Source organism: Camelus dromedarius, chromosome 23, assembly GCF_036321535.1.
Source record: "Camelus dromedarius isolate mCamDro1 chromosome 23, mCamDro1.pat, whole genome shotgun sequence".
Taxonomy (NCBI): domain Eukaryota; kingdom Metazoa; phylum Chordata; class Mammalia; order Artiodactyla; family Camelidae; genus Camelus; species Camelus dromedarius.
The window spans coordinates 24,046,808-24,107,755 of NC_087458.1; the positions used below are offsets into that span (position 1 = coordinate 24,046,808).

A 60,948-nucleotide genomic window follows, 5' to 3' on the forward strand; every position below is an offset into this window, starting at 1 on the left:
CCAAAACTGTAAGTCTTGGTTTGGTAACATGCATTTAGCATAAGCAACTCCTTTGGGGCCCATTGTCTTGTTTTTAAGAGAAGTTCGTATTTGTTGTCCGAACGAAAGAGGCAGAAGTGGGGTTTTTTTTTGGAATGGGGAAGGTTGTTGTGTTGTTTTGGACAGGGAAGCCAAAAAAGAAGGGGGAAGGACTAGGGCAGAGATGGGATGGTGCGATCGCTGGGTCCCATCCTGGTTTAACTAAAGGAGCGAGTCAGGGCCAAAATTTAAAAAGCAATCTTCGTAGAACCATCCACACAGCCAGTAAACCATTTCTCCCCTCCATTTCCTACCCTGCTCTGCTCAGACCCGGTGTCGCTTTAATACTCTGAGGCTGCATGGTGGTCATGAGCAGTGGGGGACATGAGGAGGGAGTGTCACCTCGGTTTCCTGGCTTGAAGACCTGGGTGAAAGATTTCGCCATTCAAAGGCGTGAGAAGTATGGTGGGAAAGCTGGAAGGAAACATGGTGAGCTCACCCACAGAGACTTCGCTAGAGGACCTCCCTTAGTATGCGCGAGATAGGCTTGGGCCAACAAAAAGAGGGGGGTCACTCTGTTCCCCCAACAAGGAACAAGCTTACCCTAAGAGGCAGGATCAGAGGCTGAAACTACAGACAGAATCACAAAAGGCAGGTGGGTCCAAGAGTCAGAAGAGAGAGAGTGTGGGGGAACTTGGATGCATCATAACAAGTTCCAGACTTCTGAGGCTGACAACAAGAAAGGCAGTGGAGTTCTTTATCTGTGCGTCTTTGACCCCGAGTGGCAAAACTTACACACATGTGATCTCACGTGCAGAAGCTGGCTGACTTCCACGAAGACAGAACATTTGGGCGACAGACCAAACCTTTGTACATTTCTGAACAACAAGCCCTAGAACAATGTCTAACTCAAAGTAGGTGCTGAGTCAATGTTTAAAAAAAAATCAATGAATGAAATGAATGTGCTTGGAATGGTGTTGATTTTTGCTCTGCCCCCATGCTGGAACAATCCATCCAGCTCACTCATGCCCCATGTTATTATTATTATCTTGGTGACTATGTTTATACAGCATTTTATAACTCCCTTGTTCTCCCAGACTTCAGGGGAATTGAAGCTTTGGTAATGAAGGAAATGTTCACTTGATTGTTTTTTGTAGGAAGTCAACTCAGCTCACATCTGGTGGCCTCCACGACGTCTTGGTTGCTAAAGGGATTTTGTATTTTCCTCCGGCCTGCTAGACCCAGACCTTAGAGAAACAGACCTCCCAGCCTTTCCGTTAAGAGGAAGTTTAGTCTCATCTGGACTCTGTCTGGTTAGGGCCTGATTTTAGGCGGGCAGAGCAGACTTTAGCAAAACAAGCAGAGCAGAGAGAGGCTCCTGGTGTTTGGGCGAGACTGTTTTCATGGTGAGGGGCTAGGAGCAGGAGTGGGCGTGAGGTGTAAACTTCACGTCGAAGACCTCGCCTGTCTGTGACCCATCAGATGCGGGCCTGAGTCTGCCTCACCAGCTACTCCATCCTCTCTTCTGGTCCCTCCTTGTTCCCATTCTTGGGACTCCTCCGCTGCTTCTCCAGCCCTCAGCCACGTCTTCACTCCACATCCAGGTCTGCGGGCTTCAAATGGATGGTAGGGTACTGAGATGTACACCCCTGAAAGAGGTTTACTCCACTATCCAGAAATAGTGCCCGTTCAAAAACAGGCGAAACTTACTTCTTGGGGAGTGATGGAAACGTTAGCTAGCTTGACTGTGGTGGTGGTTTCGTGGAAGTATATATCTACCAAAATTTATCAAAACCTATGCAGTTAAAAGCCAGGATAGTGGTTACCGTTGAGAAAGACAGACAAGGCAGCAATTGGGAGAGGGTACGTGGGACTCCTGGGTTGCTAGAAATGTTCTGTTTCTAGGTGTCTGTTATGTAGGTGTGTTCACTTTGTGATAATTTATTTATCTGTGAGCTTATGATTTTTAAACTTTTCTGTAAACATATTTCGCTTCAATTAAAAATTTATTTTAATGACTAGACTATACTCCCCAAAATACAGGTGATGTGGATGTAGCTTGCACAGTCAGATGCGGCCACAGGCCCAGGGCTGTGGGCAGGTGAGGCCTCCCGGCTGTCCCGTGAGCCCCCTGGGACACACTGCCAAAGGACACAGGGTGACAGCTCCCAGGGGTGTCTCACTGGGTTGGAGGAGTACCGGGTGGCACCCTATCTCATTCTGCCCACCAGAAAGGTCCTTGTTCAATAAAGGGCCCGGCTGGTTGTGCAGAGCGGTCAGGAGGACAGGCTGGTCCCACCCCACGCCACCCCACAACCCAATCTCCCAATCTTGACCAAAAACCTTGTGAGAAAGGCCAGGAGTAGGGCAGGGGCTTTCAAGACCTTTGAGGTCAGTGGGCTAACCACACAGAACTGCCCCGGCTATGCAAGATTTCAGAGGAGACAGCCCCCTTCTCCCCTCTTCCCACTCGTACCCCAAAAAAGCATCTTTTGCCCTTGGGTCAATGTCAGTTTTCTCCCTGAGGTGACCACTGGCTGAGTTTATGTTCTTCATATGGCCTCCATTCTCCTGCAAAGAAAGGTCAACAAGATAAAAATGGACAAAAGATTTCAACAGGCCCCTCACAAAGGAGGATGTCCGAATGGCCAAGAAACATATAAAAAGATGCTCACCATCATTAGTCATCAGGAAAACGAGAATTAAAACCACAGTGAGCTACGACTATACCTCCACTGGAATGGCTAAAATGAAAAGACCTGACAGTGCCAAGTGTCAGGACACAGGGCTGCTGGGACTGAAGATTGATCCACCTCTTGGAAAACTGGCAATTTCTACTAATGCTAAATATACCCTGTAACTCTACTGCTGGGCGTGTACCCAACAGCAATGAGTGCTTGCGTCCACCAAAAACACACAGAAACATACAGGAATAGTCAGAGCAGCTTTATTGCTAACAGCCAAAAAACTGGATCCAACCGAAATGCTCATCAGAGGAGAGAGAGTATCGAGGCATAGTCGTGCGACGCACCACCACTCAGCCGTCAGACAAGACTGAGATGCTGCAGCCCACGTCAGCCTGGGTGGCTTCCATGTGACGCTGAGCGAAGCGAAGGCAGACACGAGATTACATACTGTATGATTCCACATAAATGCAGCTCTAAAACAGGCAACGCTAATCTACGGGGATAGAATTCAGAAGAGCAGTTCCTCTGCTGGATTGTGGCGTGTTTCCTGGGAGGAGGTGCTGAGAGTGTTCTGTATCTTGATCTGGGTGGTAGTTACCTGGGTGTATATATAAATAAAAGTTCATCTAGTTTTACACAACAGATACTGTGCTTAAGATGGCATGTGAGGTACCCTGCAATACAAATTTAAAAGGAAGGAAGGAAGGAAGGAAGGAAGGAAGGAAGGAAGGAAGGAAGGAAGGAAGGAAGGAAGGAAGGAAGGACAAATGAAAGAAAAGTCAACGGCCCTCTCGCAGACAAAGTGGTAGTCATTCTGGAAAACAGGCAATTTCTTAAAAAGTTAAACTTTCACCTCCAGGGGACTCAACAGTCCACTTTTAGGTATTTATCCTAGAGAAATGAAAATGTGTTTCACACAAAAACCTCCATATGAATGTTTATCCCAGCATTATTTATAATGGCCCCAAACTGGAAATAACACTGTGTCTTTCAGCAGTGAGTGGCTAACTTGTTACATGCATACACGGAGCACTGCGGGGTGTGGGAAGGGACAGGCCATGGCACGTGCCACAGCGTGGATGGATCTCAGATGCACTGCACTACGTAAAAACCCAATCTCAAAAGGGTACCTTCTGGATGAGTCCATTTATATGACATTCTGGAAAAGACAGAAATATAGGCACAGAGAACAGAGCGGTGGTTGCCGGAGTTTAGCGATGGAGACAAGGTCTAATACAAAAGGGACAACACAAAAGAAACCATGGGGTGTTGGAATTGTCCTATCTCCTGTCTGAGGTCACAAGATGTATGAAATGCACAGACTCTACACCTTTTACTGTATGCAAATAAAAAGCAATTTAATAAAAGGAAAAAAAAAACAAAACAAAGATCCACAATAAGACTCTGCCCTCTCCTCATAGCCCAGGCCTTCGCTCCTCCGAGCTCAAGCAGGAAGGGCAGATGGCAGAGAGCTTCAAGGGCTAGGACAGGGCCTGGCTCAGAGCAGACATGCTTGGGCTTCACTTCCTGTCCTACTGTTCACACAGCTTTAGAATCATCACTGTCCTGTGAAAAGCCATTAGCTCACTGTCGGTCTCTGTGTGTTTGCTTTTTAATCCTTAGACCTCAGCACTCAGAAACAGCTGAATTGTGCACGTGACTCCCCAAGGGAGCATTTGTTCTCTGAGGTCACAGCCAATGCAGAGTCCCTTTGGGGGCACAGAGGAAATCATCACCCACGAGATCCACGTTCCGCCTAACCCAGGGGTCCTTCCAGCTGGTGGCTGGGGTGTGAGCTGTTCTTTATCCACGTGGAGAGGCTGCAGGCAGGGACTTTACAGTTAGCCTTGGTTATACAGACGGCCCACCGTTCCCCACGAGACAGTGGCCCATCACACGTCGGTGCACGTACTCATGATGGCTGCTCTGCTCAGAATTCCTTCCTCCCAACCAAGACCTTGCCCCTGCCCTCCTGGAGTGTTCAGGACCTAGCTCAAATGTCACCCTCTCTCCCCCAATGACAGCTGAATCTGTTGCCTTGTCTCCTAACACTGCATACTCGAGTCCTGTTGATTCTTCCCCAAAATACCCACAATAGTCCCTTCCTCTCCACTGGCACCATCCGGCCTCTGTTCATGCCCTCTCACCAGCCCTTTGCAGGCCACCTCTCTGCTCTAACCTACACTTCTCCAATTCTCCCTTACGCCTTGAAACCTCTCCTGGTTCCCCCTCAGTGAAGGGGACACAGGAGAGCCCACCAGGGCAGATCCCTGCTTTTCTCTCTCCCACCTCCTTCCCAGACACATCCCCTGCGCACCTGTAAAAACTGGCCACCAGCTCTTCTGATCCCCGATGCCCCTGCTCACACCGGCCCCCTGCCTGGAATGTCCTTCCCACCCCTCTGTCTGTTTAGGAAAGACCCTATTCCAGTGCCACCCCCATCACCATCAAGCCCTCCTTCCATCACCCCAGGAACATTTACTGATCCAACAAATATTTCCTGAACACCTACTTGCTGGAAATCCAAACAGTGAGTAGGAGGGATAAGGACCCTACCCGGGGGCGTTTCCATTCTCCTGGGCAAGACTGATGATAAACCCACCCATGTGTGCTGTAATTTCAGAGGGGCTGAGGGGCAGGTCCGGTCACGGTGGCCTCACCGAGGAGATGCCACGTAGGCAGGGACCTGAAGGAAGTCCTTCTCCCTCCGCGCTCCTTGGCACTTTGTGTTCTTTATGGTCTCTTCTACTTACTGCCTGTCTTAGCAAATCAAAATAATGCATGGAACATACTTGTACAAAAAAACTGCTTTATCTGAAATTCCAATTGAACTGGCTGTCCTGTTCTGAATCAGGAAACCCTACTCCCTGGGTCTCCCTGCCCTTGTGAGTTCAGGGAACGAGGACTCTTGTACCCTCAGGGCCCAGCTCTGTGGCTGGCTCACAGTAGGTTCTCAAGAAACTAGGAAAGGATGATCAGTAGCACTCATTACGCTCTAGTGCATTTTTCTTCGCATAGAGAGTCTCCTGGACACAGTAACCTCCTCTGCACTGGGGACAGGTTCGGAGGCCATCTTTCATGCCTAAGGCAGGCCTGGCTAGAGGCAGCCCAAGGGGGCTTGGGGGCTTTAGCTGTCTTCCTACCATCTCCACCAGGGCCTCCCTTACCTCCTTGCATAATAACAAAGAAAGAAAAGCATTTTTAAATGTGGTGAAACATGCAGTATGGAAAACTGCCATCTTCTCAATCCTATACACATGAATAAGCGCATCTTTGGAAAACTTTGCCATGTATGTTGGTGAGCCGTGTACAGTCTAAGAAGAAACTTTCCCATCCAGTTCCCTCACTACCCGCTTCCAAGCAGACAGGCTCCCCCAGACCTCTCTGCTATTGAAATTGTGGAGCTGGCCACGTAGCTGGCGGGGAGGAGTTTGTTATTTGAGCGAGGGGCATGAAAAGACCGTCTTGTGATTCTGGGGGTCCATGCCTGTCTCCCACCAGTCTGGTGCTCCGTGTTGTTTCCAGGCCCTCCACATGGCAGCAGCTCAGGAAATGCAGGTTGAAAGCCTGACCATCCAGAGCAACGGATCATGCCTGACAGTAAGGCTTCCCCCAGGTGTGCTTCCACAAGGGAGGGCTGCTTCAGAAGCAGAACCCATCCTGCCTTCTGGGGGTCAGCGAGCCCCTCAGGTCCCAGCCTACATCACTGCCTGGTTCCAAAGCAACAGCCCAGGAAGGGTGTGGTCTAACTGCCCAGCAAGTTCTATGAATAAGCCCAGTCTTCACTCAGGGTTCATGAAAGGAGCACTGTGCCGGGGCCGCCTCAGCCCCTGTGGGTTTCAGCTCAGAACGAGAATGCTGTTGCTTGAGCCTCTTTCGAGTTTAAAAAAGGACAAGGAAAGGCACTGTGTAGAATGGTTTACTCCTGACTTGTTTTTTCATTACCCCAAACTGTTAGGTGTTGAAAACCTTGCATTTACTTGTGAATCGCCAGGCTGTGCTTATGTATGGAGGAGGGTAACGACTGGAAGGGTCAAGATTATTTTCACTTTCCTTGTAAGTTTCTCCACAACTTAGCTTTTCATTGAGCATCTTGTATTTATTTCTGTGTAATTATGTCATTATTTGGTGCATTTTATAACCGGAGATGCTAAAAACTATTCTCTCCTGTGTTACATTCTGTAATCAGAAGAGCCAAGATGGGGGCACAGAATCCAGCCCCACCAGAAGTCAGGGCCTCGTTTATCCAGGGAAGACAGTCCTGGATGCGCACACCGATTTATCCAGGAGAATGAGCCTAGAAACACTGTAGATAATGGTGTCAACATCAACTCAAAGACAGAAAATTAATTAGGAACACACCACTTACTTGTATGCAAGGGAAGCCAAGAGCAGACTTATCTCATATATTGGAAGCAACATTAGGAGTTAAATGCAAGACAGAGGAGAAAAGGGAGAAGGAAAAACTGAAGACAAGTTGAAAATAATGAACTTTGCCTTTTCTCTGGTCAGCTGTTGGTTAGCAGGCAGTTAGCTAAGAGGGTGGTCAGGATGTCCTGCCCTTGGGTCATCAAAGCAGATAATTCCAGTCATTAGTGGATTCTCCAGAGCCCCTGGGGATAGAGCTGTGCTGTGAATGTGACAGGCTGTCTCTGTGTTACGTCTGCCTGGGTCCTGGGTGAGCACCCCCATCTCTGTTAGGCAGGTCTGTTCTGTGACCCTTACAAAAATTTCTCAGGAGCAAACAAATGCAAACAGCGGAAATGTCCAACCAAGGGAAACCTGCTAAATAAATTAAAGCGTATTTTCAGCAGAGGATACCAAAGATCTTTTGAAATGTTTTAGTAATTTAAGAAAATGTAATACAAGAATCTAACAATGTGGGAAGTTGTTCATGATACACTACTAAGTTAAAAATAAAATGTAGATTTCAAAAGAATATGTACAGCGAATTCTGGGTAAAGACGGCAGAATAACCATGTGTATGCTTTTTTGGCTCCTCCCCAGACCCTGCTAAAACAGCAATAAAAGGATTTTTTTTTTCCTAAATGAAATAAGGTCTTTATTAGCAACTTAGCAGTGACATTGATAAACAAATATCCTCTAAAAAGGATAATGAGTAAATGAAAATTCGCTTTAAAGCAAGACTAAAGGAACATACACCCGGACCTGTAACTAGAAAAAAGGTACTTTTTAAAGGCATACACTTGGAAAGGCAAGGAGGAAGAAAGAAAAGGACAAAATTTGGAAGCACATGGATGAGTGATCCACACAGGACAGTCCAAGGAGACTCCCAACGTGATGCTGAAGGCAGACCAAGTGAAAAGAGTAAAAAGTCTGTGTGGGAGAGAGTCAGAAGGCTCCAAAGAAAGATTTCTCAAAGAAGGTGAAATTGAGTTTACAGAGAGGAGACACAGGCAACTGGCAGAGATTTTTGGATTGAAATAATAACACTAAGGACAAGTGAACAAATAAAAAAGAAAAACAATCATTAATTCCCCCCCAAAACCCAGGAACAAAAAAGGTAATCAGAAAAGGACTATATCCACCAGGGTCCAAATAGAAACTAGACAGTAATTTGAAAGAGTTACTAAGTATTCTAGTGGGTTGGAGCAAAGGGAGATTGTCTAGTAAAAAGGCAACCGAACTCTATAGAATACAAAACTAGCGGGCACAAGGACAGCCACTGCCCCCTCCGGCTGAGATAAAGCCCCGAGGAAGCCCCTCGCTTCCCAGGACTGAGACCCAGTCTGGGCTCACGAAGTAGCAGAGACGTCTCATGGTGCTGCCGTGGAGGGACTTGCTGGAAATCTCTAAACTGGCTCAAAACCCACTTTCTAGGATACTAGAAAAAGCCATTTATGGGGAGGTGTCTCACTAGAGACACCAGGAGGGATGCTAGGGGAAGCAGCTGGCGGCCGTGCGCTGCAGGAGCCGGGCCATCCGAGAGGGGCGCATTCGAACCAGAAACGGAAAGCCCCTTCCTCCTTGCAGTGTCTCTCTGGCGCCCTCTACTGACAAAACGTAACACCGTGCCGTCCAGCGAAGGAAAAATACTTTAAAAAGGTTCAACACGATTTTCACAGAGCGGGCAATGAAGGGCAGATTGGCACAGAGAGGCCATAAATTGATAACTGGCACAAAGATTTTTAAAACATTATTTTGAGACTAAAATGAGATATATGTGATGCTTTCAGCACAGGCAGGGCTTGGCAAACAAAATGAGTTCTCAGTTAATGGTAGTTACTACACTGGCTTTTAGCAAAGAACCCTTTCAGGGTATCCTTGGATAGCTAAATGGGATATCAAAGAAAACACCTTCAGTTGTTTGTAGATAATCCAGGAGACCTCAGGAGTTCCACTGTGAGGTATATGAGGGAGTATTTGGGGATATACTGGAGTAGGGAGATACTCGGATGAGAAAATCCATTAGCAGAGTACTGCAATATTCTAGGAAAGAAATGAGGGGCACCTGGATGAGGGGAGTCACTCCCTAAGGAAACACTAAGGCCCTGCTCCCACTGTTCTCAGCCATGGCAGTGGGTGGCCCACCGGGTCAGAAAGCGGTTGACCTTAAAGGAAAGATGCCTTTCAGAGCAAAGTACAGGGTCTACCCTTGCAGAGTGCCGTAGTTGGAAAGCTCTAGGCTGTGTGTCACAGAGGGTCTGCCTAGCCATTGGTTAAACACTCACACAGTTGGAAGTAGACAGTTTCCAGGGTGGGTCAATTCAGCGGCTCAGAAAGAATCCAGATGACAAGAATGTGCAGCTCCTGCCATTTGTGCACCGCTCGTGTGAGTGTAAATTGGTACCACCCCTTTGGAAGACTGACGCTGTCTACTAAGTCTGAACATAAGGATACCCAACAAGCCAGCGGCTCCACTCCTAGGTAACCCGAACATTCTTCATGGCAGAAGAGTGCTCACGGCAGCACTATTTGCAACAGACCAAATGGGGAAACCTTCCCCAAGTCTATCAAGGATGAAAATGGATACATAAATTATAACACATTCTCCCAATGGAATGCTATTCCCCGATGAGCATGAGTGGATCCGTAATGACACACAACAAGGATGAATCTCACAAACAGGATGTTAAATGAAACACGATTTCACAGAATACTGTGCATTCAGAAATGGACGTATCAGTCAAGTTCCAACTACATGAGGTACCAAAGCAGGCAAATTTTTCTATGTTAGATGTCAAGAGAGTGTCTACCCTTGGGAGAGGTGGTGATGGGAAGACGCTTGTTACACGGGTGCATTCAATTTGTGAAATTTCATGGCGCTGTATGCTTCTAATTTTCTACATATATGGTTTATTTCAGAAGTTTACGAATGGGGGGAAAGTGTCTGGTACTTCCTGTTTTTCTTTTCTGTCCTCTTCAGACGGTTGGCCCTATTTTTAGGCTTCTACCTTCATGGCTGTAAAGTTGCTGGCAGACTGCACACTTAACCTCTTCACAGAGCTGCATCCTAGGGCGGGAAGCTGGGCATTTTCCCTAGTCATTCTCCTTTTAGTAAGGAGGACAAGCTTTTCCAGAAACCCTGCAGTTAATTTCTCTTCAGGTCCCATCCATTGGGACTGGTCACATGTCCACGTTCTAGTAGCATGGGAAGCTGGAGAGATGATTTCTGACATGTCCAGCCCTTCCCAGAGTCCGGAAGGAGAGGGAAGGGTGAAGGAGTGATGACAGGATGGGAAACCAGTGGCATCTACCCTATGGAGTAAGAGCCAAACATGTTGCTAAAAGGGTTCATCATTAGTCAGACCCGGAGGGACATAGCTCCACAGGGAGGGCTAGGGGAGGCGAGAAGGTGGTCTGGGTCATCAGAGAGACACGTCCAGTGGGTACCAGGACGGAGAACTGGACTTGGACTCCAACCTCTAGTTCCGACTCTACTAACCAGTTGTGTTTCTGTGGGCAAGTTACTTCAGCTCTGTTTTCTACATCAGTAACATGAGGAAACTGGACCAAATGCAAAGTCAGTACATCCCTGCATGGAACTGCCTTATTCTGAGGTCCTTGAAAGGACATTGAACTGCTTTTTGTTGCTGACATCAGATAATGTTGCCCAACTGTTATATTTATTATTAAAAGTTCTCTTTTTTGGTCTTTTTGAGGTTGGTTTGCTTCCTTCTATAAGCATTTTTTAAAAGTACCTTCTCATAACAATTCTCCATCTTCCTGATAATAACCCTTCTCTCTCTCTCTCTCTCCCCCTCTCCTTCCGTCCCTCTCCATCTGTTAGACCTAAACAGCAGGCAGTAATCCATCTCCACTACCCTCCCAACACACCACACGAGTACCAAGTAGATACTAAGAAGGGCCACCCGCAGTCAAATGTTTTTTTACGTAACCAATACTTTCCTAGAACTAAAGAAATGGATTTGCCTGAGAATAACTTAGTTACCCACTACTAACTGACTTCCCTAAATAGGTCTACGAGCATTACCATTAATGATGATGTGAGTTTGATTCAACCACCTGTACATCCTCATTCAATGATCTGGTAAGAGGTCTGTAGTCTCAGTTTACCAGTTCAGTATTCAATTCATTTTATTTTCAGTCAACAAATACTTATTGAGCAGCTACTGTGTACCAGACACTCTACCAGATTCTAGTATCCAAATACGAGTAAGACACAGTACTTATCCTCAAAGAGCTTTCAGTCGTGTAGAAACAAATGATTTCCATACAATAAGAGGAAAGTAGTGATAATAAATCTGTGCTGACGGACACAGTGCATAAAGATTTAATTTATGTAACAACAGCAGCACAGAGGAGAGGAGAAGGAATGAAGCTATACAGAAGCAGAGCTTTGTGTACTAGTAAAATAAAGCTGGCATTGATTTGAACTACACTGTTACAAATTAAGATGTTAATTGTAATCACCAGGGAAATCACTAAGAAAAGAACTCAAAAAAGATATAGGAAAAGAAACAAGGGAATTCAAATGGTATACTAGAAAATACTGATTTAACACAAAAGGAGGCAGTAATGGAGGAATAAAGGAACAACAAATCATAAGACATAGAGGTAACAAATAGCAAAATGGCAAACAGAAACCCTGCCTTATCTGTAACTCCATTAATTGGACTAAACACTTCAATTAAAAGGCAAGTATTGGCAGAATGGATTAAAAAAAACCCATAATCCAACTTTATTTTTTTTCTTACTTCTTTTATTTAAATTTATTTTGGAGGGGTAATTAAGTTTACTTACAATTAATTTTTTTTTTAATGGGGGTACTGGGGATTGAAGCCAGGACCTTGTGCATGCTAAGCACACACTCTACCACTGAGCTATACTTTCTCCTCCAATTCAACTTTAGATTCAAAGACATAGGTAGATTGAAAGAAAAAGAATGGAAAAAAGATATCCCATGCAAAGAGTTACTAAAAAGAGCTTAGGTGGTTAAACTAATATCAGACAAAGTAGACTTTTAAATAATATTGCTAGAGACAAAGAAGGACATTTTATAATGGTAAAGGGTCTGTCCATCTAGAAGACATAACTCTTATAAACACATATGCACCTATAATGGTGCCACAAAATATGTGAAGCAAAAACTGATAGAATTGAAGGGAAAATAGACAATTCAATATTAATAGTCGGTGACTTCAGTACATACCCACTTTCAATAATGGATGGAACAACTGTACAGAATATCAACAAGGAGGCAGGAGACTTGAACAACACTAAACCAACTAGACCTAGAGACCTGTAGACCACACCACCCAGCAAAAGCAGAATATGCATTCTTCTCAAGTGTCACAGAAGCATCTCAGGATAGCTCACATGTTATGCTATAACATAGGCTTCAACAGATTTTTTTTTAAACTAACATCACATAAGATATGTTTTATAACCATGACAGAATGAAATTAGAACTCAATAACAAAGAAGCTTGGGAAATTTAACAACACACTCCCAAATAACCAGTGGATCAAAGGATTAATCACAAGGGAAGTTGGAAAATGAAATGAAAACAACGCAAGATGCCAAACTTACAGGTTGTGTCTAAAGTCGTGTTTAGAGGGAAACGTATAGCACATGCCTTCATTTTAAAAAGAAGAAAGATCTTAAATCACTATGAGACAGAGGGGTGGGGTGGGCAGAGTCCTAGGGGGGCTGAGAGATGGGTACTTAGCTTTTCAAGAAAGATGACATGTTTTAAAGGATGAGTAAGGCTGGAGGAAGGTGGGAAGGGGATCCAGACAGAGAGCTTGAGCGAGAGCACACGGGCACGAGTTGGCACAGGGTATGCAGGGAGCTTCACACGGTTCCACGTTCCCAGGATGCCGAGTGTGCGGCAGAGAAGGCTGAAGGGGCAGGAGGGTCCCAGCCCGGGAGGCTCTGTACGCTCTGCTGAGAGCCTTGGGCTGTATTCTTCGTATCGCTGAAAGGTTAAAAGCAGGCATCCAATATGGTTCAGGACTTTCTAGAACAGATTGCAAGGGGTTGATGTGGAAAGATTGGAGACAGAGAGGCCAGAAAAGAGACCACTGCCCTAAACCAGTGGGGGAGAAAACGGAGACTGCACAGGAACAGGTGGTGAGGCTGGAGGGAAGGAGCTGGATTCGAGGCGTCTTTAGGAGCCGGGGTTGGCAGGACTTGGTACTGACCAGGGGTGGGTTGATGTTGAGTCTAGGACACCTGGTGTTTCGGGTTTGGTTGAGTGGTCGCCACCGTGAATGAAAACCAGAAAAGGACAGGAGAAACAGGTCAGAGGGTGTCTTGGGCATTGCCGTAAACTATTTTTCTTCCCCCTCCCCTCTTATACCTTGCCATGGAGGAAACACCATCCTGGTATCACTATTTCTGCCAGGGATTTGCTAAGCTGTCTGAAAATGCCTGTGCATCCCTGTCATGGGTCCCCTGCACTCCCTTCCCCGAGGATCCCCTTGCCCACATGTCTGGCCTCCCTGTTTCTCCCCAGGGGTCCCTGAGGGCCACACCAGGCACGGCAGTGAGCTGTCGGCTCCTTTCTCCCTGGTCTCATAGTCCTACTGTGTTAATTGTCTTGTCCTCCCCTGTTCTGGGCCACCTCCCTGTTCCATGAACATCTGCCTTCTAGGACAGGGTCACAAATTGCAGGCCTCAGCACCAGATTTCCCCCATCCATGAATTTTATTTGCCTGCCCTGTATTTAAAATATATATATTCTTAAATGTAAATGCCTTTGAAAGAGAGACCAACGTTCTCTCTTTGTCATGTTCCCTCAAAACCTCTGGTTGTCTCACCCTTGGCCTACTTTGCTCATTTCCCTCTGCCTGGAAGCCTCAGGCTTCTGAATGTTTAAGCCCCCCTGGAAGGGGAGATGCGGGGGTCTGGTCCCTCAAGGGGCAGCATCTCAACAGAACAGGTCATTGGCGTCCCTGTCACGTATCCCTCACTCACAGGACAGGGCTTTGGAGAGAAATGACTGGGGTTTTTTGTTGTTGTTGTTGGGTTTTTTGTTTGTTTGGCTTGGTTTTTGTTTTTGTTTTTGTTTTTGTTTTTGCTTTTTTGTAGAATGCCTTCTGAAAGACAATCTTACCTCCCCCAAGAAAATAAAAATCCATTGCCTATGTATTAGACTGAATTGTATGAAACTGCCAAAATTAAACTGGTTTTGCCTGCTAAAGATGGCAATTTCACATGGTTCAACTTACTAACATGATCCTGGTTTAGTCACTAGAACAGTGGTTCTCAGCCCGGGTTGGAAATTAGAATAAAGCTAGGAGCTTTTTTTAAAATATCCTTGCTAGGATCTCCCCCTAAATTCAAATCTTTGAGGATAGGGGCAGGCACAGGGATATTTTTAATGTTTCTGTGCAGCCAGATTAAGGACTTCAGCTTTAGCACATCCCTGGCTCAGCCATAAGAGAGGCTCAAAGAGTTTCCAGCTAAACTCCTTAGCACATTACCTGTGGATGATGGGAGTTGAGTTTGAGGAGACCAGAACTTCCATATGGCTGCAATTACCTCATGCAGTAATTAATGCAATTACTTCATGCATTAAATTGAGTTAATACAAATTAAAGAGCTTCCAACACAGCAAAAAAAAAAAAAAAATTGTGTATTAAAAACTCATGTGCATGTGGTCCCATCCTAAGCACATTATCAAATGCCTGCCTTGTGGGGATTAACAATCTGGAATTTGCAATATTATCTCTGCCAAACCCACTGAAGAGCCCACTGGCATTAGAGAAAGGCACAACAAACTGGAAAATGTTCAAAGACGTGGCCCTGGACATGCACGCAAAAGCATACACCACAACAAAGTGTGCATTTTGGCCTGGCTAATTAAATGATTTCATCCACACATGGCAGTTAAGTGAAACACGCTTTTTGAGCTACAACTGCTTTGCATTCTTAGTAATTCTAGGAATTTTACTTTCCTTTTAATGTCTTTTTTTTCTTTTAATGAGCAGATTTTTAAAAAAAACTATATTAATAAACATATTTTTAGAATAAAAGAGAAAATAGCCCATGTTGCTTGGGGGGGTGATTAGAATATTCTAAAATTAGGTTATGGTGATGGTTGCTCAACTCCGTAAATATAATAAAAACCATTGAATTGAATACTTTAAACAGGTGAGTTTTATGGTGTGTAAGCTATAGCTCAATAAAGCTGCTCTTTAAAAAAATACTAGAGTGGAAAAAAGAACCGAAAGATTTCCACCACTTTCAGAATATGCATTCTGAATTTCTTGGCAGAAAAGCTGGGAGGGGGGGCGGAGAAGGAGAGAGAGAAAGAGATGCTGTCCCTGGACCTGAGAGGGTGGCCCCGCTGGCATTGACAGAGGTGCCATGGGAAGGGTTAAGTGGGCAGTCCTGATGCTGGAATCAAGGGGTGGGCTAGGAGTAGCTCGGCAGAGCCACTGGCAAAATGAGAGAAAAGAGTCTGCCTAGTTGGGAAAGAAATGCAGAAGCAGCATCCACAGAGAGCCCCATGTAGGGAACAAACCTGCCCTGGAGGCTCTGAGGCAGAGCACAGGCTCCCAGCAGGAAACCAAGGGACACCCGTGCTCCTTCCCTCACTCGGCCTCCCACCACCCCCTCCCAGGCCCTGAGCACCTGGGACCAGCGTGAGCTCTCCTACAGCTCCCTTCAACTTTCTTGGTACAGAATTGACTTAATTAGCTTCAGTAGGATCCGTCACTGGGGGTGTAGTCTCTACAAAGAAGGAGTGTGTGCGTGCTGTATTCTGGTATGCAGGCACCTTGAGACAGTACTCCCCTTATTCCTTTGGATTGCTGGACTATTATTGAAATCCTGGGGCTTGACAAACTGTCAGAGGCTTGGAAATTCTGAAACAGTTGAAGGAAAACACTTATAATGATGAAGGGGCCAAGAAAGAAACCTCCAGTGTCCTGGATCCCCCAGGTCTGCAGGACCCCCTCTTCTAAAACTTCTCTTTCAAGTGTTGCCTGTCTACCATGGGCCACATCCAGGGTTAGTGCTACAGGAGATAAAGATGTGAATTAAACACTGTCCTCAGCCTTGAAGAGTTCACAACCCAGGGGAAGGAGCCAGACATATCCCGAAAGATATCAATACAAACCATATGGAAAGAGAGGTACAAAGTACTGAGTCTCAGAAGCCCAGGAAAACATGCACAGTTAGAAAGGCCAGGAAAGGCTTCCTGAACAAATGGCATTTGAGAGACTGGTGACATTTTCACAGGTGGAGGTGGGATAGGGCGAGGTGGGAGTCCTGAAGGAAGTGCACTGCCCTTGGCCGCCGGAGGACAGCCAAATACCTGCTCTGATGTCAACTTAATGCATTTCAACACATCAGTGCAGAGACACCACCCTGCGTGAGGCGGTCTGCTGGTGGAAATAAAGATGAAATAAAGTCCGTCCGTGTCTTCGAAAGCCTTGCAGTTTGGAGACAGGGAAGAGAGAGGCCAATGGGAAGATGAGGCAAAGATGCTCGGAACCACAATCTATCACATGAGCTGTGATAGAAGCATCACAGAAGACTTGGCATCAGTGCTCAGACCTTCCCAACGGAGCTTTGCTGACCATCCACTCTGTTTCTCAATACTAGACTGTGAGCTGCCCAAGGATGAGGGCCAGGCCTTCTTTGTCTTTGCATGGCCTGGATCACGCTCAGTGTCTGACACCTGGTAGACATTCATAGGAAGGAGGAAGGGAGGCAGGCAGGAAGCGAGGGATGGGAGGGAGGAAGGAACAGACAATTCTCCCCTCATGAATCATTTGCTGATCATGTCTGTCTTTAAATTCACATAGCCCTGCCTAACTTTGGTTCATATTGTCCCTCTCTTCTCGCACCCATGTTTTGCTCACCTCAATCCCCGCTCCCTGACAATATCAGCCCACGCTGTCTTCCTGGACCTTGATTCTTTCAGCCATCACAGAGTCTGTGCTGCATAATTTAAGTCCCCCGTATTCCTTGCAGCTGTTTCCTGTGTGCTTGCTGTGTAAATTCTTTGAAGGCAGAGTCCCCTTCTGAAATGACTGCATCCCTCACAATGCCTAGAATATATTGGCTGTTGAGTGGTTGGGAAATAAGGCCCATTACAGGAGGAAGGGGCAGAAACTCGCATCTTGGAGTGTCAGGTACTGTGCTGGGGCTGTACTTACATGCACAAAGAGCCTCGAGAGTGTGGCCTAGTGGAGAGAAAACTGGGCAACAGAACAATTTTGCTATCTGAAAGCCTTTGACACAGAGGTCCTGAACCCATGACTCTCATTCTCTGAGGACAGAAGAGAAGAAAGCGTGTCTGTCCTGCAGCACGTGGGCCGGATGAAAGGATTCAATGGATGTGAAATTAAGCACTGGAGTGGGTTACCTGGAGAGGCCATGAGCCCTTCCTCGCTGAATGTCCCTAAAAACAGAAGAGTGAGGCTGCAGGATGCACTGACTAGCCTCCTGAGCAGTGGCAGTTGGACAGTCCACCCTTACTATCTTTATCAGAGTTACAGATAAGAAAGGTGAGTCTTTTGGGGGTAAAGTATCCTAGAGGAAATGTTGATTGGCCCTTTTGCTTTATGATCTCCTGATGTAATGAACAAGGTTCAGGAGGATTAGCTGACTGCAGGCAGACCAATGTTCCTGTGTAGAGAAATAAGGTAGACCCTCATTACCATCCAGCTCATTTTGCCAAGAATTATGTGTTTCATGATCAGAAAATGACCCCCAAACCTTTCCAGCTACATCCAGTAAAAAAAGGCTGATACAATTCCTGCTTTAGACCCGTGTACTCCTTCTTACAATGATTAAATGTTTTCTGCATAGGGGCTGTATTCCTAACTAGATTGTCTAGGGCGGGTATCAAGCCCAATTATTTCTCTAGGATCTCCTGATAGTAAGTGCACAAAGAACGTACACATGAATAACTAACCTTCTACAATAATTTGCAAGTACTTTCCCCACATGTTTCCTAAATTAGTCCTCACAACAACCCTGTGAGGTAGGTACGATGGTTAACTCCCATTTTCCAGGTAAGGAAACGTATTCTGAGTGATTAAGTGGCAAACCCAGTATCACACAGTTCGTAAGGAGTTCTTTCCAATACACTGTGCTGCTTAAATGAACTAAGGAGCTTGAAAAAAGTGTCAGTTCGATCTCTGTCCATCACGTATTTTATCGTATGGATCAGTGTGCATTATAATACTTCAGGGACAGGTACTAAGTCCAAGGACTAAGTCCAAGCTTAGTACATGATGAATAAACGAATATAAATAAATGAACAGATACATTATACAGCAAATGCTCTGCATGGAGTCAGTGGAAAGGAGACAACTTAAGGAGAGGGAGAATCTTTCACTCAAATTATTCATAGTGAGATCCCAGACATCCCAGCCATGCCCTCATAAGGCTTGCAGTTCATTGCAAGAGACGTTAAACAAACAACATTTCAGTAAATTAGTCACAATTTTGTTAAATGTTACTAAATGTAGCAGGGAGCTTTGCTCTGGTCTGAAGAGCAATTTGGCCTCTTTGGGGCAAAGGGGATACATTTATATGGGCAGAAGCAGAAGTCGAGGCAAGTTAAAAGAGCAAAAGGGGGAAGGAAATTGCATCTCACAAAAAGAACGTGACCTAAGGGACATCAACTTCTAGTCCCGCTGCCTAACTGCTTACAGGGAATAAAGAAAAGAAAGAAGAGAGAAAGAGAGAAAGAGAGAAAGAGAGAAAGAGAGAAAGAGAGAAAGAGAGAAAGAGAGAAAGAGAGAAAGAGAGAAAGAAAGAAAGAAAGAAAGAAAGAAAGAAAGAAAGAAAGAAAGAAAAGAAAGAAAGAAAGAAAAGAAAGAGGTGAAGACAAGAGAGAAGTGCGAGATCAGTTTATGTAACCGGGGTGGGGCCGGGCGGCAGGGAGTTGCAGGAGAGAGACGTGAGCCGGCGTCGAGGGAGTTAAGCGGGACCGGCCCGGGACGCACAGGGTTAAGGGGGGCGGTCCGGAGCAGGTCCCGTAGGCCCGCCCACCGGGGGGGCGGGGTGGGGCCTCGCGGAAGAAGCCCCTGGATTGGTCGCGGGGAAGGCGTTACGCTAGGACGGTACCAACAGTCGCGAGCCGCGGAGGCGGGGAGTGGGTGTGGGACCGCTGGCTCAGCGCGGGGAGAGGTGGCCAGGGAATGGCCGGGCCGGGGGTGGGCGGGAGCCGCAGTGGCGGCGGTTGGGAGCGGTGAGCGCGGCGTGGGGCTGCCCCTCCCCGGAGGCGGCGGGGGCGGCCGGGGCCGCGCCGCACCGCGCGGGCGGCCATGGAGCGAGCCTAGGGCCCGGCAGGTGAGCGGCGTGGGGGAGGGAGAGGGCGCGCGACCCCCGCCCCCGGCGCGGCGGGCGGGAAAGTGCGGGCCGGCCCGCGGGCGGGGCGCGGTGCGTGGCGCGCGCGGGGCGGGGGCCGCCTGGGGGCGGGGCGCCTCCCTGAGGGGCCGGGCGCCGGTGCCCCGAGCGGTCCCCGAGCCGCAGCTGCTGCGGAGACCCGCCGGGGCCGCGCGCCCCTCCTCGCTGGCCGCGAGCGGGCTTCTGCGGGCAGTCGCGGCTGAAGGGACGCGGCTGAGGCCGCCGCCTCCTCGGCCCTCCTCAGGCGCGGGCCTTAACTGGGGCCTCCTGGGGTCCATCTAGTGACCCAGCCTCGCGCCTGGACGCGGTCCCCAGAGACGACTAGCCCCAGGGCGCCCTCGTGTCCCGCCAGGCGCCCGGTGCGGCGTCCCGAGGGGGGTTGCGCGCCCGCGGGCCCACCTCGTGGCCGGGAAGCGCGAGTGACCTCCAGGCCCCAGGCTGGGTAACCGTGCGTAGGGGTCCGCGGTCTCCTCGGGGTCGTACACCCTGCTCGCAGTCGGGCACAACTTAAGGAAATGATACGGTCTTCCAAAGTGGGTTGCGCTTGAGATTTCATTTCCGGGTGCGATGGCCGGGCGATTAAAAGCACCGAAACGTTGCCATTAATGATAAGCGTGAGCAGTTGTCAAGCAGCGTCCTTGATTGTAGGATCTGATTAAGGAGTTTCATTCTAATCAGGCTTCTGTTACCTGCAAGTCTCTGGGTAGGATGAGAAGGGGGAGAAGGATGTTGAAGGGAAAGTGAAGGGGGACAGGGTATGATTGGTCATTATGGAATTATTAGCCCTTTAAATAGCCGTATCATCATTTGGGTGAGGAGTTCATAATTGGGGAAAATGAGAGATGCTTAATACAGCGACTGGAGCCTAGGGCCGAGTATCAGTTATCATCCCCACCCAGCCAGTTTCCCTCTGGAGGTTTCATTTCTCACCTTGAAAAGAAGGAATAGGAATTTGGCATCGTTTAGCTTTTAAATTGTAGAACTTTATAACTATGTAATGTGGTAGTTAAGATTGCTGTTTACCAACTATTCCTGGCCTCCTTGTGTTATAAATGAATGCATAAATTTCACTGGGGTTTATTATTTTAAATTGGGTTAGAGACCTCACTGTGCTTACGATTACATTCCTTGAATTTATGCAGGACCTTTGAGCTAAGCCTTAGAGCACTAACACATGCATTGTTATCGTCAAGACATGTCTTTGAGAAACTGAGATACACATGTTAAAGATGCTAAATTATTTGCCTAGACTTAGAGCCACTCTAAGGTAGATTTAAATTAATGTTTTGTGTTAAATTAATAACCTCAAGTTTGTGAAGATGTTGTACTTTGGTCCCTAGAACCATACAGTAGAATCAGTCAACAAGAGGGCCTTCCACCTTTGGAAGTGTTTGTCAAAATCCCCAGTACCTCCTCTAAAAAAATAAATAAATAATAAAATGTAATCACCTCCCCCCCTGCCAAAAAATAATAAAAATAACACAATTTTTTTTAAAAAGGCACAAGAAATCAATTTAGATTCAGAGCCCCACTAATAATAGTGCAGTGGTAGAAATGAGTGGAGGTAAAAGATGATCAGGAAATCTTGGAACTTAAAGCTTCTCTGCAGTGTGACTGGTAAAAATGTGACATTGACTTGTTCTGTTTGTTTCTCTGGAACTACGATTTGATTAAAGAATGAAAATTGGAAACCACGTACCCTGGTTACTTTGAATTTGGGAACAAACCGCAGTTTTTATCATCTAACTCTTTATGTCTTAGAATTATTTTATGTTGCGTTGATAATTCCTTGACTTTTAGTCCATTCTCTTCCATTTGTAGACTTCAGCCCTTTCACATAACATTAAAGCTTCTGCTTTTTATCTTTTCTGAATTTTTAATTTCTAAACGAAATTTTGTTTGTTTCTTTTACTTGCAGGGCAGACTTCAGCTTCCTACACTTTGTGTGACCATCATTTCAATAGTGTAAACCCTGAAGCCAGATATTTCAGCTCTTAAATTGATAACTTTTTAAAATAGCAACCACAGTGGTTGTCTCTTGGTGATTGCTGTAATGGCGTAGTAGAAGCGGGAGTCTGCTTTTTGTATTCTGTGGCCACAGTTGCAAACGGTAAAAAGGAGATTGTCTAATGGAGCTGATGTCAGGCCACTCTGGGACTGAGTGCCAGGTGGTTTTGGGGAGGGAAACATAGTTACTGTGAGGCACTACAGTGTGTTGTCATAAGTGATGATGATTGATTGGCTCTTCTTTTTGCACCTAATGGTGCATAGTGCATAGTAGGTTTGTAGGAAATATTTGGTGGTTGAATGAATGAATGGAAAGCAGTCTGAGGGAGGGGGAAATACTCTAGTGCAGATAATAAACTGTTTAGCTCCTCTTTAAAAGAAAAAAAAGCCAAGAAAGTGTGTTTCAGAGTCCTGCAGAAAATAGGCTGTTGAGATGGGTATCTGTAAGGGGTTTTACTTGCTGGAGCTGCCTTGAGATCTGAGTGAGATTGTGTGGTGTTCTAGCCACCTGCAGCCTGCGGTCCTCCAATCAGGTGCAGCTTCACAGGCTTGCTCCCGCAGCCTTCTCTGGTTAGGCTAACTGAGCAGTTGGATTGGTAGTCACAATTTTTTCACTAATAGAGGAACTGGAGCTCTTGGTAACGGCCACACCAGTATCACTGACCCTGAGTGTGCACCTTCTTGTCCTTTATTTTTGGTAGGAGAGGGGAGTTACCCCTCCCTGAAGTGCTTCTCCAGCAGCTCCTCATTCCACACCTGTATGTCTCTCCCTCCTTTCCTTCTTTGAGCTGCCTCTGTAACCCTCAAGGACTAATGAATTCACTAGCACAGACCTGGGGGTACAGAAGACCTTACTTTGCAACTAAAACTAGCTTTTGACCAACTTATAATGTCAACATCACTGCTAGAGCCATCTAGGAGAGAGTATAACTCAGAGCCGCCACTTGTGATTTTGCCTTTCTTATCCACAAGCAGAAAAGGGAGGGCCCAGCTCTCGACCTGGTGAGTCTATGGAGGGTGCACCTGTCATCCCAGGACAAGATAAGAAATGAAGGCTGACGCAGAAAAGAGATACTGAGCTTTGGTGTGTGTCTGGGAGTTTGTACTTTCTGGCAAGGTAACCACCCTGTGGCGGGGAAAGTGTTAATTTGGGTATATTATAAAAGATCAGGGAATACGAAATTATGAATGTGTAACAAAACCAGGTGAGGCAGTGAAGTTGATCATTCCATGCTCTAAAATGCTGACTTTCTGCTTTCTGTATATAGCAGTGTGGGAATAAGATATTATGTGCAAAAATTGTTATTTTAGCTATATATTTGTGAAAAATTTTTTACAATGTATTATATGTTTGGTTTGCTTCTTAAAACAATATAGTTTAACCTTTATTGACTCCAGGTTATGGTTATAGACTAATCCTGCAGGGCTTTGCGGTGATTGACGTAATATAGGTTGTTTGCCCCCTCTGCTTTGAATTCTTGAATTTGCTCTCAGTAGTCAGCGTCTCTCTTTCCAGAGGTGGAAAAGCTGTACTTTTGCTGTTGTTAGTGTCCCTTCTGCCCTCTTTTAAATTTTTGCAGCTTCTGATCTTCTGTGTAGTAACAACCCAGATAACTCTGCGTCATGAAATTGAATGCAAAAGAGCTAAGTAGGCTTAGTGAGGGTTTGCCTGGCTCGTCTTTATTCGTGGATGAACTTTGTGACCATTATTTTGGCTGCCCAAAGACCTTTTTTGTTCATTGCTTGTTTCTTATCCTTGCTTTGGCTGGTGAAGTTGAATTCTGTATAAGTGCGTTTATATTCCTGTAGTTCTTTCTATAGGAAAAAAAAGAAAGAAAATGATGTGGAAATACCAGTGTTGGTTCTCATTTCAGAAAGCATTGCCAATAATACTTGAAGATCTGGTTTCAACCCTGTCTTGTATCATTCTTGGGCAGTGTCCTGGACCATCTCCAGTCTTCCTGTTAGCATTTTCAGATCATCTTTATTCCCATTCCCAACCAATGCCAGGCACCAGCTTGGCAATAACAGTTGCCCTGAAAGGTGGAAGCAGGGTATACAGAAGGCAGCAATTTAAAATTGAGTGTATAAATTGGTATGCATATTTGATATTTCAGCATCTTTACTGTACTGTATATCTGAACTGATTACAGAACTTAGTTTCCCTATGTCTGTAAGGAAAAAAAAACAAAAACAGAGGCCATCATCAAACCAAAGAGCTGAATACATTCTTAGAACTATAAAGGTCTCTCTCTTGCTCTTCACTCCTTCTATTCAACAAGCATTTATCGAGGGACCTCTCATGTGCCCTGCACTGTGCTAACTTACTTGGAAGTAGAAAGAATTAAACAGCGGGGAGGGTATAGCTCAAGTGGTAGAGCGCATGCTTAGCATGCATGAGGTCCTGGGTTCAATCCCCAGTACCTCCTCTAAAGATAAAGAAATAAACCTAGTTACTGCCTCCCCAAAAAGAGTAAACATACCTTTGTCCATAAGGAACTCACAATATAGTAGAGGAGACAGGCATGCCAAAAAATACATGTGCGTGTATTTATATTCATGTTATACTAAACGGATCACACCTGGAGCCACTCAGCCATCATTCAGCACAGACCTGCGTGGGGTTCTTCTATTTTTAAAGTGACTGTGGCCTGTTAGCTGTACATACCCTAGAACATGAGGCTTAAAGTGTGAGGTGTTACTGTTGAACAAAGCTTACACACCTCTTTAAGAACTGTAGTGAACTGAACAGTAAAGATGGAAAACATGAAAATCTGAAGGAAATACTATATTACTTGAAATTCCATATTTCTACACTATATAGTAGTTACTTTCTATAATATAGCCTTAAATGTGGTTATATACTGATAACTGAGCAGTGAAATACCTGGAACTTAGGAAGGTTCATTATTCCTGGCCCATTTGAAACAGAATCCGAGTTCTTGGGCATTTCCACAGTTTCTAGATCAGTGAACACCGCCTGTGCTGGTTTTTTAGAACAAATCTCAATAACAGAGTAAGCTAAAGACTTGTTTCTTTTCCTTTTTCAAGGAAGAGCATTAGAAGGTTGCCCTGAATCAGGGCTTAAATGGAACAGGTTGCAGGAATTAAATTTTTTTCAAAGAGGGAATACTTTTATTGCCTGATTCATTTTTACTCTCACAACCAGGAAGAAATGCTTCCTTAAAGCTTCATTAATGCCTAGTGATCATTTTAGATGGCTTCCTTCACAGGGAACTGTTAGAGGATTTCATGTAATTCAAAGTTTACATATGTGAATAAATGTTTAAGTGGAGGTGAAAACGGTGAGGAATACTTAAACCAATTTGGAGTACATGAGAATTCAGTTTTCTATACCTGTAACTTAAAGTGACTCTGAGGCATTTATCTTAAGAGCTTTAGGACATGCAATGCTGTCATCTTTAAAACACAGATCTAGTTTTCCAAACTGGAGAGTATCGTGAAGGGCATTCTATTTCAGCCTTTTTCGTGAAACAGAAGAAGTTCATGCTTCCCATCTGTTTCGCTTATGTTGCATGTGGTAGAACTGAACTTTGAAGACAAGGAAGACAGCTTGGTCAGATGAGTGACATAGCCTCCCAGTGTTCTGCTTCCCAGGGCACCCACTCTGAAGACACCTGCTTGCTTACAGTCCTAGCTGCTCCTCACATTTAGGAAAGGGATATAAGACTGCTTAAACTCTTGGTAGTGCAACATGTGTGTTCAGCCCCTGGCTCTGTAATCCAGAAGACAGCGTAACCAGAGGGTTATTTTGCTTGCCAGTCTTTCTCCTCAGGAAGCCGTCTTTGGGTTTAGATATGGTAATAGTAACCAACAAGCAGTTACTAGGGGTTGTCCAAGCACCAATTTTAGCACAATACACGTGGTAATGCTATTCATTTTTGATAGTTCTGTGTGTTAGGTAATAGTGTTCTTATTTCATTTTTCATGAGAAAACTGAGGCCCAGAGAGGTTTGTAGGCATTCAGGCCCAGGCATTTCTGAATCCAGAGTACACATTCTTAACCCCTCTGCTACAGAAGAGTTTGTATTTAGAAACTATTTCTTAAGTCGAGAATTAGCAGGGAAAGGAAAACTGTATAACAGATACTGATTAGTGATATTATTTGGTGTTAGTTTTTGTTTTAGTTGAAGACTCACTCCCAATTAAAGGTGAAAAAGAATAATTATGCTCTTCTGGTGGGCAGTGGTGGGAGTGTAGGCGTGGGCTGGTTTTCTGGGGACAAAAGGGATTTATTCAGATACCATTTGGTATTGGATGTTTGGACTTCCTGGCTAGAAACATACAATGCTAAGTGGAAAGATTTCGGAATGCTCTTTATTTTATTTAAATAATTGTCACTAACCATCAGGAGAGACTGCATTTATTTCTAGGGGCAGCTAATAATAACGTAGCACAGTGCTCTAATGTCACTACCAATTAAACAAAAGGGCAGTATATCAGATTTACCCCAGGGCAAAAGTGTGTGTGCTTAAAAATTTTTTTTTATTCAAGGGTTGTAATTTCTGCTGTTATTTATGCTTTGGCTGAAATGTAAAGGTTAGGCTTCATAAACTGGGCATGTGTAGTTGTGTGACTTTGTGTGTGAAGTTAGCTGTGATTGCTTTAAGGTGTGTGAATGGATTTTAGTAAATGATCTGTTTGAGATTCTATTTCTTGTGTTACCTATAAAAGATCCTAGTTATTTATTAATCCAATCTTTACTTAATGGTTAATTTAATGTCCCCTAAATGGTTGATATGGACAGAACAGACATGAGAGTGTTGGGTTTTACAGATTATGCCCAAATCTAGTGGTTTAAGACTAAATGATTTGTTATTTCTTATAGTTATGTAGATTGCTGGGCCCAGCTGATTGGTTCTTCTGCACACATTATATTGGCTGTGGTCACATGGGTGGCTGTATTTAGTGGGGACCTCAGATGGAACTGGAATGCCCTTAATGGCTTCACTTCTGTGTCTGACACTCAGCTGGGGCAGCCAGGTCTCTGTTACTCAGTCGTCTAGCCTGGACCACTTTATGTAGTAGCTTGGTGCCAAATGGAAGAAGCTGCTAGGTCTCTTAAGGTGCCAGCACACAGCCACTTCTACAGCATTCTGTGGATCAAAGCATGTTACAAAACCAGCCCAGATTCAGGGGAAGGAAAAATAGATTCCATCTCTCTATGGGAGGAATTGTTGTTGTCTGTCTTTGTAGACAGTCAACCAAAACCTCTTAATTAAATTCAGGTCTTACCTGTTATACTCACTAAACCTTTAGAGTTTTTTTGAAACCAACGATTACCAAAGAAGAAGTTTGTAAAAGTATCCTTGTAAGGATGGTGGGCAAAGAGATCGTGTGAATAAATATGAGAATATACCAGAATATATAATAAATCCTACCCCTCGACCATCTCCTTTGCTAATAGCCCTCTGTGTGAAATGTTCATACTGGATGTTTTCCTTCTGGTACCTGATACAAGGCATGCTCCATTCCCTTTATGTGGTAACAACTTGATTGGGAAACACAAAAAGGGCTTTACTGAAGCCTTCACTTTTAGTTGCTGTGAGCAAAGGTTGGGATTTCTTTTCCGTGACCTTAGGCGAAGTAGTGTGAACTTGTCACTTGATCAGAGGGAGATTTAAGGGGGCATTGCTACTAACGAGGCTTGGAACCTCGCTGGCGGCTTGTGGGAGCCCCTGGTGAGGTAGTCAGTGCTGGGGCCAGGGGTTCCCATGTTCCTCAGCAGCCTCGTACATGGAGTTTTATCACACGATGACTCTCAGACCTCTGCGCTGATGTGTTTTCCTGTATGTGTTCCTTCAGACTCACTTTTTTTCTGTGGAACCTACACCTCTTCTCCCAAAACAATTTATAGTCATAAGTTTATCCTCATAAAGCACTTATCAGACGTGTAGGATGATGTGTGTGAAGAATGAAAGTAAATGAGCTTACACAGCAAGCCTCATTTAGCTGATGGAGCCGAGAGTGAAACGAGGGTCCAGCATGAAAACTGATGAAGTTCTACCTTCCGGAACTCCAGGCAGAGAATTTATACCAGCTTTTAGCGCGAAGACTGCCATTTGCCCTGTCTTTCTTACATTTAACAGTTTTTTAGTTGTTACTACCTTGAGTCTGTTTGTCCTTTGTTCTCTGCTCTGTTCCACATAACAGAAACATTAAAATAAATGGCCATAATATAACTGGACGGTGTTACACTGTTGGAGGCGTTTATCAGAGGAGGTGAGGGCGTGGAATAGCACAGGGAGACTCCTGGGAATGCAAGAGAAGTTTTCATGGATAATCTGGGATATACCCAGTGGTCTTGCTTTCATTTCCTTGGTATCTGAAATGAAGGATCCTCTTAGAAGCCCAGTTTGCAGCATTTGTAGTATGCTGCTTTCTCAGAAAAGAACGTAATACAGCATGAAAACACTGGCTTGGGTCTCCTACCCTCTCAAGCACACAGGAGAAAAGAGAATCGTTGTGAAGAGCAGAAGGTGTGTATCAGCCTTAGAGAATGGAATTGTTCCATATCATGCATCTAATACATTTTTGTGGAATATGAGTCTTGCATACTCATAGACCGTTGTAGAAATTCCTCTACACTGTCGATTTCTTAAATATACTTGTGCTTGCCCGTGGGCTGAAGAAGCAGCAGCTTTCCGGCTAAAGGGAAGCCTCTTTCTGAACTGTCAATATTTACTCAGAAAAAGACATAATTCTCTGAAACTACTGACTAAAGTGAGTAGAATCTTGGTAGAGCAGTAGATGGCCGACAAAAAAAAAAGGATAGCTAAGTCATGGTAGCCAACATTAAGGTACGAGTTGATACACACTCCTTTGATACTGAACACTGAAGGAGATTAACACCAGAGTCCTAAGATACTTGTAAAGCCTCATTTGTAGTAGTTTGTTCAGTTTAAGTGAATAAGACATCTACCTTTACTATGCTAGGTACTGAGGAGGTGCAAAGATAGCTAAGATCCCTAAGGAGCCAGGATTCTGAGAGAGGAATTAAGAACTATATACAAGAAGATACTGGACAAGGCAGAATGTAGTTAAGTTCTGGTGTGAAGGGGAGAGAGTGCTGTAGCCTGTGAGAGGGGACTGGAAATGGCTTTGCATGTGGCCCTTGAAAGCTTGATTAGGCTTTAAACTGGAGAAGATGGTAGGAAGAGGTAAGAGCAAGAGAAATTTTTTTTTTAACATTTTTTATTGATTTATAATCATTTTACAATGTTGTGTCAAATTCCAGTGTTCAGCACAATTTTTCAGTCATACATGGACATATACACACTCATTGTCACATTTTTTTCTCTGTGAGCTACCATAACATTTCGTGTATATTTCCCTGTGCTGTACAGTATAATCTTGTTTATCCATTCTACAATTCTGAAATCCCAGTCTATCCCTTCCCACCCTCCGCCCCCCTGGCAACCACAAGTCTGTATTCTCTGTCTATGAGTCTATTTCTGTCCTGTATTTGTGCTTTGTTTTTGTTTGTTTGTTTGTTTTTGTTTTTGTTTTTTAGATTCCACATATGAGTGATCTCATATGGTATTTTTCTTTCTCTTTCTGGCTTACTTCACTTAGAATGACATTCTCCAGGAGCATCCATGTTGCTGCAAATGGCATTATGTTGTCGGTTTTTATGGCTGAGTAGTATTCCATTGTATAAATATACCACACCTTCTTTATCCAGTCACCTGTTGATGGACATTTAGGCTGTTTCCATGTTTTGGCTATTGTAAATAGTGCTGCTATGAACATTGGGGTGCAGGTGTCATCCTGAAGTAGATTTCCTTCTGGATACAAGCCCAGGAGTGGGATTCCTGGATCATATGGTAAGTCTATTCCTAGTCTTTTGAGGAATCTCCACACTGTTTTCCACAGTGGCTGCACCAAACTGCATTCCCACTAGCAGTATAGGAGGGTTCCCCTTTCTCCACAGCCTCTCCAGCATTTGTCATTTGTGGATTTTTGAATGACGGCCATTCTGACTGGTGTGAGGTGATACCTCATCGTAGTTTTGATTTGCATTTCAAGAGCAAGAGAAATTTTGCGGGAGTTCCAGTGGGGAATGTCGCGGAGGGGACCGTGTTCCTGCTCTGTTAGGCGCAAGCGGGGAAGAGTGCGTAGTGAAGAGAATAAGGGTGATGCCCACCGCACAGACTGGCTAAAGCCATTCAGGGTAGGGCTTTAATGGCCTGCTTAGGAATTTAAAGAACTCAAAAGTGGTGTGTGACTAGAAAAATGGTTTTGCTTGTTACCTAGCCTGGAGTGGGGGACCTGGAGGCGCAGAAGGCATTTCTTTCTGGGACCCAAGAGAAGGTGCTGAGCACTGAGTGAAGCCGCTGGCTGTGGGCATGACAGGCGGTGGTAGAGAACAGTAGCACGTTGTGTTCTTTCTTGTTCAGCCAGGAAGCGGTGACTAACACCAACACGAAAACTTGTCCAGCCCCTTCTTTAAATCTGCCCTCGCTCCTAATCTGCGGAGGTAAATAGTGAAGTGATGTTCACGTGATAGAAATTTCTGTCCTAGTTAAGCGGATAAATTGTTTGCAGCCCTGAACTGATGAGTGTGTTCCTCTGAGGCCCATCAAAAGGTAATAAGAGTTCAAAATTTAAAAGACAAACTCAGTTTGTTTTGTCTGAATTTTGGAGCTGCTCGAACTTCCTATTGCATTGGTGATTAAAAAAAAAAACCCAAAACCCTGCTATCTCCAGCCTTGATGCTACATGTTTAGATAGGGTATGTTTGATATGCCTGAGGGAGGAGTTCCTTCATTCTGAATGAAAAGAGCAGCATCATTGGAAGTTCATGGGTTAACCGACTTGAGTCTTGAAGAGGGTTTTCTAGGAAGTAAAAGGCTGTTCAACTGACTCCTTTGTGCCAGAACTGTAATTGTACCGGGGCTATAGGGAGTTGCAGCTGGAGGTGCTGAGTAAAAACAGTTGCTGACACAGTGAGACTTCCATGTTACCTTGTACCACTGCAGCCAGAGACGTGTACTGTGGAACAGATAATTAAAGACGTTGTACAGTTTAGGTCGTGTTGGAACTAGCAAAAATCTCTGAAATCTGCTGTCCTAGCATGGCTGCTATCAGTAATCACAGGGAACTGTTTTACTGAGTTTCGCAGCAGACTTGATACCATCACAATTACATTTTGGATGCATTTGAATTGCCTGTGTTTCAGCTAATAGTATTATATACTCCCTGGGAGATGATGATGCAACGAAACAGGTGGCTGGAGATAATTAGAATTAGAATTTGACTCCCTCTCTTTCCCTTCTTCATGAAAATGAATGAGAAGAGTGGTTAATCACCAAGAATAAACTGCGTGTCAGCAGGCGCTCGGCAAGCTGTTGCCCTTAGAACACAGCGTTGCCCTAGTACCCTGTTCCTGGATGTGTTTCCAGCTGTTACCAGGGGAGCAGTCTCCAGTCTGGGTGGGAGTGTCTCAGCCTGAATCATTCGCCCTATCTTTTGTATTGGTTTTATTTCTTGGATTAATGGTTTGAGTTGTTAAATGAATTGGAGAGCAGAAGCAGCACCCTGTTATCTTCTTGTCATCTTTGTCTCAGCCCCGCGCTGTGCTGCCTGCAGGCAGGTAGCAGAGCAAGCGAGTGCATGTGTCTCAATGGCCCCTTGGAGTAGAAGGCAGCCTGTCAGCGTGCAAATGAGACTGAACTGTATGTTCTTGACACCCTTGCAAAAATCTTGTATTTGGAATCTTTTAGCTTGAGAACTGACCAGAGTGCGGTGGGCCCCACGGCGGCAGCCCCACGTCTTTCTGTCTGTGACATTGGCGTCTTTGTCATGTGCTGGATGGTCCAGACTTAGTAGTGTTGCTGTAGTACCAGGTTTCATTGGTTTTCTGGTCATGTTCTGCTAATAGCCAGATGGTATAGGGAAATGTTTTTCTTTTACTTAATTTATCCAGATTTGATTCTCCATCTTTTACAGGGATTTTAATTTTGAAAAATAATTAGTGGAAGACTGATTAAGTAGAGATATGTATCTGGGTGTTTTTTGTATTTAAATACATGAGCAGAAGATATGACACATCCAGGATTGCTGGGTATTTGGGCTCGAGGGGGTTATTGCTCTCCTCTGTACCCTCTTCGGCATTTTTAGGAGTGTCTGTCTCGTAATGTGTCATAAGGTTATATTTGGAGAAGATAAGAACTAGAAAGTTGCCAAATACTGGTGGTTTTGGATATTCAAAAGTCTTTCATGAATTTTGGAAGGTAAAAATGAAAGGTAAGGAGTTATGCATATCTTAATGTTTTACTTTTTTGTGCTTTATTTCATTGTTTTGGTTCCTAGCGATTGGTACCAAACCACTCCTAGATGGCTGTGCATGCTATTAAAACAGGGCTATTTGCTTTTGAATTTTCATTTTACCTGGTTCTTACCTATTAGGTCCTTCCTTGAACAGGTTCGTTTTAAATTATTGGGTCGTCTCAAGCATAGGATTAGCAAAGCTACAAGGGTGAGTGATATATTTGAGGCTTGCAAGAGATTCAAGGGTGGAAGGACAGACTTTCTGATTGAATTGTGCTTTGTACTTGGGCTTGCAGGAATTGTGGGAGGCGCTTCGGTGAAGAGATGGACCAGTGTGTATAATCATGGAACCTCCTTGCTGACCATCACCACCTGCTCTCCTTGAGAAGTGAGAGAGAGTGGGTCAGGAGAGAAGGAAGAGAGGTCAACATGAAGCTAAAGCAGCGAGTCGTGCTGTTAGCAATTCTCCTTGTCATCTTTATCTTCACCAAAGTTTTCCTGATTGACAACTTAGATACATCAGCTGCCAACCGGGAGGACCAGAGGGCCTTTCACCGCATGATGGCTGGCTTGCAGGTGGAGCTGGTGCCCAAGCTGGACCACACCTTGCAGTCTCCCTGGGAGATTGCAGCCCAGTGGGTGGTTCCCCGGGAAGTGTACCCTGAAGAGACACCAGAGCTGGGGGCAATCATGCATGCCATGGCCACTAAGAAAATCATTAAAGCTGATGTGGGTTATAAAGGGACACAACTGAAAGCCTTACTAATACTTGAAGGAGGACAGAAAGTTGTCTTCAAACCTAAGCGGTAAGTCTTCATCTTGGAAGTTATCTGTGCTGGTTGGTTGACTCATGTAACCTGGAATTTATACGAGTGCTGACCTCGCTCTCTTGGTATTCTCTTCACTAAAGCGAGACGGGGAGACCAGAGCTCTGAAGTCTTTTCTATCTCCTGATGCCCCATGATTCTTTGAGTAGGGGAATTTATAGGAGTGTGTTTTAGTTCCAAATTAGACTGCACTTCTTACAGTTAGAGCTATCCTTGGCTTCTAAGTTTATCACATATCTTCTATATGCCAGATGTTAGAGATACAAAATAAATTGGTTAGAAAATAAGCAACTTGTCACCAAAAGTATGCAATTAAAGACTGGGTAACCACATCAGGGCTGTAGAGCAGGAGTTACCCAGAGCTGGAGTGGGTTTTGGATGGGCCCTTTTTAGCACTAAAGCTGTGATTCTTTCTCTTGAGTTTTGGTTTTGTTTTAACTAATAGACTTTTTTTTTTTTTTGAGCAGTTTAGGTTTACAGAAAAATTGAGAAAATACAGAGAATTCCTATATATCTCCCCCTCCCCCCCGCAGACTCCCCTGTTATTAACATCTCCCGTTAGTGTAGTACGTTTGTTACAGTTGATGAGCCAATGTTCATTTATTAACTAAAGTCCGTACTTTACATTAAGGTTCACTCTTTGTGCTTCCCTGCCCTAAACATCCCCTGTGTTCCACTTACTCCTCCTCCCCTCCCTCCCCCTGAACCCCTGGCAACCACTGATCTTTTTACTGTCTCCATAGTCTGCCTTTTCCAGAATGTCATATAGTTGAAACCATACCTTTTGCAACCTTTTCAGATTGGCTTCTCTCACTTAGCAGTATGCATTTAAGTTTCCTCCGTGTCTTTTTGTGGCTCAGTAGCTCATTGTTTAAAATTGCTGAGTACTGTTCCATTGTAAGGATGCACCCCAGTGTGTTTGTCCATTCACCCACTGAAGATCGTTTTGGTTGTTTCCAAGTTTTGGCAGTTATGAATAAAGCTGCTATAAACATTCACGTGCAAGTTTTTGTGTAGATGTAAGTTTTCAGCTTATTTGCGTAAATACCAAGGAGCACAATTGCTGGATCATATGGTAAGAATATGTTTAGTTTTGTAAAAACTGCCAAACTGTCTTCCAGAATGGCTGTACTAATTTACATTCCCTTCAGCATCAAGTGAGAGCTCTTGTTATTCCACATCCTCACCAGCATTTGGTGTTGTCGGTGTTTTGGATTTTGGCCATTCTAATATGTATGTCACGATATTTTGTTGTTTCTTTTATCTGTTTTAAGCAGAGAGCTGCGCCGTTTTACTTACCTGAGTCCAGATTTGAACTAGAGAGAGGACTAGATCGTATGTTGTCAGACAGTGGATTCCTTTGGACTTCTCTCAGGATCTGCAGAGATAATTTTATGTGGCAATTCTATAGTGTAATTTTTTTTTTAAGTTTTCTGTAGGTATATGTATTTAAAATAGGTTAACATGGTGGTAATTTATATTCTTTTGCCAGGAGTTAGTTTCCAGTGGATTTTTCTCAAAGTTTGTAATGTGTAAAATTTTCTGTGTACTAAACATTTTTTTTCATTCTTCAGTGGAGCTTTTGAGAGAATTATAACACATACCTTTGGGTCTCTTGCTGGAGTGGGAGAAGAAATACAGAGTGAAGGTGTGCAGAACTAAACTGTGACCAGAGTAGTTGGGTTAGCTCCCTTCGTGACCCAATTATCAGTAGGCAATAAGCAGCCAGAGAGCTTATTACATAGATCCTGTCTACGTAAGGGATCTACGTTTGCCTGGAACTGGGAAGGATAGTGAATGGGAGATGTGGAAATTAGGAAAGTTTTAGAATGCAGTAGACTTTTGGAAAATAGAAAAGTCTGCTTGGCCGGCAATGTGGGAAAGTATGGTTATATGGGCCTTGGGATCTAATTTCCACTGAGTGCACTTCATTTGCCAGACATTACACTAAGAACTTTTGTATCTGTTAATGCTTTTAACCTTCATCACAACTGTAGGCAGTTACAGTTCTTATTTCCAGAATAAGAAGCCGAGGCTTAGAGAGAGTCACTAACTTGACAGGGTCACCCCGCAGTAACTAATGGAGCTGGCATTTGGATCTGTCAGAGTGTGAGCAGCTGGTGTTCTGCCACACACGCGTGATTCTCTTTAGTTTGTTTGCCTTCCTGTAAGTGAGATGACATGGATTACCCATCATCAAAATTTTTCTAGTTTAGTTTTGAAATGTGGTCCTTGACCTCATGGTTTGTAGCTTGAGAGATCGGCAGCATAAGCAGAGCAATGATGGAAAGAAGGCAAACGAAAAGGAAAGATGAAATTTGTGTGAAGAGAGATAAGTTGCAGGCATTTTGTGTTTAAATGAGAGCATACCCTGCCCACACCCACTGTTTGTACACTGGAGAACTGAGGGTGAGCCGGGACAGCAGGCAGGTGTTCCTGACATGTGCAGCATTAGTATTAGTCCAGGCGCTTGGCGGATGGGACTGGGGTGTTCAGACAAGGTGTCAGTGGAGGCAGGGAGAGGCCAGACTGGTAACCAGGGGAAGCGGCAGCAGATAAATGCATAAACTAACCCTAGTCACTGTTGCTTCATCTCACATTTTTTACTGCCAGTGCAGCTTCCCATTACTTTCTTCTTCCAGACCACCCTGAAAACCACTTTGGTTTTACCCTCAAATACTTGTATCATCACGGTGCTCCCCAGCTTTAAAAAATCCAGGGATTCCCATTGCTCACTCGACAAAACCCAGCCTCCACAGCCTGATGGCCAAGCCCCTCACAGCCTGGTCCTCCTCTCTGCACCTAGCTGTCTTTCGTTTTGTTTTTTTTTTCCCCTACTCAGCTCTTTATTCCTGACAGTGTGGCCCCCTCCTCCTCCACCCCAACAGCCCGGGTCCATGCCCAGCTCCAGGGACGCTCCTTCCCCACCCCGCAAGCTGTGGGCCACCGCAGCAGGTGACAGCCCTCTCCTTCCCCACACACGCTGACCTGGGCTGATTACACCTGCTACTATCGCGGGCTGAGGAAAGTAAGTGCCTGTAGAAATTGACTCAGTCTGGAAACACCCATCAGATTGCTCTTCTGACCCCAGTGGCCTCCAAGACTGTTTAGTCCTAGTATAAGTGCAAATTAATGTCCTTGGTCACACTCTGATGTCCTTCACCAGAAGGATAGGAGTGATTTATTGGCAGTTACTGTATGAATTTTGCTGCTCTGTCAGTGACTTAAGATGGATCACTCTGTTGAGAGGAGGATCTAAGTCATTCCTGCTAAATTGAGACGTGCACCTTTCTTTAATAGCTGCTCTTGGGTTTAGCACCTCTGGAACCTGATTGTCCGTGTTCTTCTGTCAGAGATGGAAGATTTTTATAGTACATGAAACATACAGGAATACAGTGATGCTTTTATTTGCACATTTTGCCTTACATTGTTATGAAAGTGATTTTTTTTTCCTTCAATGTAGCTGTTATCCTTTCTGGAAGTAAATTGATTTTCACAGGCAAAAACTGTAGTTATGGTGGGAAAGGAACAAGACAGCAGGGGCCTGAGAATGGATGGAAGTCAGTGAATGACATGTGTGACTGAAACATTCTGCTGTACACCAGAAATTGACACAATATTGTAAATGGACTGTAGTTCAATTAAAATTTAAAAAGTCAGCGAATGATCTTAGAAAGTGCTGAAAGGGACCTGGGAAATGAGCTAGTCCAACTTCTCATTTTACAGCTGGGGAAGAGATCCAGGGTTCGGACTTCCCACATTTCACATAACCGAAGCATGAGCTAAGGATTCAGACCTTCGGACTCCAGTGCAACCCTTTTATTTTGATTCTTCTTCGTTTCCCTTTTCCTTTCTTCCTGTTTCTCCAGCCCAACCCCAGAGTTCCTGGATTCCTCTAGGGTTTTACATTTCAGTCCGAGCAGCTTTCCCATGTGTTGGAAAGCTCTCTAACGTTTCAGTGACAGGAGCGGACTGCACATCACCTCATGTCTTCCTGTGACTCTGCTGGAGTCATGAAAAATAAGGTATTCAAGGACTGTCCCCCAGCTTGCTGGACAGCATGCAGCTGTAGTGGAGAGAGAAGTGCTTGAATGGTGTCAGCTTTTGCTGCGATTCTGTTTAAAAACGGAGGCTTTTAATTTGGAGGTAACCAGTGTAATCCTAGGCAGCCTAGATGATGCTTTGACACTAAAAACAAAAAAATACATTTGAGTATATTGACCATGCTGAGAAGAAACAGGTGTCCAGCCAGGTGGTGATGCTTGGCTGTCTTCTCCCATAAATGTTCCACCACTTTGCCTTGAGGCTGTGTTTTGTGGACATGGTTTCACTTTATATTTCATGGTCGTTTATGGTGAGGGTCACTGCCCTTTTATACTACTGTTTCCCACTTCCCCTCGGAGATCCAAGTGTCCTTAGTGGCGTGGCTCTTCCTCATGTCGTTCTCAACTTACTTCTGTCTTACGGTTCCCTTGTAAAGCCTAAGAGGTCTCCTTTTGATTCAGGAAGTGGGGGTGAACAGGAGTCAGTAGAGTTCATGAGTGAATTAAGTGTCTACTTCTTCCTAACAGATTTGAAGTGTATCTTTTCATATGATTAGTAGATAGAAATATGCCAATTTTCATTTTCTTTTGTTTACATCATGCATGTGATATAAAATCATCAGAATGAAGTTTGAGATGAAAGGCATCTTAGAACTTTCCTCCTGGCCCAGCCCTTAATATTATAGATAATGAGTCTAAGACCCAGAGAAGAGAAGCGTTTTGCTCAAGGTCACCCAAGAAGATAAAGACAGAGCTATACCTAGTCCTCACTCTAGTCCAGTATTCCTTCTGCTACATCATCATAAACCCAAAAAGAAAATAGTTATTCATATAACTTTTTAATGTACCTTTGCCTAGTCATGAATAAAAACTGAGGCTTATCAGAACCATTTTTTCCCCAAGAAATTTAAACCCCTCTAATAGGCCTCGCTGTAGCCATTCTGGTAAGCATACTTTTTAGTTATATATTTTCCTTCATTTCTTCAGTTCAGTCTAATAAACATTTTAGTAGACATTTACTGAGCACCAACTATAGGCTTAACACTGTGCTGGAGATGAAAAGGTAGTCCTCACCTTCCAGGAAAATACCTTGAAGTTTTACTTAAGCTACTGTGGAAGTCTTTTAGAGAGGTAAAGACAGCGTCCGTGTCCTAGTTGTAGAATGACTGTAGCGGCAGCTGTATAATCCTGGTTTCCTTCTCCACTTCGTCTTCACTGCGTCTGCCCAGGCATTTGTGCTGACCCATGACTGTTCTCAGCGTTGACAGAGAAGGTCTCTGTAGAGCAAAATCAGCCTTGCAGAGTTTCTGTCCTGCCTCTTGCGCTGTGACCTCCAGAACTGATGTGATTCATGTCCGCATCTGTGCCTCCAATTAACTCTGCAGGTACAACCGGGACTACGTGGTGGACGGGGAGCCGTATGCTGGTTATGACAGACACAATGCAGAGGTAGCAGCCTTTCATTTGGACAGGTATGTGTGGTCACAGTGGTTACGTTCGTTTTGCTTCCTTTTGACAGTATCTTGGAGAGGACTTGTGGACTCCTTTTTAAAGAAATCTAATAAAAAAACAGAGTCTAATAACTGACTGGTTACCTACTTTAGATAGCTACTCATAGTGGTAGAGCGCATGCTTAGCATGCATGAGGGCCTGTGTTCCATCCCCAGTACCTCCATTAAAAAAAAAAAATCCAATTGAAACAATGAGATACTATTTTCTCCTGCTAAAAATGACAGATTAGAAAAAAGATAATAATTTATTGGCAGGAATACATTGACATATGCTGCTTGTGTCATCATTGATCGGTTCAGTCTTTCTTTTAAGAATAATGGCATTTGTTGGGGGAGGGTATAGCTCAGCGGTAGCACACATGCTTAGCGTGCACAAGGTCCTGGGTTCAGTCGCAGTACCTCCATTAAGAGAAATGAATACATTCTTTTAAAAAAGGATAAATAAATAAATAAACCTAATTTCCTCCCCCACTGAAAAAAAATAAAAACTCTTAGAGGTTAAGGTTTAAAAAAAAAGGAATTACAGCCTTTTTGTACTAAAAACCTTAATGTTCATACCCTTAATGGGTACCTTTTTATGTGAGTATCTAAGATAGTCTTAGGAAAATACTTCTAGGAAGTACCCTAGAGAATCAGAAATTCAAAGATGCATCTACTAAGATCTTAGCATTTTCAGTAGTGAAAATCTGGAAGCAATCTAAACGTCTAATGAAAGGGAAAGATTAAATGTTCATTCACAATACCATGAGTTTTCACTGCCTCTTTAAGACCTCGTGGGGAAGAGCTGGATAAATCCTACTCCTCACTTAATGGCATATTAGAATCAGTCTTTCCAAGGCCTCATTTGTTTCCATTTTCTTTATCCCCAAATCCCTTCCTGTTTCCCTGTTGATGGACACCGGCAGTGCATGAAGATCATTTTCTCATATCCATACCGCTATTTCACATTATCCAACATACTGATTTTTGTTAATCTAACAAATGTAAAGTGGTATCTCACAATCATTGGCAAAGTTTAGCACGTCCTTATCATTTCACAGCACACTTACTTGTTAACTTAGAACCAAGTAGTCTTTGTACAGAAATTACTTTTGATGTTAATTAAATATAATAGTATTTCAATTTATGACCTGTGCTTTGGAAGTCTTGTATTTAAAGCCCTTCCCTCCCTTAGACTGAAAGATATTCCTGGCCAGCCCCCCACCCCTTTTGTTACCTGCCCCAGCCAGGCTCACATGCCACTGAACGTGGCTCTCCAGCCCTACGTGGCTGCTGATGTGGCTCCCCAGCACTGTGTGGCTGCTGACGTGGCTCCCCAGCACTGTGTGGCTGCTGACATGGCTCCCCAGTGCTACGTGGCTGCTGCTCTTTAGTCTGACAACAGTCAGTGGGAAGGAAAAATACCTGCCCGCTTTCTTTCCCACCCATGGCTCCTGACACTCTTCTGCTCTGGGTTGCCATTTCTCCATTACATTAGGATTTAACCACCTTCTGTGGCCTCAGGAGGCTCTCTCAGTTTTTATGTTATTTTGACAGTTCTGTTGATCTCCTTGCTTTTGTGGCTTTTCTAAAAATGAGTTTAGTACAGAGAGTCAGTCAGCAGCCCTGAACAATGGATTATTTATTGCACAGCCATTTTTAAATGCTTTCTAATAACATGAGAAAAGGCTCATGATACAATGATGAGTGAAAAGCAGGACAGAAAACTGCATATAGTGTACTCCCAGTTGTGTGTATATACACAAGAGTGAGTGTGTGTTTATATATGCATGTGAAGGAAAAGATGGTCGTATGCCAAAATGTCAGGAGTTACTTCTGGGTTGTGGAATTATGCATGATCTGTATTTTCTTCAGTAAATTTCTGAGTGTTCCAAACCTTGCCCCTTCAAGTTTCTTCAGCGAGTGTGTATTTTTCAGCCAGAAAAATCCCTTTCTGAAAAATAATGGTGCTCAATGATAAGCTTGCACTTTTAGACCATTAGCGGTATCTTCAAATGTGTCCATATTTAAGTTGTCCTTTGTGTTTATCCTTTTAGATTAATCTGTATAGTTTTCTGTCAATGTGCTGCTCTATCCAAAGCTTTGAACCCATGTATGGGTTTGTGCCTATTTTTTTTTTTATGTTTTGTTAAATTTTATTTTGAAATTTTATCATGAAAAAGTTCTAACAAAAGTAGAGATAATAGTAAAATCAACCCATATACCCACTCCTTGGGTTTAACAGTTTTTCATATTTTGCCAGATTTGTCTTTAATAAATTATATGCATCTTGATATTAAACTCATAAATATATGTACCTCTAAAAACTATTTACCAGCAATCAGCAATACCTTTACACATTATGATTAACCATGATTTTTAAGACTACTATTTAAAATACACCCCAAAGATTTTTCTCGTCTGTTCTTCCCTTCCAAACCAGGATTCTGGGTTTCCGCCGAGCCCCCTTGGTGGTTGGCAGGTTTGTTAATCTGCGGACAGAGATCAAGCCTGTTGCCACGGAGCAGCTCTTGAGCACCTTCCTAACCGTAGGTAAGAAGGTTATAGAAGACATTTAGATAGGGGAAGAGTTAATAAATTAAATGGGGCATCATTGAGCAAGCTGGTTCATGACTTTTAGGAACGGAATAACTCAAGGGAATACAAAAGCAAATCAGGCAACTTGTTCTCAGGTTACTGGGGGAAACAGATCTCAAGGTAGAAGGCAGGAAGTTGAATCTTTTCCCTAATGTGAGCTTTGTGTGTCTGTGAAGTAGGAGCTGAGATGGTTTACGACAGCATAGGTGGCTGATAACTTTATTTCCCTCTGCTTGATCTTAAACTAAATCTCAAACTCAAATTTTGGCCTGTATGTGTTGATGTGTCTGTTGATGTCTACGTATCACTGCCTTGCTATATTTTTTTCATATCTGTGTACATTCTTGGAAACTGTGTCCTATCTCCTTGGAATTAAACAAACCTTAAGGCAAGTCTGTAAGAGGATCAGAAATTCCTTTGTAGGGTTGGAAGATCACCCCTGCCTCCTCTTACTCCCCAGGGTTAGCCTGCGACTCTGTGTGGAGCTGGCTGTGGTCTCTCTGGCCTCTGTTCTGTGTTACCGCGCTGTGAGCTAAGGGGTCTGGGCTAGAATTCTCTCTCCTGTTCTCCTTGTGGACACGGTGAGAATGAGAGGAATTCAGAGGAGCTGTGGTTTCTTGTCTGGGCCTCCTCAAGGTGACATTTTCAATGACAGTGCTCTGCATTGATACGACTGTTGAAACAGACATTGCAAGATGAACTTCACCTTGCTTTGCTAGAGTGAATGGATTTACATTTAAAATGAGGTGAAACTGAATATTTAAAGGACTTGTGACAGATTTATCATTCGAAATTTAAACTTATAAGACTAGGGCTCTGCTGTTCTTACAAATAACCAAAAGCAGACAGTGTCAGTGATTTGTTTCATATATCTTCTAATCACCTTTGCTTGTCCAATTTTATGCTCAGGCAAACATGAATTCCTGAGGAATGAGAGAGGTCAAGAAGAATAGGCCTGCTCTCCAGAGAGTCACAGGAGGTTAACTCTCATATATCGTGCGAGGCGTGGGGGAAGGGAGAGGCCAGAAAAAGGTTTGTAGAGGAGGTTGTTAACGCTTGGACTGACTATTGAAGAATCAGCAGGAGCTACCCAGGCTGCCAAGAGGGAAGGGACCTGGGCAAGATAATGGGGAGCATAATGGAAATGAGGGCACAGAGACCTGAAGGTACCCGGGGTTGGCGCATCTAGCCCAGAGCTTCTGGATACAACCTGCAGCACACGGCAGTGGCTTAGTTCAGCTGCTATAACAAGATATCATAGACTGTGTGGCTTAAACAATAAGATCTATTTCTCATAGTTCCGAATACTGAAAGTTCAACATCAGGGTGCCATTGTGGTTGGGTTCTGGTGAGAGCCCTCTTTGCGGTTCACAGTCAGCAATCTTGTTGTCTCCTCACATGGCAGAGAGAATGAAAGAGGAATCATCTCTCTCATGTCTCTTCTTATAAAGGCACTAATCCCATTGTGAGGGCTCCTGCGAAAAGTCCCTCCTCCAAATACCACTGCGTTAGGGTTTCATCATTGAATTCTTGTGGGCACACGAACGTTCAGTCCATAGCAGGCAGGTAGAGGGATTTGGTGGAGATAGATTTTAAATAACGGGCTGACCTCAGCACAGTTTTTAAGCGTATTACTACATAACTCGTTACAATGATAACTGAATTTTATGTAGCCCTTGCAACTTGACAGAGCACTTTCACACAGTTACCTTATCTAATCCTCTGGTCACAGAGTACAATAAGTAGGGGAGGTTTATCCACATTTCAGACCTGAGAAAGAGTTAAATGACTTCCCAAAGTCACAAAGCTACTCATTGTTAGCCAGGATTCAAACCCAGATTTTAAGACTCTAAAATATTTGATCTGCTTGTATTCTTCTATATTTGTTCATTTATTCACTGAACAAAATTTTATTTTACTTCTTTGTGACAGGCTCTGAACAGGGAGTTGAATATACAAAAATGAATGACATCTTGTTGTCTTCAGAGAGCTTTGTCTAATGGGGGAGCCAGATGTGTACAGAGGGCCTGTGGGAATGTGGAGGAGAACCCCAGGGGGCCTACAAGTTAGGGCCAGGGTGGTGGATTCAACCAAGTCTCAAAGGGAGAATAGCAATCCTATAGTAAGATACAGTGGGAAAGAACACCCTAGGTTTGGAGAAGGATTCAGCCTTTTTTTGTGCAAAAACCTCCTTTGGCAATCTAGAAAAACTTCTGGATCCTTTCTCAAAATAATGTTTTTAAATACATAAATTAAAATACATAGACTTGTAAATAAAACCAATAATAATGAAGTATATTTTTTACCAAATATTACAAAAAGCAAATTTGTGATAGAATAACATGTGCTTTATTATTTAACACATTAAATAACAAGATCTGAGTGATCTAGTGACTACTGTAATTTCGGACCATGAATATAAATGATACTTTGCAATGTCTGCAACAGTGCTAATATGATGTGAAAAATCTGTCGATTTCTTCTGCTGAAAAAGTCACAGGGAATGCTGCTACTGCTACCATGGTTTGCACTCTACCATCATAATTGATGGAAATGCTAAGTTGCAGATAGAAGTTAGTAAAAATAAAAATGTAATTTGGTTTCCATCCAGTTCACAGGCTCCCAAAGTTAACCCTGTTCCAGGTGGAGGACAGAGCATGACAACAGTGACAGGAAAGGAGAGGAGGGCGTGGCAGGCTCAAGGGACTGGGTAGTTTAGCTGAAGGAAAAACTGTCTCCTTAGGCACCGGGAGGCCATGGAAAGAATTTGAACATAGAAGGATCAGACTTGAATCTTAGAAAACTAATGGTAGCAGCATTGTGGAGGGTGGACTGGGAAAGGGTGGGAGGAGAGGAGAGCCTTTGGGGGCTGTTGTAGGAAATTCACATGTAGTGAGTCAGCACTAGAACAAGGACTGGGTATAAAAAGACTGAAGAGATATTCAGGAATTAAACTGGAAAGGATTTGACGACCATTTGGGCTGAGTGAGACAATTGAGAGAGAGGGAAAAATTAAGAATGACTCTCCAGTTTCTGGAGCGGATGACTAAGTAGATGGTGAAGCCGTTAGCTACTTTAGGAATGTATGGAGAGGAGCAGACTTGAGATGGAGCAGGGGAAGATAGTGAATTTAATTTTGCATATTTTGTTTCCTTGTGTGAAATTATAAGTAGATATATTGGTTTCTGCCCCCGGTTCCTGACTCACAGCTCCTAAAACCCTTGTAAGTTCCTCAGTGATAAGAACACTAGGAGCAAATCTTATTCCACCGAGGTGGCTCCGCATGGGCTCCTGGAGGCCTTCTGGACGGTAGCCAGTCACCAGAAAGACCAAGCTGTAGTTAGGAGCTTGGAGTTTTCAGCCCGGCGCCCTTGCCCTGTCCCCAGAGAGGGGAGAGACACTCGAAAAGAGTTAATAATTGATCGTGCCTACGGGAGGAAGCTGCTATACAAATCCCAATAGTATGGGGTTCAGGAAGCTTCCAGGTTGGTGAACCAGTAGTTTCCATGTGCCCTTGTGCCAGGCCCCACAGTCCACAAGGACAGAGGCTCCTGTTCAGGACCTCATCCTGTGTATCTCTTCATGTGTCGATTGGTATCCTTTGTAATAAACCAGTCATCTCGTGAGTAAACTGGTTTCCTGAGACCTGTGAGCTGCTCTAGCAGTTTTTTTTTTTTTTTTTTGCAGTATAATTGACACACAGCATTGTTGGTTTCATATGGTATAATATTTGTATATATTGTGAAATAATAATCATAGTAAGTCTAGTTAACAAACATGACCGTACATAGGTACAGACTTTTTTTTCTTGTGAGGAGAACTTTTGAGATCTCTTGGACTTAGCAACTTTCAAATATGCAGTACAGTATTATGTACTCTACTCACCATGCTGTACTTTACATCCCAATGACTTATTTATTTTGTAACTGGAAGTCTGTACCTTTTGACTCCCTTCACCCATTTCTCCCAGCACCTGCCTCTGGCAACCACCCATCTTTTCTCAGTATCTATGAGCTTGGTCTGTTTGGTTTTGTTTTAGATTCCACATATAAGTGAGATCATACAGTATTTATCTTTCTCTGACTTATTTCATTTAGCATAGTGCTCTCAAGGGCCATCCATGTTGTTAACAAACGGCAAGATTTCCTTCTTTTTTATGTTTGAATAATATTCCATTATATATATTTTATACACACACACACACAGAGAAATTTTTTTCTTTATCCATTCATCAATCAGTAAATAGGTTGTTTCCATATCTTGGATGTTGTAAATAATGCTGCAGTGAATAAGGGGGTGCAGGTATCTTTTTGGATTAGTGTTTTCATTTTCTTTAGATAAATACTCAGAAGTAGAATTGCTGGATCATATGGTAGTTCTATTTTTAATTTTTTGAGGAACCTCCACACTGTTTTCCATAGTGGTTGCACCAATTTACATTCCCACCAACAGTGCACAAGGGTTCCCTTTTTCTCTACATCCTCACCAACACTAGTTATTTCTTGTCTCTTTGATGATAGCCATTCTAACAGTGTGGGATGATATCTCATTGTGGTTTTGATTTGCATTTCCCTGATGATTAGTCATGTTGAGCTCATTTTCATGTATCTGTTGGCCACTGATATGTCTTCTTTGGAAAAATGTCTATTCAGATCTTCTGCCCATTTTTTAATCTGATTTTTTCAATTTGTTTTTGAGTTGTATGAGTTCTTCATATATTTTGGATACTAACCCCTTATCAGATATCTGCTTTGCAAATATTTTCTCCCATTCAGTAGGTTGCCTTTTCATTTTGTTGAGGGTTCCCTTGCTGTGTAGAAGCTTTTTGGTTTGATGTAGTCCCACTTGTTTATTTTTGCTTTTTCGCCTTTGCTTTTGGTGTCAAATCCAAAAAAATCACTGCCAAAACCAATGTCAAACTGCCTATGTTTTCTTCTAGGAGTTTTATGGTTTTAGATCTTAAGTTTAAGCCTTTGATCCATTTTGAGTTAATTTTTGTGTATGGTATGAAGTAGATGTCTGCTTTCATTCTTTTGCATGTGACTGTTCAGTTTTCCCAACACCATTTATTGAAGAGACTGTCCTCTCCCCATTGTATATTCTTTGCACTAGCAAATTAATCAAACCCAAGCAAGGGCTTGTAGGAACCTCTGATTTACAGCCAGGTGATCAGAAGCATGGGAAACAATCTGGACTTATAACTGGCATGTAAAGTGAGGCAGTCTAATGGGACTGGGCCCTTAACCATGGAGTCTGATGCCATCTCCGGGTAGACCGTGTTCAGAAGGTTTTTGTCTGTTTCACATGTAGCATCCTTTTTTATTTGAGGGCCATTTGTGTTTTCTTTTCTTTGTGTTTGCATATCCTTTGCTCACTTTCAGCTCTGTCATTGGGCCCATTGACTTACAGGAGCTCATACATAGGAAAGACAGCCCTTTGTAATATGAGATGTAAATGTTTTTCCCAATTCTTTAATTTCTTTTGACTTTGCTTATAGTATTTTGGGGGTTTTGTTTTGTTTTATTTTGCCTTACAGAAATTTTGTTTTAACGTAATCAATCTATCTTTCATGATAGATTTTCTGATTTTGAATCAGTTAGCCTTGTTCACTCCAACATTATGGAAGAATTCTGCCTTTTTTTTTTTAAGTACTTTTGTAGTTTACTTTTCACATTTTAGTTTTTGATGTAGTTGGAATTTATTCTAGTATGTGGAATGAAGTATGGCTCCATTGGTTTGGGGTTTTTTTTCCCCCCAGATGGCTATCAGTTGTTCCTGTAGCATTTATTAAAGAGTCTGTTCTGGGGGTGGGAGGGGAGGGTATAGCTCAAGTGGTAGGGGTGCATGCTTAGCATGACAAGGTCCTGGGTTCAATCCCCAGTACGCCTCTAAAAATAAAGAAATAAACCTAATTACCTCCTCCCCTCCCCCCAAAAATAAAGTCTGTTCTTCCCCTGTAATAAATTTTCTTTATTTAGTTTCTTTATTTAGCTTTAGTTTCTGGACTTTCTATTCTGATCCATTGGACATTATATCTGTTTTAATTATTGAGGCATTGTAATATGTTTTGATATCTGGTAAGTCTATTCTCCTCTCTTTGCAATTTTAAGAGTTTTCTTGCAGTTCTTATTTATTTTTTCTTTTGACCTTTCAAATAGTCTTGCCTAGTTACCCTCCAAAAGATCTGTTGGTATTTCTGATGGATCAAGTTAAACTTATAAATTTATATTTTTATAATTATAAACATTAAAAATGTGTTATATCTTTCAATTAGTGTTCAAACCTTCTTTACCTAGAAAAGTTTTAAGGTGAAAGGAGACTGACAGGATCAGCTTTGTGGGTGGGCATGTGGTGGATTTGTTTCTGTTTAGTGTGTACTGTGCCAGGGGTTGGAAATACTAAAGTTTGAGTGCTGTTTGTCTCTTCAAGGACACATACATAAGGACATAAACAGTCATTAATGGAATATGTGAGGGTTTCTAGGTGTAGGAAATTAGCTATATTCCATGGCTATATTGTATAGAAGTGGGGGGGCAAAGAAAACATTACTTACCTCAACTTTTAATTTTGAAACAATTTTGGATTTATGTAAAAGTTGCAGAAATGATCCACAGAATCCCCCAGGTTCCTCAGTTGTTAATATTTCTGAATCATTTGAGAACAGGTTGCAGACATGAATACCCACTACAGCATTATATGCTCCCTTAAGACTTCCGTGAGTGTGTCCCAGCTACCAGGATGCTCTCCTACACAACAGCATTTGGCCATCAGGATCAAGGGATTAACACTGATCCAGTATCATCATCTAAGCCGTAGACCCTGTGTACATTCCAGATTCTGTCTGCAATATTGTATTCACTTGTCATGTCTTTCTTGTTCTTCAAGACCTTTACATTTTTGAAGAGTGCAGCCCAGTTACTTTCTCAAATCTCTCTCTCTTTTTTAAATTTAAATGTGGTTTTTGTTGTTGTTGTTATTTATTTTTTAATGGAGGTACTGGGGGTTGAACCCAGGACCTTGTGCATGCTAAGTATGTACTCTACCTCTGAGCTGTACCCATCCCGCTTCAAGTCTTTTTTTTTTCCAAGTGTCTCTTAATTTAAGTTTGTCTGATGTTTCGTCATGATTTTAAAATGTTAGTGGGAATGCCAGCAGAGTGCTATCATGAACTTCTCAGTGTATCGTGTTAAGAGTTACATGATGTGGGCCCCATGACTGATGGTGTTACCTCATCACTTGATTAAGATGGTGGGTATCTGCAAGGTTTCTCCAGTATTTTATACTTAGTAATAATTACTGAGTATTTTGTAGGGAGATACTCAGAGCAATGTAAATATTGTATCCCCATCAAACTTTTGCTCACCAGTTTTAGCATTCATTGATAACTCTTGTCTGAATCAGTTACTACTGTGGTAGTTGACAGATGACGATTTGTAATTCTGTCGTTCCTTCTAGATTTACTAGTTGCCATTCTGTTGAAGAGTAAAAGTCTCCCCCCACACCACTTGTGTTTTATTTACTTACTTCTTTATCTGTATCACTGTGAACGCTCTGACTCTTAATTTACTCAGAGTTACAACTTGTTACTATTATTATTTATTTTAAACTGTCCCATATTTGGTCAGTGAAACCCCTGCAAACTGTCTCCTGGGTCATTTGGAACGTCCCCGTTCTCTGAGTGCTCCTTGCAGCTGACATAGCATTGCGACCCGTGCACATCTTGTACTTTCTCTGCCCCTGCCCTAGGGTCATCTCTCTCTCCAAGGAGCCCTGGTTCCTTGTTTTGTTTTGTTTTGTTTTCATATTCTTTTTCATTATAGGTTACTACAGGGTATGTTGAATATAGTTCCCTGTGCTATGCAGTAGAAACTTGTTGTTTGTCTATTTTGCATGTAGTAGTATGATATTTAGAAACTAATATGTGAGTGCTTAGTGTGCTCATTCCTGCCTGAGTCTCATTGTTTCCAGGTTTTCTGGAGGGGCAGAGGTAGGGGATGTACACACACACACACACACACACACACGTATATATGCAGACATATACACACACAAACATCTGTACTTTTTTTTTTCACATCTCTATGTTTTAAAACCGTCAATTCAAACCAGTATCTCCAATTCCAGTTCAACACCAAAACAAGATGTACTCTGGCTTTCTCCCTTTTTATATGTTAAACTCCTTTCTCCATCTATGAGAAACCTAGTTCCCATTAACCTCGCTCTATTCATTTGCTCAGGACCCCACTTCCCACCCCGTATGTAACTAAAGTCCTGGCCCACGGCCTGGCCCTGTATGCACCCTCCCTCCCTCCCCTGGGTTCTCTGGCCAAAATCTCAGCCCTATGGAAGGAGAAGAGGGCCTTCCTTCACTTACAGTGAGTTCAGAAAGATACTGATGACAGTAGTTGACTTCTGGGAGAGAGGTTGGGTAGAAGGGCCACAGAGGGGAAGGGAGACTGACTTTTTTGTCCTTACCCTTTTGTACCTTTTGAATTTTTTTGCGCTGCGTGCTTTTATCACCTATATAGAAAATGTCTAAATGTAAGTTCAGGATCTGTTTTCACACTGAGCTGCCTTTTTCCACGTAGAAGAATTTGGAGTCATCCTTTTCCCCTAAGTGTATCTGGTTCCATTCTCTCCTTTAGGAAATAATACTTGTTTCTATGGGAAGTGTTATTACTGCCGAGAAACAGAGCCAGCCTGTGCTGATGGAGACACGATGGAGGGGTCCGTCACGCTTTGGCTTCCAGATGTGTGGCCGCTACAGAAGCACCGACACCCGTGGGGCAGGACTTACCGAGAGGGCAAGCTGGCCCGGTAAGTGCTCCTGGGAGCCCCTCTTCATCTGCTCCTGTGCCTGATCAGGTGCCAACCCTGTGCAGGAGCCAGGGCTTCTGTCCAACACTAAGAAGGGCCACAGGGTCAGGGGGAAGCCTACTAGTCAGGGGCTCTGTCTTCCTGTTTTAAACATCGCCACGGGCAGCACTGGCCCTCAGTGGGCAGCACTGGCCCTCAGTAGACAGCCCTGGTGATGCTGCTTGCCTCCAGGTGGGAGTACGATGAGAGCTACTGCGATGCCGTGAAGAAAACATCCCCTTACGACTCCGGCCCGCGCCTCCTGGATATCATCGACACGGCTGTCTTTGATTACCTGATTGGCAACGCCGACCGCCATCACTATGAGAGTTTTCAGGACGATGAAGGCGCCAGTATGCTCATCCTTCTCGATAATGCCAAAAGGTAGGAGCAGCTGGGCCCTCCCGGCCAGGTTGGGGACCCTGAGTGTGCCGGGAGGGTGGGGCATCCCGGAAAACCTCCGGAACAGACGCGGCCCAAGGCGCCCTTCCTCGTTCCGCTCAGGTCTCTGACGGTGACACCCATCCTCCCAACCTGTTCAGTTTGTACTCCTTTCACCTTCAGGGATCTGAGGGCTTCAAAAAATGGAAAAGAGGTTTTTTTTCCCAAGGAGTCAAAGACTGTGGTTCTTTTCACAGACAATTGGAAACCAAGGTCTTATATTTATCACTACTTACATCATTCTTGACTAGTATGCTTAAAATCTTGAGAAATACATATTTAACAGAACATGAAATTTAGTTACTATTCCATTTATTCTATCCAGAGGTTCATGCAATTTGAAAAATTAATGTATTTCATAGGATGTTTTTGCTACTTTTACAGCAGTCCAGGCCCAGACTTTTGCTCTCATGAGAAGGAGAGCAGCTGTTTAGTGAATATCTGTAAAGACAAGTTCCTTTTATCTTGAATAAGAGCATTTTATTAATTTTGAGTGAATGTTTTGTCAGCCTCCGTAAGCAGTTTTTCCAGTTCAGATCTGACCATATACTTTCTTATAGAGAACAGGACAATCTAAATGTTTTCTGATTCATAATTTAGGAGTGAAACTTCTTTTTATAGATGGTGACCATCTGCTAGTTTGCAGGAACCTAGTTCTCTACTCACCCTTAAAACTTTCTCAGCTTTGGGGGTCCTCAGATTCTCCCTTGGTCTGTGGGCTTCACACATCACCAGGTCATGCATCAGCACCTGACAGTATCCTGGCGGGAGAAAGGATCCTCGTGAAGCAGTGTGTTTGTTGTTCGATGCTGCAGTGCAGGCTGTTAGGAGCCCTGGGTCTAATTGATCATGCCCTGTTTATTTTTAATTTAGGTGATTTGAGCTGTGGGAGCATGAAATTATCTCAGATCATATTTGGGTTTCTTATAGAATTTGTTCCTGCTTTGATGCTAAGAAGGGAGCTGGGGCTTCTACCTAATTCACTGAGTTCTGATTTAATTTTCAGCTTTGGGAACCCCTCGCTGGATGAGAGAAGCATCCTGGCCCCGCTCTATCAGTGTTGCATGTAAGTTACACACGTCAAATACGTTTGCCTGCACTGCCTTCCTTTCCAGGCTCAGGTAACAGTGCATCAGCTTTCTTGGCCTTAAAGCTTCCTAGTACCTGAGCGGTGCTGTTGATGTTTCTCTACCCTGGACCCCTTGGGGATCCTGAGATGTAGGGGATCAGGGAAGGTTCTCCACAATAGTTGGCCCAGAGCTCAGAATGCATTTTGAGTTTTGTATGAATAGAAATTTTCAGTTTATTCAGCAGTGTGTATCCATGTTTGTTTTAGTATCAGAATATAATCCTCTCCCTCTCCAAAAAAAATCTAGTACGGTCTGTGCCCCTGGTTGCTGTACATGTTCACCTTGTGGGTTCAAGTCCTCTCACCACCACAGCCCGCCTGTGGTTTGCTTATCTCAGTATGAAAGTGTGTAAACCAAAAGTAACTTTCTCCATAGGTATTTAGTAATTGATTTTTGAAAGTCTGTATTAGAGAACAAAGAACTTAAAAAGTAAATCAAGAGAGAGAAGCAAGATGGCGGAGTAGAAGGATGCTCATAGCTCACCCTCTCCCACAAATACACCAAAACTCACATCTACGGACCCACTCAGCCAACCAGAGCAGCTGCCGAACTCCAACAGAACATCGCCCTCTTCAAAAGACAAAGACGCCAAAAATCTGGTAGGAGAAAAGGAAAAAAGAAAGAAGAAAAAACCAAACAGTGTGGGACCGGTCCCGCGGGGAGGGAGCGGCAAAGGAGGAATAGCACTCATTCGCTGGGTCTCCCCCCTCCAACGGAGAGGCCAACGGGACGGAGGGGGAGCCTCCAAAGCTCAGATCTGCCCCGAGCACCCCTTGACTAACAGAACTAAGTTAAACGGGCACAAAGGGTCCCCGCGACACCCAGCCTGAGATGTGAGCCGGTAGCTGGGGCCGGGACAGGCCGCCTGAGCCAGGCGGAGGACAGGGACGGCTGCGCTGAGGCAGCCCCAGGGGACTGCAGGGGGCTGCGCGCCGAGGCTGGGAGGGGATACAGAGCAGAACAACCACGGTCCCCCATAAATTGCAAAAAAAGCAAAGCAACATGGCTGGCGTGCCCTGGGGGGAGGGGCGCAGTAGCCTTTGTGTCCTGAGACCTGTGGTGCCATTACTGGAACTTCTACGAGAAGAGAGGCGGGGTGCAGCCACAGCTGTGTGCAGTGTCTGGGCGGGGGTGGGACTGAGACCTGAATCCACTCCCAGGGGCTCCGCAACCTCCTGGGCAGGACTGAGACTTGTTTACAGCCCGAGGCAGATAGGATCTTTCTGCCCTGGTCCCTCAGAGAACTCACGCTGCCAAGACAAACAAGGAAATGAGATTTGGCACAGAGCAGGGGCGGGGCTGTTCCCGCGGTCTTCCCCGAGCCCTCCTACAGAGCGCCGACCCAACCCAAGACAGAGTGGGCAGCTGCACAGAGCAGCAGAGCGACCAGAGCCGGGAGAGGGCAGGTGGCCATCAGCCTTCCTAGCAGTAATGCGGCACCTGACCACAGTGCTTGGAGGGGGCATGATCCGCCCACCTGCGTCACCCAAGCACAGCATCTGACTGCGGCATCGGGAGGGGGGGTGACCTGCCCACCCACTGGCCACAGTGCCAGAGAGTATGAGCAATATGAAGAAGCAGAGGAACCACTCCAAGTTAAAAGAGCAAGAGAAATCCCCTGAAAGCAAGATCAAGGAAATAGACATTGATGGCCTACTAGATCAAGATTTCAAAAAAGGAGTGATCAAAGTACTGAAGGAACTAAAAGAAATAGTGTTTAGAGATATAAAATATGTCAAAAATGAAATAGAAGCTATAAAGAACCAAGTAGACTTAGTAAACTCATTTGCTGAGATGAGAGCTGACATAAAGGCTGTACAAAGCAGGCTAGATAATGCAGAGGAACGAATAAGTGACCTAGAAGACAGGACAACAGAAAACACCCAATCAGAACAGCTGAGAGAAAAACAAATAAAAAATAATGAAAACAATATAAGGGACCTATGGGATAATATAAAGCATGCCAATCTACGCATAATAGGGGTTCCAGAAGGGGAAGAAAGAACAAAGGGGATTGAAAAGGTATTTGAAGAAATCATGACTGAAAACTTCCCAACCCTAAAGAAGGAATCAGATATCCAAGTACAGGAGGCTCAGATGTTCCCAAACAGACCCACACCAAGACGTATCATAATTAAGATGGCCAGAGTCAAGGATAAAGAAATGATCCTAAAGGCAGCAAGAGAAAAATAAAGAGTGAGTTACAAGGGAACCCCCACAAGGCTTTCAGCTGATTTCTCTACGCAAACACTACAGGCCAGAAGGGAATGGCAAGATAAATTCAAAGTCCTGCATGAAAAAAAGATGCAGTCTAGGATACTTTATCCAGCAAGGCTATCCTTTAGAATAGAAGGAGAGATAAAGAAATTCACAGACAAGCAAAAACTAAAAGAGTTTAGCAACACTAAACCCATGCTAAAAGAAATATTGACAGGTCTACTCTAAATAGAAAAGAAGCAAGATGCTACAAAAATGGGAAACTCATAACTGGAAAGATGATAAATACCATGAATTACAAAAAGAATAAACACAAAATTGTGAAAGAAGACATCTAAATCATTAAGAGTGGGAGAGGGAAGCAAGGAAAGCCACTGTGGAAAACAGTGTGGAGATTCCTCAAAAGACTAGGAATAGACTTACCATAGGACCCAGGAATCCCACTCCTGGGCTTATATCCAGAAGGAACCCTACTTCAAAATGACACCTGCACCCCCATGTTCATAGCAGCACTATTTACAATAGCCAAGACATGGAAACAGCCTAAATGTCCATCAAAGATGACTGGTAAAGAAGATGTGGTGTATTTGTACAGTGGAATACTATTCATCCACAAAAACTGACAACATAACGCCATTTGCAGCAACATGGATGTTTCTGAAGAATGCCATTCTAAGTGAAGTAAGCCAGAAAGAGAAAGAAAAACACCATACGAGGTCACTCATATGAGGCACCTAAAAAATAAATAAATAAATAAATACAAAACAGAAACAGACTCATAGACATAGAATACAAACTTGTTGCCAAGGGGGCGGTGGGTGGGAAGGGACAGACTGGAATTTTAAAATGTAGAATAGATAAAACAAGATTATACTGTATAGCACAGGGAAATATACAAGATCTTGTGGTAGCTAATAGCAAAAAAAAAACGTGACAATGAATGTATGTATGTTCATGTATAACTGAAAAATTGTCCTCTACGCTAGAATTTGACACAACATTGTAAAATGACTACTACTCAATTAAAAAATGTTTAAAAAAAAAGTAAATCAAGAAAATGAGACAAGGCCTGGGCTGTAAGGAGCTCCTTTTCAGATCATCATTGCTGGCATGATTTTAAAGCGTGAGCACGAATAATCAGCTGGGATTCACCTTGCTTGGCTCCATAGACATGCAAGTCCAGGAGTGCCACCTCCTGATGGTCAGCTCCCAGAGACACACTGGTCACATAAGACTGCCCCTTCTGGCAACCAGAGGCAGCTGGGCTGTTTTTCTTTTCTTTTTTTTTTTTTTAAACATTTTTTATTGATTTATAATCATTTTACAATGTTGTGTCAAATTCCAGTGTTCAGCACAATTTTTCAGTTATTCATGGACATATACACACTCATTGTCACATTTTTTTCTCTGTGAGTTATCATAACATTTTGTGTATATTTCCCTGTGCTATACAGTGTAGTCTATTCTACAATTTTGAAATCCCAGTCTATCCCTTCCCACCCTCCACCCCCCTGGTAACCACAAGTCTTTATTCTCTGTCTGTGAGTCTATTTCTGTCCTTTATTTACGCTTTGTTTTTGTTTGTTTGTTTTTGTTTTTGTTTTTTAGATTCCACATATGAGCGATCTCATATGGTATTTTTCTTTCTCTTTCTGGCTTACTTCACTTAGAATGACATTCTCCAGGAGCATCCATGTTGCTGCAAATGGCATTATGTTGTCGGTTTTTATGGCTGAGTAGTATTCCATTGTATAAATATACCACACCTTCTTTATCCAGTCACCTGTTGATGGACATTTAGGCTGTTTCCATGTTTTGGCTATTGTAAATAGTGCTGCTATGAACATTGGGGTGCAGGTGTCATCCTGAAGTAGGGTTCCTTCTGGATACAAGCCCAGGAATGGGATTCCTGGGTCATATGGTAAGTCTATTCCTAGTCTTTTGAGGAATCTCCACACTGTTTTCCATAGTGGCTGCACCAAACTGCATTCCCACCAGCAGTGTAGGAGGGTTCCCCTTTCTCCACAGCCTCTCCAGCATTTGTCATTTGTGGGTTTTTGAATGACGGCCATTGTGACTGGTGTGAGGTGATACCTCATTGTAGTTTTGATTTGCATTTCTCTGATAATTAGTGATATTGAGCATTTTTTCATGTGCTTTTTGATCATTTGTATGTCTTCCTTGGAGAATTACTTGTTTAGGTCTTCTGCCCATTTTTGGATTGGGTTGTTTATTTTTTTCTTATTGAGTCGTATGAGCTGCTTATATTGTTTTTCTTTCTTTTTTTTTAATAACAACAGTATTCTGCAGAAAGTGTTTACCCAGGCAAGCTTTAATTATCTTCATTAATATTGGGAAGCAGTGATACATCCAGTCAAAAACTATATCTGTGAAGGGAGATATTTTTGTGTTAATAGTCACTGCTATCAGTGTCCAGTTATGGATAGAAAAGACATGGTGTTAAACAGGAAAGTTTAGTATAAAGAATTACTAAATTCTTTGATAAAAGAGTGACTTTAGAAGAAAACTAAGGTTGGGAGAGAGTACCCCAGGAGGGCCGAACTTGAAGGGGCCCGTCCTCCCCAAGGCTGGGGTTTGGACCTCAGTGGAGAAGGTGTGATTCAGCCCACTGGATAGCAGAGACAGTCTCTAGCTTGCTGGCGTGGGGCATGCAGGAAGCTGCCCTCTAGAGTGCAGGCAGGGTACGGGCAGTCTGCAGCTGATGTCCTGGCAAACAGAGGGAGGGATGGCTCAGTAGAAACCCTCTGGGCTGGGGGCAAGGCTTGTTTGTGGGTCTGCAGAAGGAGTCAGGGCACCAGCAGGGGTGGGTGGCCTTTGGGATTCTGCCGTCCATGCTGGGAGGGCCTTAGGAAGCTTATTATCAGGCCAGGCCATGGCTGCAAGGTCACAGAGGGCCTGCCTGTTCTGGGAATGTGGCCAGGGCAGAGCTTCGTTTGATGACCTCCCCCCACATACTGCTGACCCACCACGCGACAGTCTCAAGTGTCCGGAGAGCCCCTTCCTTCTGCGGTCTTCCTCTAGCGCCCTCCACCTAGAAAGCTTGAGAGGGGAGATGCTTGAAGGACTTCTTTCCAGTAGAGCGGTGCATATATGAAGAGTGAATTTGGACCTGAGAGGCAGTCAAGTGATACTTTGGTCACACAGAGGAAATTGATGCTCTAGGCACTTGTATTTTTTAGGACAGTAAAACCACACTGCATCTGTGCTTGGCCATCCCCTCCATGCTTTAATCCAAAGACCAATCCTCCTGAACTTTTTAAATGGTTGCAGAACAGGCTGCCTGCCTCATGCAGAGTCAGACTTTAATGCATACCTAGTAATTCCTGCATTACCCACAGGGAGGTAAGTCTTTTACTCTAAGATACACAAAAGATCCTCTTTAGTTGGTAAAATAATTGAGAAAAATAAGTATCCTTAAAATAAGCTTTTTCTGTTTATAATATTAATTCTAGAATTTTGTTACTCAGAAACACAAAAAGAAGGAAGTTAACATTACTTATTAAGATGTAAGGTTAACTCCTGTTAACACTGTCGTGACCTCATTCCCGTGTGTGTGTGTGTGTGTGTGTGTGTGTGAAGATACGCACATTTTCTTTCCCCACAGATCTAGAGTAAAACCTTTTTTTTCCTCCAATTTTTTCCCCCGACCCAATGTTGTAACATGGGCATCTTCCCATGCCACTGAATTTTCATAACTGCTTTTCCTTGATGTCTGCATGGTATTCCCTTGAATGGATGAGCCATAACTTATTTAACTATTTCTCAGTTGTTGGACATTCAGATTGTTTCACATTTTTCCTGTTAGAAATAGCACTGCAGTGAACATGTATAAATCTTATGTATATCTCTCAATTACCCAGAAAGAAATATCAAAATGTGGTGATGTGACTGACTTACAATGTAGAATTACTTCTAAAACAGAAATGATTTTTCTAGTTGAGACATTTTTACATAACGATTTCTTTGCTTTTGTCTGCCAAGCAGGCTTTAAATTGGATTTGATAGTGAGAGGTTTTGTGTAACCTGTCCTATACCTTTCTTCTCCCAGCATCCGGGTTTCCACCTGGAACAGACTGAACTACCTGAAGAATGGGGTGCTGAAGTCTGCCTTAAAGTCTGCCCTGGCCCATGACCCCATCTCCCCAGTGCTCTCTGAGCCTCACCTGGATGCTGTGGACCAGCGGCTCCAGAGCGTCCTGGCCACTGTGAAGCAGTGCACGGACCAGTTTGGGATGGACACTGTGCTGGTGGAAGACAGGATGCCTCTCTCCCACTTGTAATTCTCCACACAAATAAGTGAAACTTCTTTTTACAAAGATAGAGAAACAGCACAATCAATTCCAAATGGCATGAGATGGATTGGAAATGGCCAGCAGCACGTTCTGGTGACAGGGGACAGGGTGGCCTTGGGTTTCTTGGGTGTTTTCTGTAGTAGAAACTAAAGCAAAGACTACAAGTTTCAGCCCACGGAACTGCACCTACTGAAGCCCCTTCTGGTTTGCCCAGCGCTTGCCCGTCTGGCAGTGGGCACGGTGGTTGGTCAGTCTTCATTCTCATGCCAAAGGACAAATAGAGGGGGGACGTTGAAGAGGTTAAAGCTGGGGTTGGTTCTGGAGTGTGTATTTTGAGTTCATCCTTATGGTCCTTTCTCCACACCTGTGGATTTTCTGAGAACACTTTGCAGTCCCTTGAGTCCTTTTTTGCCGGGACTGATCAAATCGGGAATGTTGCTGCTTCCTGAGGAGTGGAAGCAAGTGACCGGCCTTCTGCTGAGCCAAAGCAGTGTGCTCTGCTGCAGGGAATGTGTTTTTTAAGATAGAACTTTAGAGGGAAGGGCAAAAGCAGGAAAGATGTTTGGGCTTTTAAGTGAGTAGGTGGTGGTGCTTTTGATGATTTTCAGAGGAAGGAGAGGAATCAGGGAGGTGACTGAACAAGTTCTTCAGGTGTGTAAATGCAAGTGTGACTCGTACCTAAGTAAGAGCTGCATTCACACAGTTGTGTCCAGATGACCCCCCAAAATCGTCCCCCGAGAACATGCCGCTACAACCCCAGCACAGCTCTGGTATGGAGGCTTGCTTTTTCCTTTTGCCCAAAGCAGGCAAATCCTTTCCAGATAATCAAAGCAAACTGAAAGAACACCTTGAATAAGAGTTAGGTTACCTGTGATCTCTGCTGTCCCAGTTTCAAAAATGAATTTCCACTTCTGTCTTGAAGGCATCTGGTCATTGAAGCTGCTGTTCCCAAGAGATTGGCGATCCTATTTGTGCCTTTCTTGTGAAAAAGCCAGCTCACTCCTACAGATGGTCGTTCACTTCCTGCTGGTGGCTGGACCTGTCCTGTGATTTGGGCCATGTGGAAGACTGGAAACAAAAATTTTGAGCCTTAAAATTAAGGGGGTTACCAGGAAGAGCCTTAAGAGTTTGATTTATGTCAAACCCTAGTTTCAACATTTAATCTTGTTTGGAGTTCTGAACCCTTGATGGAGTATTGTGTTTCTGTCTCCTGTTGGCACTCTCAAGTTTCAGGTTGCTAAGCCAGGCTTGGTTCTGGGTTCTGCTACAGTCATTGTGACGTGCAAGCAGCTGCATGAAAATGCGAGACCAGAGGGAGCAGGCCTGGTGTGCGCACCCAGGTCCTCAGAGCCAAGTGCTTCTCTCCTGCATTTGTCTGGGGACTGTTCTGGTTTTGTAGTTCTGTCAAGCAGAAACTAATATTTAAACAGTGTGATTGAATACATTTATTGCCAGTGATTGGTGACCAGCTTTAGGCAACCACCCTTTAAAAAACTTTTTAGAATTTATGCCCCAATTCTCTCAAATTGAAAGATAACCGAGCACCCTGTAACTACCACTATAGATAGCAGGAAATTAGGATACTTTTGTACTTTGTATATACATTTTGAGATGTACACAGAATGGGCTATTTCTGAAAAAAAAAAAAAGGGTATTGAATTTAAGAAGATATATTAGCACAAAACACTGGAATAATGTTAACAAAAGGAGGCATTGGTTCCAGTTTTAAAGCCATTTGCTGTGTGTATCCAGAAAAATTCACAGCTGAGCTTGAGAATGCCTTGGGTGGTGCCCACCTGCCAGCGTCAGGGAGCCGGCTCCGGGACACAGTGGGAAGGAAGTCCACGCTGCGCTCCTTGGTAAATGTTAGTTGAACTGAGTTCTTCCGAACACATGGTACCTTCAGTATGCCCCAGTGATGAGTGAGAGCTGCCCTCAAGCTGGGAACTGTATTCATAGCGTTGAAGGGAGGCGATTCTGCTAAGGAAAAAGAGCAGGAGGTAAAGCGGCTTTGAAAACGTCTCATCCTTTTTTCAAAACATTGCAAAAAAAATGTACAATTTCATTCTCTTCCCCTGTTTTAAAATTCATGATCTTAAAAGGTGTTCAGACCTATAGCGGTTAAAGTGAGAATTATGCCAACAGAGTGGTGTGACATGGCACCTAGAACATAAATGTACGTTCTAAGTCAAGATTGAATTAAGCTGGAAAAGTACATCTAAGCGAGTATCAGAGAAAACCAACCTTAAACTTCTAGCCCCAAAATTCACAAACACTAAATTCTGTTTCAAAAAGGAGGTAGATATCTTTCTTTAAGTTTTGTAACACTGTTCTCTTTATGGTTTGTCTTTTAGAATCGAGCATTATTATAATCAAACAGGTCACTGGAAGGGTTTTTTTTGGTCAGTCCTAAACTGGGTGTGCCTGGCTAACATCGGAAGGGAGACATGGATACATTTTAATATTATAAAGCTGGGAAAATCAGAACTGACCACCATTCTCTGCCTTCCCTCTCCCACTTCTTAAATATGTTTACTCCAGAGTCTGGGGGATATGAGTTTAGAGGTTTCACTCCAAAATTGTCCTTTAATATGTGGCTATATTATGGATTTGGTGGTAAATAATTTTCTGTGCAAAAACAAATTAATAGACAGGGTCTGATTTACTCAGAGCATTGTTCAATAATATATTAACAAGGTGTTTCTCCCTGTTTGCACTCAGAATTAATATGTCAAATGAAATTTTAATAAGGAGAGGGAAGAATTCAGGTACATCCATTGCATATTTTTTGGGGAAAGATTAATCCTAAACATGGCAAAATTTCAGTGACACCTGAAGGCAACATTTTCTTCCAAAGAAATCCATCTTTTCTTTAAAAAAAAAAAAAAAGGCTTTTGGCCTTCCTTCCCTCCCCTGCCATGTTTTTTCACCCTCCCTTCTGCACAGTGTCCGTACTCTTGTTTCACCAGTACATGAGCACACCTCAGAGGGTGGTAAACAGCGTCTGTCAGCGAGCTGTCTTGTGAGCTTGGGCTTCAGGAAACGTGAGTCAAGGTGTACGTATGTATATAGTCGTATATGTATTCTAAGAGGGAAAAGTGTATTTATTTTGACGCAGGGAAACCCTGACTTATGTTGCTGAAGAACTTAAAGCTAGTAGGAGGGGCTCTTCTCAGACTCTGAGAGTGGATCTCAGTTACGTGCAGGCCATCCGTTCCGCAGACACCT

The 60,948-nt window shown here is 43.7% G+C and overlaps 1 protein-coding gene across 3 annotated transcripts; it reads left to right on the forward strand.

Moving 5' to 3' along the window:
• The first annotated feature begins 19,343 nt into the window (after positions 1-19,343).
• On the forward strand, positions 19,344-60,635 carry FAM20B (FAM20B glycosaminoglycan xylosylkinase). 3 transcript variants are annotated; one of them, XM_031435692.2, is made up of 8 exons: positions 19,344-19,448; positions 32,102-32,611; positions 38,061-38,147; positions 40,609-40,718; positions 49,409-49,580; positions 49,812-50,003; positions 51,067-51,126; positions 57,477-60,635. In XM_031435692.2, exons 2-8 carry the CDS (start codon positions 32,235-32,237, stop codon positions 57,706-57,708), a joined length of 1,230 nt encoding a protein of 409 aa, XP_031291552.1. In that variant the 5' UTR covers positions 19,344-19,448; positions 32,102-32,234; the 3' UTR covers positions 57,709-60,635. The 3 variants fall into 3 exon arrangements, with proteins under 3 accessions (XP_031291552.1, XP_064334110.1, XP_064334109.1); XM_064478040.1 differs by lacking the exon at positions 19,344-19,448 and adding an exon at positions 19,968-20,038; XM_064478039.1 differs by lacking the exon at positions 19,344-19,448 and adding an exon at positions 21,447-22,629.
• The last annotated feature ends 313 nt before the right edge of the window (positions 60,636-60,948 follow it).

Excerpts from the sequence above, each read along its gene's own strand:
- FAM20B (XM_031435692.2), top strand. The coding sequence starts at position 32,235 with ATGAAGCTAAAGCAGCGAGTCGTGCTGTTAGCAATTCTCCTTGTCATC. Across the intron at positions 32,612-38,060 it reads GTTGTCTTCAAACCTAAGCG|GTACAACCGGGACTACGTGG; the intron begins GTAAGTCTTCAT and ends TTAACTCTGCAG. Across the intron at positions 38,148-40,608 it reads GCAGCCTTTCATTTGGACAG|GATTCTGGGTTTCCGCCGAG; the intron begins GTATGTGTGGTC and ends CTTCCAAACCAG.